At 61.6% G+C, this 70023-nt stretch overlaps 1 protein-coding gene and 1 pseudogene across 1 annotated transcript; one reads left to right on the top strand and one right to left on the bottom strand.

The window, feature by feature from the left end:
- Positions 1 to 21: 21 nt before the first annotated feature.
- Positions 22 to 139, bottom strand: LOC117654012 (annotated as a pseudogene).
- Positions 140 to 14719: 14580 nt separating this feature from the next.
- LOC117653719 (iroquois-class homeodomain protein IRX-2) lies at positions 14720 to 52090 on the top strand. The gene is made up of 6 exons (XM_034399571.1): positions 14720 to 15071; positions 16527 to 16776; positions 27009 to 27581; positions 32662 to 32768; positions 49465 to 49769; positions 50196 to 52090. Exons 2-6 carry the CDS (start codon positions 16738 to 16740, stop codon positions 51035 to 51037), a joined length of 1866 nt encoding a protein of 621 aa, XP_034255462.1. The 5' UTR covers positions 14720 to 15071; positions 16527 to 16737; the 3' UTR covers positions 51038 to 52090.
- The last annotated feature ends 17933 nt before the right edge of the window (positions 52091 to 70023 follow it).

Raw genomic sequence — 70023 nt, 5'->3', positions numbered from 1 at the left:
AAGAGGATGCCAACGGCATGCGGTGTTCCCAAGCGGTGTTCCCAAGCGGTCACCCATCCAAGTTCTGACCGCACCCAACGCTGCTTAACTTCGGTGTGCGGAAGGGAACCGGTGGACCCAGCGTGGTATGGTCGTTGACGAGAGTGGCCGCCGCGCGCGCCGCTCTAGAGTAGCGTGACGCGGCCCAGGTGACGTGCGTTGGGTTGCCTGCCTCACAGGCGGCGTCATCGAGGTCCCCGTCCCCGTCCATCACTCGCGAGGTGGGGAAGAGGGGGAGGCCCAGCTGTCTCATTCAGAAGTGGAGGAATGGGCTGGGCTCCGCGCCGCCACGCCGCGCCACGCGGCCGGTCGCCACTCTCCATGTCACTGCGCGGGTGACATCGGTCTCCCCAGGACCTCGTCCAGGACCTCGTCCAGGACCTCGTTCAGGACCTCGTCGCGCCTCTCCTCAGCTCGGCGTTCACGTGACCTCTGACCCTTACGTGGCGTCGCCGGCCCAAGTGTTATGTTGTGCAGTTGGAATGCCGGGGGAACGGCGGTTGGCCCGTCCACGGCGTCCCCCGCGCCGGCCGCGCGGCAGTGTCCGCGCCCCGCCACGCCCCGCCACGCCCCGGCCGGTACCTCCTGTTGCGACCGGAGCGGACCGGAGCGGACCGGAGATATCGGGAATGGCCATTACGCTATCTGGCGGATCGCGCGACAAGCAGCCTTCATTGTTGGCGATATCGTTGGCGCATTGTTGCGCGCCACGCCAGCGCCGCCAGCGCCAACAATGACAATTCTCAGCCCCCCCCCCTCGCTAATTCGGACTCTCCTTCTTTTTTCCGGAGGGCTCCGCTCCCCTCTCGGCGACCTGCGCGTGGCCGGGTCGGCCGGGTTGCGGCCCGAGGACGACGGACGACCCGGAGCGAGTGTCCACCACACCGGTCCCGACTGTCCCGTCCCGACCCGACGACTCCGGGTCGAGTCCGAGTCCTCCGGGGCGCCGTGCCGGAAATACTTTTTCAACGTGTCACGCACAAACACACCCTCACACACAAACACACACACACACACTCACACACTCTGAAACAAAAGGGAAGGAATAAACTAATAAGTCGAGCCGGAGAGATAGCGTCACGCGGGGCCAGCAAGCAAGCAAGCCGTCGCCCCGTCTCGCTCGCACTGACGGGCCGCTCGGCCGCTCCGTCGACGTGCGAGAGAGACAGCGCGACGAGGAGGGACAGCCCGCAGCGTGGCTTTCCCGAACGACCTCGGAGAGGACGGGGAATAATTTGACTCGGTGATGGACTCTGGAGCAGCGCGAACTGTCTCGCCGACACGATATATTCGCAGAGCGTCCGGAAAGTGCAGCCAACACCTTTGGCTTTTCTCGAAGTATGTCTTTTTGAAATGAGAGGAATCTATCTGTCGTTAGACAGACGGAAGGCCACCCCCGACCCGCACCGGGCGGACGGACGGACCGCCTCTGGGAGTGGCGCGGAGTGGCGGGAGCAGCGCCGCCTTGGGCCCAATAGGAGGGACTCTACAAGTAGGACTACAACTTGTAAGTAGAGTTATAAAGGAGGAAGGAAGAAGTTATGATGGAGCGACGCCCTGTTGCAAGAGATCAAAAACATTAACAAGAGCCATCAACTCCCGGAGTCAAGCCGGCCTGCTTCCGCGACGCACCTTCAACCCCCTTAACCCCTTCACTTATCTTTCTTCCCCCTTTCTCTTGTCGGCTTCTTCCGTCCGGGAGGGGAGGGGAGGGGGGGAGTCGCCGTGATTAAGAGGGAGAGTTTCCCGGCAGGGCGCGGCTTGGCGCGGCGTGGCCCCATTAGGGGGTGAGGGGCGCCTGTGCGCTGCTTTGCTCAAATCTCGGCTGCCGCCACGTCGTCGTTGTCGTTGGTGGCGGCCAGGTTGAAAGAAATGTCCCCACCTGTCCTTGCTCCCCGCCACCAGTGTGCCGCCACCACCATCATCGTGAAGCTTGATCACACGCGGCTCGCTCGACCACCACCGTTCGTCGCGCCGAGGCGATTCATTGGGTTACAGTACTCGCAGTGGAGGGGTCCGCCCCCGCCCCGCACTCCCCTCCGCGAAAGCGGGCAGAGCCAGCCTACCTCCTCGGCGTAATTTGGAGTTGTGAGCCTCGCCGGGGCCGTAGCGGCGTGGCGCCGTAGCCGGCCGCCGTATTACCATCGCAAGTAATTGATTTAATGGCGGCGGCGTACTCAGCAGCCCTCCAGCCCTCCGGCCTGCAACGCCAGCTTCCAGCGGGCGAGAAGAAAGGCGCGCCGCCGACGCGGGGATTCGAACCCGGGCCGCGCCGCCACGGCCGTCAACAGGTGAGGGATGTGACAGTACGTGACGCGCCGCGACCTGCCCCACCAGCAGACTAACTCCGCGAGTCGTTTTCGTCATTGTCTCTCTCGCACTCATAGACCTCTTTGCCGTTCCCACGGTCCCCCTCCCTGGACCGCCGTTGCCTAGCAACGCGAGCCAAACAAATCGCAGGTATGCTGCACACCGGACGGCGCGCGGCGGGTGGGTTTTTCGGCTATATTTCCTAAACCGTTCAAGATAGACGTGTACAGTAAGCGAGCCGATTGTAGATCTCTGCTTAAACTACAATCGGCTCGCTTACACTACCCATCTAGCTTTAACGGTTTACGAGATATGACCAAAAAACGCATCCGTCGTGCGTCGCCTAGCAGGCAGCATACCTGAGATTTGTTTGGCTCGCGTTGCTAGGCGACGGTGGTCCAGGGAGGGGGACCGTGGGAACGGCAAAGAGGTCTATGGGGCAGAGGGACGAAAACGCCTCTCGGCATCAGTCTGCTGAGGGGTGGAGGGAGCCGACCGAATCTGGAATCTCGTGACGGCGGCGATGAGCACGACGATGAAGGCATGGAGGCGGCGACGGCGGCGGCAGGGCGGACGCGCACCGGACCGAAAATATTGGGATTACTTTGCCGCCTGTCGGCAGTGCCATGGCAGTGCCTGCAGCAGGTGGATCGCTGCCCGGCGCCGTCCCATCATCGATCCTGGGGGGATTACCACCCGGAGCAGCTCCAGATCCCCTCGATGACGGAGAGGCGTCCCGACCTCTCTCGGGGGGCGAGAGGGACGGAGAGTGTTCGGAACGACCGCATCCCTCCACCGTTCGAGCAGCTTTGCGCGCTTTGCTCTCGGTGGCGGTAATAATAGGCCGACGGCAGCGCGCTGCCGCATTCAAGACATTCGAGATGACGCTGTCACAGTGTGTCGCCTCGCCTCGCCGCGTCGAATATTCATTGCGCGTGCGGCGGCTTGACCCGCAGCCCGCACAACCCGCACCGAGGTCGATCGTGCATCGGCCAATTCAATGAGGCCGACCCGAGGGGTCACCTTCAACCACCAATTTGCAGAGTCGCTGGCGCGGCAGGCGGGGCAGGCAGGGCTGCCATTTCCAAGTCAAAGCGGACGGCGGCCGGCAATACAGCACTCGGTGAAGCGAAGCCGGCCAAGCCGCCGGAGCGCGTCAAGCGTCACCACCCTGTGCGTCGTCTGCTGCGCGTCAGCTGTCTGTCTGCTGCGTGTCTGCTGTCTGCTACCGGTTGTCTCGGGCGCATCGACACCATCGACACGCGCTAACGCCGTGACGACGCCGCGATCCTGATGCGAAACACACGAGGGAGGAAAAGGGGTGGGAGTAGGAACAAGAGAGAGAGAGAGAGAGGAACAGAGAAGGGAGAGGGGCATGCGACACACCTTATGATGAAATTCGGAGTTAACAATATTGCGTCGGCCGGGGAGAGGGTGAGGGAGAGAGCAGCGTGCGAGAGAGAGAGAGAGAGAGAGAGAGAGAGAGAGAGAGAGAGAGAGAGAGAGAGAGAGAGAGAGAGAGAGAGAGAGGAGGTCGAGACGGCCAACTTTACACCAAGTTTGTGTTAAGTCCCCCCCACCCCCACCCTTCCCGTGTTGAGGGTCGGTGAGGGGTTGGAACAATACTCATCTTCCACATGCATAAACAGCCCAGGGGCCCAGGGGGAGGCGGCAGTGAGCCACAAATTGTGGCCAGCGTGAAATCAATATGCGAGGGAGGGCGGTGGCGGGGCGGTGCGGTGCGGCACGAGTGTAGGAGACACGAGCGTCCCAATTCCATCCAAATCCACACGGCCAGAGTATGAAACGCATCGGTGCAGAAGTAGCGGCCGCCGAGCCTGGGCTTGTTCGTGGACTCGTAGCGGGCCGCGCGGTGACTCCACGAGGTGAAATTACCAACCAGGTACACAGTGGCTTTGCCGGCGGAGAATAATTTTCCGAGCGCGACGCGCGTCGTCACCGCCGCATGTCACACAACAAGTGTCTCATGCAGGAGGAGCGCACGGACGGACGGGCATGGCGTAATCACTGCTGGAATCCTCTCGCCGCCATTTTGTGTGCACGGCGGGGCGCGCGGCAAGGCCCGGGCAGGGCAAGGCCCCTCCCTCTGCCAAGCACTGCCACACTGCCAAGCCCGCGTTCCACACCCTCGCCGACTCGCGGGCCTCGGCGTGCCCCACTATAACCGTAACGTGTGCGAACACAGCCGGCAAGCCGACGGCAAGCTCGCGCGGGCAAACCGCTCGCTTGCTCCGCCTGATGACTGAAGACACAGCTGCGTGTGAAACTCGCGGTTCGACGACGCGGCGCTCCGGAAGCCACGGAAAAGAAACCACTATTTTCGAAAACGCTTTTCCCGCTGTTCCTCGCCTGACAGACAGCGCAGCTTCGCGCAATAAGTGCTGGTGTGCGCGGCGCGTCGCGGCGCGGCGGGCTGTCTGCCGCGTGTTCCCTGGTTGTTTTTAGTGTTGTTGCTGCCGCTGCTGTTGTTGGCGCTGCTGCCCTGGGAATGGCGTTGAGAGCTCCACCGCCGCCCCTCTCACTATATCTAAGCGGATTTGCACATTTGCGCGTGTAGCGCGAGCTGGATGTTGGCTGCCGGCGCCTCCACCGGTTTCCACCCCCGGTTCCCTTTTTTGCCCAACCTGTGTGGTGGTGCGCGGAATGACGGTGTATTTGGGGCCTTTTCCTTCGCGGCTAGGCTGGCCAGCCTGGCCTGGAGTGGCCTGGCGCCGTCTGGCCCCGGCCGCGCGCGCCTGCGGACTGCGGGGTAGGCAACCCATTCGACGCCTCGACCGCCTGGCCGCCGCGGGGCCGAGTCTTTCCTTTCAGAGTGACTCCGAAGACAACAACAACAACAACAAAATACGAAACGGAGAGAACGCGACGGCCAGCACCCCGGCGCGGTGGCGTGGAGCTCGTCCCTTCTGCAAAGCGCTGCTGCCGCTGCTACGCGGGAACGAGAGCACGTGAGCAAATAACACGCGCCGCGCGCAAAACGCGCTCTTCGGAAAGGGCCGCCTTCACCGCGAGCATGCACCTAGCCCGGCAGCAGTGCACTCAGCAACGACCGTATTAAATGGAAAATTCATTGCGGAAGAGAGGGGCGAGGGGGGGGGGGGGCGGGGCGTCAGCTGCGTTTGTCAGCCGTGGGAGGGGAGGCAATATAAGGACCGGCGCGACAAGTGCAGCGGACGCCTCAACACTATCATCGCCGCGCTGGAATTATCACAACCCCCTCCCCTCCCCTCCCCCCCTCCCCCCTCCCTCCTGGCGTCCTTCGGCGGGCACGTCAGGGCCGAAGGCCCCGAAGGGCCCCGAAGGCAAGGCGAGTTTAATCTCGCCCATGTGTAGACTGTCAGAGATGCTGCAGCACCAGAAACGCAACGCGAGCGCGCTACACGTGGGAAACGGAATTTTTATTTTAGTATCAAACGAGAAATAATTTCGCAGTGTAATCGGCGCGCGCATTTATTCCGCGCGCTCGCTCGTGTGTGTGTGAGTGTATGCAGCATCCGAATAAGCAGCATCATGCGGGGGAATGGCTCACTCGAAACAGGGACAACGCGACCGAGTTTCATAAACACGGGGAGAAATTTATCGCGCCGCGGCAAAGTGGCGGTGTAGTCGCAGCCAACCGACGGCGGGGCGGGGTGCGGCGCGGCGGGGCCCCCATCCACAAAGGGGGCCTTGTCGAACACGCGGTTTGGACGCGGCTCGGAGGCCCTCAAAGGGATCATGCAGGACAAACTGAGCAAGGCGCGCCTCGCTCGGCCTGGCCGTGCCTGGCTATCGCCCTCGTTTGGCGGCACGGCGGCATACGGACCTACGGCGGACCCGTGCGGCCCGAGCCTCACAACGCCGTGGAGGATTGGGGCCTGCATCACGGCCTGCAGCGCAATCATCGGGGTGCTTTGATTTGCGCCGTACTGCATCACGGCGGCGGAACGGCAACGATCATCATTACAGTGGCGGTGCGCGCGTCCTGGAGGAGCAGAGGAAGACCATCACGGCGCGGACTAGGACGGCGGCAGGACTGATGCGCACCACGTCTATATGGAGACAAACACAACACACACACATACACACACTCGCACGCGCGCGACCGCGCGAATCATATCGGGGCGACGATGCCATAAATCGGCACCCATATTAACGTTGTGCTCGGCGGGGCGGTTGGCAGGACGGTCAGCGGGGCGGTTCGCTATCTGAAAGCCAAAGCCCAGGCCGAGCGGGGATGGCGGCCGGGCGGCCGGGCGGACATGGATGTAGACACGGCGTATAAACCTGGGCCGTGCCGGCCGGGCCGCCGATCGCACCGATGCATCCCGCCGACGGCCACGCCGCCGCCGCGCTGTGCTGGCTGTGCTGGCGGTGCTGCACGCGCGTCCTCCGAAAATAACAGCCCCGCGAGGCTGTTCATCATACGCCCCGCCGCCCCCGACGGCCTCCCCGCCCTCCTCGTCCTCGGTGCGATGTACGGACACCCGGCGGCGCGTTGCGGCGGCGGTTTGGACGAGCACCGCGCCGTGCAAAGTTACGGCGGCCGTGACCGCCAGCAGGACGGTGTCGTCGTCGCGCTGCCCAAGGCGTTCGCCAGCGTTGCCTACCCTGCGCGCCTGGCGGGTAGGCCGCCCAACGGGCAGCCCGCCAGGTATTTATAGGGCCGGGTTGATATGCAAGCGGGCGAGCAGGCGCCGGTGCGACGGCGGCGTGGCCGCCACATCAAGACCCTCCTCTCGACGGCCGCTTCATTGGCCCGGACGGCGGCCCGGACCCAGGCGCTGTTAAAGCGGCTTATAAAACTGAAATTCCTCCAAGGCCCATGGGCCATGGCCAGGTTGGCGCCGGCCGGGTGTGTTACGACGGCCACGTCTGAGGGTGTCCACGGCCCGTCCACGCCGAGTCCACGCCGCCGGGCCGCCACAGGCTGTCTCATTAGGGAAGGTCGCCTCGGTTCGGTGACAGTAAATGACGGTGGGTCTGCCGCCGCACCCGTCCACATCCTCACCCCACTGGGGCTCGGCCGGGACGCGGTCGGGAGGCGAGGGGAAGGGAAACATACCTAGGCCCTAGCTGTGTTTTTCGTTTTGTCGCATGGGTCCGAATACTATGGCAAGGGCAGGGATTTCCCCGTCGTTGTTTGATTCCCCTTCGGAAACACGTGGCCCGATTCGTGTCGGGCGCAAGGGCGCGGCGCGGCGGGGCGCGGGGCTGGGCTGGGTGAGGCGGGGCGTCCGAGGAGAACATCCATAAAGTTGATAACGAAGCGTGTTTCAATTTACGGACATGAAACTGCACGTCGCGGCGCCGTAAACAAAGTATGACATTAGTCCTGCGAGACGACGCGACGCCGCGCAGTCCACGCGGACAAATGCGGCCTTTTTCGCCATCATCTCGCCTTTTTTTACAATTTTTCTTATGCGGAGAATTTTTTACTTAAGTTTTGTGTTTTTAGGCTGGAGACCATACTTGTCGTGAATCACTAGCGGCGTTGAGTCAGGACGTCGCAGGATGCACTGAACACTCTTCCGCGGCCCTCGCCACGCCCCGCCCCGCCCCTCGCCACGCCCCGCCACGCCCCGCCCCGCCACGCCCCGCCCCGCCCCGCCCCGCCCCGCCACGTCGCGCCCCCGCAGGCGACACTTGTCCCGGGCCGAAGTGGCTCCCACGGTGCTGTGTTGCTCTGCAACCCGGGCTGGCTGCTGCACACTGATTCCGAGGAAGCGTTCTGTCTCTGTCGCACTCGCGGGGCGTTGCGCAGGGGTGCGATCGAGACAGAGCCGCGACACGGATGCTGGCTGCGCGCTGCTCTCCCTCTGCCCCCGCGGGGGTCCCAAACAGTCGCAAAAACGGGCACGGATCGCGCGGCGCCGCCAACCAGGAGGGCACCACGACCACGGCATGGCGGTACACTGCGTCCACAACAACGTGCTTCGGTGGGCTGCGGCGGGCCCGCCGGACCGCGGCACTTCTCAACGGACTCGACGTGCGGCCCGCCGTCATGAGGCTGTAAACGCAGCCACGATAAATTGCTGCGGGCTTCTTACACACACACACACACACACACACACACACACACACACACACACACACACACACACACACACACACACACACACACACACACACACACACACACACACACACACAGAGGGCCTGGTCCCCCCAGCTGCTTGAGAGGGAAGGCGGTTGCCAAGTCGAGTGCGATTGGCCGGCAAGGCATTCGGCCATCCGGGCCATTCGGCCCATTCGGCACGAAGAAGGCCCCGAACCGGACTTTGCGAGGCGCCGCCCGGAGGACCCGGAGGAGCTTGCCCGGAGCCACCGAAGCGCCACGGAGCCGCACCGCGGTGACGGCGAGGGGGAGGGACGGAGGCGACGCAGGGACGCCCAGGGACGACGCCAAGCCGGGACGGGTCTCATAAAACGTGGGGGATAATTAAAAGGACTTTGGAGGGTCCGATTGTTTCGACCGGGATGGCGGCGCCTTGCCTCGCCCGTCCTCCAGGATGTGTGAGGGGAGACGCCGGTTATAAACACTCGGCGTGTGTGTGTGTGTCTGTGTGCGTGTGTGTAGGCGCACGGACGCATGTCCAGATATTGAGAGTTGTCGGATCACGTCTTTGTGGCGTTCGCATTAGGCTTTGACGGCCCCCGATAAGAAGGCAGGAACGTGGTTGCCGGCTTGTCGTCGCCATCCCCGCCGTCTTCGCCAACTTGGCTCTGGATGTGCGCGGAGTCGACTTTATACTACCGTCGGCTGGCCGGGCCTCGTCCGCATCGCGCAGTTCGGGTTGTGTGCATGTGTGAGTGTGTGAGCGTGTGTGTGTGCTGGAGTCTGGAGTTTGAGAAATGACGCCACTCGAAAAGGAAAATTCCTTGACGGAGTAGAATAGAAGTGCCGTGATTTGAAACGACGTGTTTGGGGCCCGGGCCTTGTCCACACTGTGAGGGCTGTGGGGCTGAACGACCACCGGAAGTGGACAAGCGGCCCTACGCTGCTAAACGGCGTACTAATAGTGTCCCGGCGTTCTAATGAAGGTGTATGGGACGTCATTTGTCCGGTCGCTGCCATTCGCTTTACAACGCTCTTGGCTTGTTTTTTTGTTCTTTTTTTACGGCGCGAGAGGTAAGACAGGGTTGCGCACAGCGCAGCCATTACGGAGGGACGAAAGGGGAGAGAAGAGGGGCGGAAAAATAAAAAGGCCGTCAGTGGCGGCGGTGCAATTAGACGTGGCGTGTTTGACAGCGAAGTGGATTTGTACCGAGGTTCATCATTAATTTGTCGCGCCGAAATGAAATGCAGCCCGGCGCTGTTGATGGAGGCGGCGCGGCGCGACGTGCGGCCGTCGGGGCGCGTCGAGGCGGCAGCGCCGATCTGCAGCTCGCAGCGTCGCCGCAAAAATTGGCGGCGCTACACTGGCGCGTCGCCGCGCTGCGCCGCGGTTCAGGGCCTTGAAGGCCTCGAGGGCGTGCGTCGCGACGCGCCGCCGCCGTCACGCGACTGGCGTGGCGTGGCGTGGCCGCGCGGTGCCGTGCGTGTCGCCAGGTGAGGCCGCCGAGCCGGTTCCGCGCCGCGCCGCCAGGGAGCGCCACCTACCCGGCACCGCGCCCGCACCGTGGAGACATCTACTGGATTTTTCCCCATTTTAATTGTGGCGACCGCAGCTGCAGCGAGGGCACGGCGGGAGGGGTGGGCGGCGCGGAGGGGAGGGGGGCGGGAGGGGCGGCGCGGTGGTGGGGCGGCGCGGCTGGGTGGAGGGGGCGGTGAGGCGGCGAGGCGGAGGCGGCGAGGACGTGGCGCGAGGGGAGGGAGGCGGCGGCGGCGGCGGCCCGGCCCGGTGGGGGTCGCACAGTCGCACCACAAAGGCGCGGTGCGGCGCGAAGAGGAAGAGGAGGAACCGCGAGGACAGTCGCGGAGCGTCGTGAGGGTGGCGCGGTGTGCGATTGCGCGTCAGGGTAGTTAGCCCGGCCGGCCGCGGGGGCGCTGGCGTCGCGCCTACTGCCAGTGTCGGCGTCACACACACACACACACACGGACAAGGAGGGTGGCTGTCGGACGACCGGTGGTGCCCGCAGAGCAAAGTGGTGTGTGGCCTTAGTGTGTCCGTTGCGAGAAGGCCGGACAGTAGCCTTCGCAGCAGATTGTGCAAACCAGACTGACGTGTCGTGTGTTTCTTCCCGTTTTCTGTTTTATCGACCCTTTGTTTGTGTTGGGAATCTTTTCGGCCGCGTGAGTGGGTTCTGAAGCACGCTGCTAAGGGCCGGTGGGGGAGCAGAGGGATAGGGCGGCCAAGGGCGGCCGTATATCATCCCATTAGGAGGCCCTCTCCGAGGGGGAACTCCGGGCCGCCCCTTGCTTGCGTAGCGCCGCGTAGCGCCCGATAAGACGAATCAAAGTCACCTAATCGCCGTGTAAAAGGCGATTCAAACAGGGGTGGAGTCACTAGATTTATTTAGTCTGTTTGCTTTTGGTTTCTTTCAGTTGTAATTTCTATTCACTAAGATCGATTCCAACATTTTTATTATTTAAAAAAAAAACCGTTACGTTTATTTGAACATAGATTGTGTCACTTTTATTTCAATCATTTGTCACATTTAAAAGAATGAATAAAAAAAGGGAATTGATTACTAACGGACAAGGCCTCGATTCACATCCAAACGTACGCGATCAGCGTGCAATATCACCGCCAAGCAACTCTCAGACGCTGCTTAGAGGTTTCTTCAGGTTTATGACCGAGGAAAATTGGCTACAACCAAAAAAATACTTGACTAAAAATTTATTTTTTATGTCCGATTATGGGCTATGCCAAGTTATTTTTTTTCAGGTTTGATCATGGGCTATGCACATAAATGTAAGCTGCGCGTTCTCCATTCATTTTGACCACGGTTATCTGAAAAATACAGACAGCCTTAAATCAACTTGCAATTTACTTTTTCGCATTGCGATGGTTTTTATTCTAACAAAACGAGACTACCTCCGCCGACAGTAGAATGAGAACGGCAGCACAAAACGATCCGTAAAATATGAATAAAAGAAGTTGTTAATAGAAAGAAGACTGCATCGCGTGTAATCTTATCACAAAACCTGTTGAGAGAGCGGCTTTTATCCAGAAACATGTTTTTAATTCGAAGGTCATCCCCGTTACTTTGAAATGATCACAACAGTAGCGACCGGCAGTGCAAACCATTGGCCACGAGTTGGTAACACAGACGCGACATCGATGGGAAACAAACCAGAGAAAGCAACCACACTGCACCATCGACACCACGGCCGAATCACATCACTGCCGGCGTCGGTGTCTGGAGCACTCCCAGTGCAGAGCGCCGAGGGAAGCACCGGCGCCGCGACGACGTCTCGGCACCGCGACGCGCGATCAAATCAATCGGAGAGGCTGTCTGCCGCCGCCGCGTTACTACGCCCCCCTCCTGGCGCGCCGGGCCGCGCGCCCATTGGCCAGGCCGCGCCGGCGGCCCACCAGCGCGGGCGGGGCCGGGGCCGCGACCAATGGCAGTCGCGCCTCGCGCCGGCCCGGGCCTGCGCGCTGGAGGGGAAGCGGCGCGCCTGGCCGCGCGCGCGCTGGCGTGGTGGGGGGAGCGGGCGGCAGCGCGCGGCCGGGCGCCGACAGAGTGCGCTAGTTCCGCGCGGCGGCCGGCGTGCAAGCGGCCGGATGAGGCTGCCGTCCGGTGGTGGGGGCGAAGTGGGGGGGCTCAGCACCCGTACTGCCCCCTCCCGAACTCCCCGGCGGCGCGCGCGCTCTGCGCTGTGTGCTCTGGGCGGGGCACGCCTTACTTCCCCTACGGCCCCGCTCGCGCCCCGCTCGGCCCGCGCGGGGAGGGAGCGCGAAAGAGGGGCCCGCGGGAGGAAGCGAACGGTGCGGTTTGAGGACAGGAAGGAGGAGAAGAGGCAGCGAGAGAACAAGCAAGTAAGCGGTGAGCAGAATCGAGTGTGAAACGAACGAGTCACGGAAAGATACACGCCGGGGATCGCTGTGTTGCCGGTAGCTTGTCCTCCAGCCCCTTTCTCCAGGCCTTCTTTTACCCGCGTTCTTCCGCAGGCGCCGCGCCGAGTCGCAGAGAATGGCACAAAACAACACACAAAAACAGCGGCCTTTCTGGTAAGACTTGTGCAATATCGTGGCTTGACCCCGCTTCCCCTTCCCCTTCCCTTTACTGCCGCTACATTCTACGACACGCGAGCGTCGCGGGCGACACCAGGGACTTTTCTTTCCGCGAAATCTCGTCGAAAACCTTTCTCCACACATGGCTCCCGCGGGGTTCACGTCCAGATTTCACCGAACGCCTTTTTCGACTCGCAGAGAGCTCGCAGCGATGTCCGAGCTTTTTTCAATGCTGCTGTGTGACGTAGCAATAAAATTGTCAATTTACATGGACGGCACGAACTCCTACATTTGGATACAAACGCGGCGTGACCGATGGCAGGAATAAAGATCCACTGTGTTGGGCTCCGCGTGTTGTACGTGCCAAAACCGTCGCTGTTCGTCGTGACACGCACACACACACACGCACACACACTCGTGCACACGACTCGTTCCATTCACACATTCATTCATTGCCGGAGTGGGCGTGGAACGGCGTGGCGCAGCGTGGCGCCTGTGCTGTTGGGCCCCGTGTATCCTTCTGACCGTCTGTCTGCCTGCCTGTCTGTCCGTCTGTCGAGCCAGCCGGCTGGCTCGCAGCGAGAGGTGTTGAGTCTCCATTCAAGCTCTTCTTTATTTAAGGCCAATAAGGCCGGACAGGGCGGCGGGCCGAGAGAGCGCGCATCATCTTCTGTCTCCGTCGCTCTCATTAGTGGCCCAGTGGCGCGGCGGCGTCACGCGGAGAGGGAAACAACGGAAAGGAAGTAAAATAAGAAGTGATGACGGTGCGTGCGTGTGTGTGCGTGTTGGTGTGTGCGAGTGTTGATGATAAATAATGATAATGGTGCACCGGAGTGTGTTCAGAGTAACGAAATTAATTTATTCTTGCGCGGCCCGTCGGGTGATTTGTGTCTGGTGGCGTCTGCGTGGCCGAGTTTCGGCTCGTATTTCTTGGCCGAGCAGTCCCCGTAGCACTGTCTTCAAGTTACACGCTTCGTGAGAGCGGCCGGCCAAGCGGCCGTGCGGCAGTGCGCGCAAGTCGACGCGCGGAGACGCGGTTCTCAATCGATATCAAAACGCAACGCCGCGTCTTGTCCTGGACACTTGGAGCGGCATGGCCGAAGGAGGCAGGCAACCCGACACAGCCTGCGTGAGTGCCTGCACTGCCTGCTGGCAAGCCGAGAGCTGCACTACATCGCTGACTGACAAGTACGCGGGTCAGCCCAACCCGTGTTAAACTCAACAGTTTACAACTCTGGCACTGCGCTCCGCCACGCCGGCCCGACCGTGCTAGTGGACCTCAAGTACACAGCTGAGAGGAGCGTTTGGGCGGTCTGGACCAGCCGCCACGCCGCGCCACGCCACACGCCCCGGCCACCGCCCGGACCGACCGCAAAAGGCCATGGTCTCGCCCGCCTCGGAGTTAGCTCATGTTTCTGAAATTTGCGCTCACTCACACTCATGCATAACACAGCCAGCGCGGTGCTGCCCCTGGCAGGCTGCTGGCACACTGCTGGCAGTGTTTGTGCGGCCGGGCCGGACTGGCTGGACCTGGCCACCGTGTCTCAATCTCCCCGAAGCAAGCCCTTGGCTCTGGCAGCGACCGCGCTGCGCTCCCCCCTCTCTCTCCATCTCTCTCCCCTCTGTCTTGTCCCTGCTTATTATCTCTGTCCGCGTTTTCTTTTCCCCTTTTTTCCGGCCCGCGTGGTGGGGGTGCACGCCATTCCGTGCGTGCGTGCGCAGCGTGCGGCCTGCGCGGGCGTGCGCTGCCAGCGTGCTCTCGGCCGGCCGGCGCGGTTGCCGGCGCCTCACTCAGCAGCATGCGGTACCCCGTACTGCCAGCCAGTCCAGCCGGCACTTCCCTGGCGCCCCCCTCCCCCTCCCCTTCCGGGATTCCCGGTGCGGCGAGTAGGTACCCCCTGCGGTTAGTCCTAGCCTCCCCCTCCCCTCCCGCGGCCCTCCCGCGGCCGTCGCCCCACCACCATCCCCCTCCCTCCCCCGCGCCGGCGAGCCGGCTTCCCCCACCCGGCCGCCTTCCCCCACCACCGGCACTGCCTCCACCGCCACCGCCGCCTTCTTGGTTTAATCTACATCATTCACTATTCTTTTCCTCCTCCTCCTCCTCCTCTTTTTTCGTCGTCGGACGAATGAGTGTTGACTAGCGAGGGGGGGTCGGGGCCCGCGCTGCCCGTGCTGCCCCGCGCGACGCCGAGGCGAAGCAAGCGGAGGCGAGGCAGGCGAGGCTGGCGAGCAGTAGCAGTCAGGCATCGAGGCCGTCCCAGGCCCTCCCCGACCCGTCCGTGCGCGCCGAGCAGCGCGCATCAGCGCAGCAGCGCCGAGCCGGGCCGCGCCGCGTCTGACAACCTAACCTCAACGCGCGTTGCCGCGAGTGTGCGCGTGTGTGTGTATGTGTGTGGCCGCAGCAACAAGGACTACTTCTCGTGTGTGACAGTGTGCAGCAAGACGTGGTGACAGTGCGTGCGTGTGTTTGTGAAGTGCAGTTTAAGTGCATCAGCGAAAGGCCAGTGCAGTGGTTGTGATCTCTGTGGATACCCTCCGTGCTGGATGTACTCGATTCTGGATATTCTTCGGCCGCAGTGACCCGGCCTTACGCTTGAGGTGAGTCCATGGCGAATGTTTGGCCGAGGGCCGCGACGCTGCGACACGTGTACCGACGCCAGCAACGCCAGTGCGGCGTGTCAGGCGCTCCATTCGTCCCTTAATTGAACATACTGCCGGTCGGCGAATCCGAGCGACGCTACAGGATCGCGTGTTGTCCGGACACGCCACAGCGTCCGCCGTCCATGGCGATTGTGTCCATGGCACACATCTATGGACAATTTCAGTCACCGACTGGGAACAATATTACGTTACTAAATCGGGTGACAAAATTGGACCCAGCTGGTGTCAAATTTATTTCCGGCTGATTACAATTTTGTCAGCAGATTTGGTAATGCACAAAACTGTTTCCAGTTGGTAAGAAGAATTGTCTTCAGACTGTGAGCAGTCCGGATGAGGAGGCTTTTCAATTGGGACAGCGAATGGAGTGAAATAGACACGCTGGGTGACACTAGTTGTCCATGCGACTACAGGCGGCGGCAAAGCATTTCGGCGTCAAGGTGACATCGCGGTGTTGGGCCGCTAAACACACGGTCCCATGTCCCTTTCGAAACCGGACGCTGCCTTGAGGTGTGCTCAACAGCCCGGTGCCGGTTTTACCTGACAACCGTGTCACGTATATAAACATTGCTTCTAAAATTATTGATAAAATAAGAGGGCGGAATTTGTCAAATGGCCGAGGTGCCGGCGGGTGACAGCCGGGGTCGGCTAAGTTTATTCGTCCGTGCGCCGGGTCGGTCTCTTTTTCAAAATGTTGCGTCTAGTTTACCAATTCAGTGGGCAGTAAATAGACAACCCCCGGCTTTTCCTTGTCCCCATCCGTATTCGTGAAACGACAGCCCGCGCCTGCTCGTGGCGGCGCGGTGACAGACTCGGTGCTTCTTGCGGCCAACTTGTTGGTCCGGCCGGCCCCGCGACATGGCCCCGGGACATGGTGCCCGCGACATCGGCCTGCTGCACCACTCCGCCGAGGCCACGACCGTCCCGGCACCGTCCTCATCCCGGTCGATCAAGATGCCCGGCACTCGGCAGCGCCACGGCCCCGGCGACGGCCCCGGCCTCAACGATAATTATATTCCGTAGAAGAAAACGGACGATGACAGCGGCGGGACAAATCGAGGCGATGGTATCACGCGTCCGAAACAAGGTGTACCCGTCTATCGCCGGCCCCATCTCCGGTTTAAAGTTCAAACCGTGTCCTCCCCTCGTTTTGGCACGCCTCGTTTTATTTGATAAAACGGCCGCCCCTTTTCGGGCAATATTCCGGAATAGCGGCGCCGGTCGCTATCGGGTGCAAACACACCGGGTACTCGACGGGTTCTCCCTCTCTCTCTCCATTAGTCCTGTTTCGCGGCTGTGTTAAGGCGCCGCGCCGCGGGCTTATCGGCCGCCTTGTGTACACGACACAAAAATTTACTCCTCACTCCTGTGGGCCCCCCACCTTGTCTGTTCCAGATAGGTGCGATAGGAGCTTCGAGTGGACAAACATGACGCGCAGCAATTAACTAAGTGCTCGCCATGGGCAAGAGGGCCCGGTGGTGACCCCCCGGTGGTGACCCCCGGCCTGGCCGTCGCCGCCCTGGCCGCCGCCCCGGCCGCCGCCATGACCGTCCACGCCGAGCCGCGCTGAGAACAAGTCCAATCATATGTGGGCCGCCCCCACACCATGTCCCAGCTGGCCTTCCGAGGATCTCCACATAGCCAGGTGAGTGTCTGTGCGGCGCCCCGTTGTTCGCGACTCGCGGCGCGGTGTAGTTGGCGCGCCGTAAAACGCGCTCACACACACATGCACACATGCATGCAAACGCGGCTGGCGGCAGATGGGCCCCGTTTCGTTGGCGCGCTAATCTGGAAAGTTAAGCCCTGCGGCCCGCCGCTTTGCCAATTGTGTGGTGCCCGCACAATGTGCTCATCGCAGTGTGTGGGTGTGTGTGCGGCACGCGCTGTGTGTGAGAGTGCAGTGGGCCGGAAACCGACAAATAAGATTTGCGAAAAGCGCATCCTCGGTTGTTGTGAGGGTCCGCCCGGGCCGGGCCCGCGGGCCCGCCAGTGCCGCCCTCTGGCACACCTGACGGGCCCCGCGCGCGCTTAGCCTCGCCGAGCGCCGCCGTGCTCCGGGGCCGGCTGCTCGGGGCCTGGCGGGACCCCCCGCAAAGGACGCCACATCGTTCTCATGAATGTCGCACGGCCCGCGCACGGCCCGCCCGGGACACACACATACACACACACATACAAACAAAACACACACGGTCCGCTTATGAAAGTGGCCCGAAGCGACCGTCGGGGGGCTCTCTGCTCTCAGGTGGCGCAAAGCCGCCGTCTGTTTTCTTGTCGAATCACTTTGGTCCAAGACCGGCCCGAATTTAGACACTCGCAACTCAGCGGATCTTGATCTTCTCTCCTTGTTTCGGCTTATCTGAATTATTATTCCTCGGAACCGCGACCTAGAAGAAGCACGCCGCGCCGCTGCGCCGTCTCAGTGGAGTGAGCACACAGCTGCTTTGGGTCGCGGGGGGCCAGGCGGCCGGGCCAGGCTGCGCGCGGCCAGTTCGCGGCCGTAGGATGCGCTGCTCGAAGCATAATAAAAAGGTCGGCTCCCGCCGCGTCTAGCGCGCCGCGTCTAGCCCGCCGGCTTGCCTTCATTCTCACACACACGCACCCACAAACTGCCATTTTTTTCGCTCGCGATTTTGTAACTCACAATATTGCCGTTGGTCATGCACGCCCTCCCTGCTCGCTGCTGGCCGTGCTGGCCGCACCGGGCCGCCCTTCTCGCGCGGCCCGCCGGGAATCCAAACGGCCCGACACGAACGCCACCCGAAGGGGCCGAACGCCACCCGAAGGGGCCGACCGCCACCCGAAGGGGCCGAAGCCAGGCTCGAACGGCACGGCCGGCGCGGCCGGCACGCGCGCCAAGGTGAAAAAGAATTGCGCCGTTTCCGCAGGCCACACGCAAATTCGCGGATACGCACACACCCACAGCCACTTCGGACACGAACACACCCCGGCCTGTCGCGGCGGTACAAGCGCGGTCACTTTCCCGGCCTGGCCGCTACACTGCTACAGCGGCGGGGTCAGCCTAAACGACGAGAGCAATAAACGCCGCGGGAAATTCGGGCGTGATTTGTCGCGAGCAGACGACGACGCCGACAGCGCCGCCTATCGGGGGCGGATCTAACAAATAGTCGGGAGGGCCGCGGCGGCGGGGCGTGGCGGGGGCACACGTGTCGGCGTGATTATTTCGAGTCGAAAATATTCGAGCTGAAACGGTCCGATAAAGAGTTATTTACTACGCTGCGGTACGAAGTAAGCAGGTAGCTGGTAGCCTCGCGCCGGGGCCGCGCCGCCGCGCTCGTATTTTCCCGCAAGTTACGAGGTGCGCACAGCGCTGCGTTGGAACCATTCGCCGTCTCGCTCGCGCCCGCGACCCGACCCGACCCGACCCAACGACACGCCGCCGACCCGGCCCCGAATTTTGCATGCCACGCCATGTCCGCCGCGCCACGCTGACGGCAGGCCGTGTAGAGCCGTCCGCTCCCACCTCGGGGGCTGCGAGAGAAATTCCCTACTTTCAAATGTTTTTCAGCACGCGGCTGGCGGCTGGCTCCTACGAGGTTTTTTTTTGCGTTGGTGTGTGTGTGTGTGTGTGTGTTGTTTCTGGCTTGTGCGAGGAATCACAGAATTAGAATCAGCGGCGGCACATCGGCAGCAGCGGGGCTTTTGTTTGACGAAACCGGTTTTCCGCCGTATAGTAGTGTCGGTCGTGTCTCGTTCACTCGTCGCCCACTCCGCTGCGCTACACACACACACACACACACACACACACACACACACACACACACACACACACACACACGCACGCACGCGCCGTTGCTAAAGCCCGCGCCGTATTTGGCCCGCCTCGTAAAGGCAGCACGCCTTTTATCGCGTGAGAAAGGCCCAATAGCGCGGTGGCGTAATGAATCGTTTCATGTCTGCATTATGGCGAAAAAGTGAAGAAGTTGGGCGGAGAGGAGCCGCGCGATGAGGGGCTGCGCGGGGCGGGGCATGGCGGGCCCCAAATCTGGGCGCCGCCGCGCTCCTCCCAAACGGGCAGTAAAACTCGAGCAATTAGCAATGGCACACCGCCTCGGCCCGCCTCGGCCCGCCTGGCCCGCCGCGATTCCCAGACGAGAATCAAACTCCACTTCTTTACGACCCGTGCGTGCCCGCGTGCGTGCCCGCGTGCGCGGAGAAACGCGTTCATTATGGCCTCCCGATCGGCGACCGGCGAATTTCTCATACCGCGCCGCAAAGTGGCGGCGTGAATGGGGCCCGGCTACGGCCCGGCCACGGCCCGGCCGCGTGGGTGGATTAGCCTGTTCACCTAAAAGGGGAAAATACCCTTGTTATTAATTAGGAGCGCTGCAGCAGCGGCGGCAGCAGGGCAGGTGCCTCGAGCCAGGACCCTAATTACGTCGGGCTTACAAGACCCGGGTATATAATTTTAGGCCCAGGCGACGGTGGCACTCTCCGTGTGTGTGTGTGTGCGTGTGTTTGTCCACCAACAACAGGGATTAATCGGTTTGAAAATAACGCCAGAAAACAAGGTTTTAATGCGCATTGGCGGCGCGCGCGCGCCGTACATGTGTAGCCTGCCTTATTATGCAAAGACTAGTTTCACAACTTTTTCCGGATATGAGGGTGGCGGGGGGGCGCTCCCGTTTCCTGTTTCATGGCATTTTTCTGAACCCGCGACGCGGCGGCGGCGGCCGAGTAGCAAGGTAGCACGTGTGTGCGTGTGTGTGTGTGTGTGCGCGAGCGTGCGTGTGTGTGAGACTGTTGGCAGCGCTGTTCGCAGCCTTGTCGGGGAATAAAAAAGCACAGTAGTGCTATCAAGGCAAAACATTGGCGCGCGAGAGAGCTTGGGTGGTGGGGACCTTGGACCATCATCGTAACAGACACTAGCGCATTTTCGGCTGGTGTTCTTCCTCGTCTTTTTCTTAATCAAGTCATCACCCGAGGCTTTTTTTTTCGAAGAACGTCGTCCTCGTCGTCGCCTTGCCTAGCGCCATGCGATTAACCGCGATAGAACAGCGGTGCATACTAGTGAGTGAGTGGAGTGTGTCATGAACAAGCATTGTTCACCAGGCGTCACCATGCAAATTCGACGAGACTTTGTGTGTGTGTGTGTGTGTGTGTGTGTTGGTGTCATTTGTTTACGCTGCCTGCTCATCGGGTTAGGCCGCGCATTACATTATCGCGCTGTAGTCACCTTCACAGCTCAAAGCTCCAGGTGACGCGGTGCCGCTCCGATAAGGCCTTGCCGCGGCACGGCCGGACTAAGTGACGCGACGCGACGGCGGCCGCGTAGATTTAACAGCGTTTTACTTTTTGTGCGATATGGCGCGCGTACAAGGGCCGTGTGTGTGTGTGAGTGTTGGCCGCCACTCAGCCACCCTGGGCCTCTGACCGTTCCCATGCGGACGTAGTCCGACGTACACGGACAGCATACTACCACGTCCTAATGTTAGGTGCGGTGCAACACGCAATCCGAAAACCAACACAAACACTTTCAGGGTTGCTAGGCCACTCACACGTACACACACTGACATACACACACATGCGGACGGACGGGCTACACGGCCTGCCCCCCCGCGCTCGTTTGGTTACGGGCTGTGAGCATGTGAATGTGTGTGTGTGTATTCTAATGGGGTTTCCAGTTGCCACTTTTTGGCGTGAAATGGTGGCCTGCTGGCTCCCCCTCCACGCCGCGATGCAACCTCGCCTGGAGATGCTAAAGGTCAAGTAGCGCAGCCATCGAGGTTTCTGCAGCCGCCACCAGGGCGCGCAGTGGGGCCGTTGTGACGGAAGCAACACGTGTTGCCTGTTTGGTGTTTCTAACGGCTTGATCAGTCTTCACGCAAATGGAAAAAGGGAATGGGATAAAAAGCACTGCCGAGGCGAAATTCGATAATTAATCTGCCTTCCAGTTTAATCGTGTAATGGAGGTCGCTCCGGCCACTTCTCTGCGGCTTTTCGGTTGGTAGCCGCGGAGGCTGCAGGAGGCTGCCGGGGATGGAGCGAAGAGAGAGAGACAGAGAGGGAGGGAGGAAAAAATTGATGAGGGGAAAATGGAAATGAGGGCCTCGGCGTTATTGTCATTGGCTTTATTTCGCCTCATCCTCTTAGCCGTTTGATGAAAATGGCTGCAATGTACTGCATCGCCGCGTTTCGCTTATTGCGTTACGCGACCCTGGCTCTGTGTGTGAGAGAGTGCGTGAGTGTGTAAATGGGGGCAACGTGACAAGCTGCTATTCTCGCGACGGCTCCATGACTAAATTACACACTTTGGTCCCCGAAATTAACAACGCGCGCGAGTTGGGGGGCTCCGGGGCGGCACGGCAGGGCCTTGTTAGCAAACTACCGCCGCACATTCAAATTGAAACAAGTTATCAAAAAGCGGCTGTGTTTGCCGTGGCGGCGGCCATCGCTGCAGCGTCGCCGCGGCGGGTGAAGTGGGGAGGACTGCACTGGAGAAGCGCAGCTCTCGTCAAGCGGACAGGCGGGCAGCCCGACGGACCGGCAGACCGGCGGGGTGGTTCACCCTGATTCCTAAGTATTCGTTGGCCGGGGGATGAAATGATGAAATGGGCGCTTCATCGATTTCTTCTTTTCTTTTCTACCTCGGTGGCCGGCTGCGCCTTGCGCGGTGTCTCCTCCTCTCCTCCTCGCTTGACGTTTCCTGCTACCCGCGTGCGGGCCGCGCTATTGTTCCATCGCGCTACACACGACGTCATTTCCATACGTATGTATTCTAATTGCTCCTCCTTTTACGCGCGGTGGGACCTTACAGGCCCCGCTCGCTATGCGGCGCCGTGCAGGTGGTCTCCTTCCCTTCGCCAGGATTGCGGCAGTGCATCCGTTTCGGCCACCTCGCGCATCTGCAGGTGGCGGACGGTGCCCCGGTGTCTCGGTGCGCCAGGACTGCCAGACCTGTTCTACACGGCGCGACCATTTGCGCGGCGTTGGCATTCATCCATTCAAGCGCTTGCCGCGTTGAATAAATAAAACATCGATAGTGGCGACGAGGCTCGTCTGTGCGCGCGCGTGTGTGTGTGTGTGTGTGTGTGTGAGTGTGAACCGAAAATGTACAAGATGTAAAACACATCGGCTTTATTAGCGTAGGTGTTGACCGTGCTGACATGTTAGGACCCACCAATCATTTTAATTTACTATTTGTTGAAGTTTTTTCGTTTTTACTACTGCGCCTCTGGGCCACGCGCGCGTGCGCAGCTGAGGCCGTCCGGCCGGCCAGGTCGGTCGGTTTACGCTAAATGCCATTAAGGTTGGCGTGGCGTGGCGTGGCGGCGCGTAGCGCTGCGTCTGTTTTGGGGGAGTTGCCTCGGCGTCGTACACGAAAGATCGCTATCTCCTCGTCAGCCTTCCAGGCCCCTTCCAGGCCCCTTCCAGGCACCTTCCAGGCCCCTTCCAGGCACCTTCCAGGCCCCTTCCAGGCCCCTTCCAGGCCCCTTCCAGGCACCTTCCAGGCACCTTCCCGGCTTCCAGGTTTCGGTTGCTTCGAATTAAACGCTTCCTGGCCCTAGCCTCCTTCCCACAGTGAGTAGAAGAAAGGCCGCGAGGGAGGTACTGTATCGCGACACTGATTCTGTCACGCAGGCGGGCAGGCTTCCAAACTCTTCTCGTAGCACATTTCGCGCAGCTGACCCGCGGCTCCAGCTTTTTATAGGTTCCAATTCATCGTCAGGCTGCTTTGCGGTGCAAGGCATGCGAGTCACGGACTTCCGGAAGGCCGCAAGGCGGCCCGGCGCGGCGCGCGGGACGCATCGAAAAGTTAATCAGTTAATGATGTGTGCCGTGCGCTGCGGCGCACTGCCCTGCCGTGTGGCTCGCGATGTCGCTCCGCGTTTAGGCATTTAACGGTGACTGGCAGGCCGGTCACTTTATCGCTCTGTTCCCAAGCCATTAGAACACGGACCAGCGCCACCAATAATTACAGCTAATACTGTTCGAGGTGGTTCTGCCTTTGGTGGTAGTAATGGCCACTGTTGCATACTTGACTGCTGGAGGCCCTCCCCCTCTTCCGCGCGCAGGGAATGCGAATGCACCCTTTCCCTGCCGGCCCTGCCCCCAGACAATGTGACACCTTGTCGCCTTGATTACCGCCACGGAATACATTTGCGTCCTTTTCGTGTATTTCGGCATTCCACGGCCACGTTGCCCTTGAGGCCCTTGGGGGCCTTGGGGGCTCCCCGAAGGGCCCGTAGGGCGGGCGAGGGTCGGAGGGGGGTGCGCGGGGTCGTTGTAACCACGTGCAAACGTAGCTTATATGCAAATGGCGGCGGTGGCCCCCCGCGCGAGCGGTAAAAATGCCGTCACTTGGACATTCATTTGAAATGTAAGTTCCGCGCGTTGCCGCGCCGTGCACGCCAAGCGCCCCGCCATAGCCCCGCTACACTTTCGCCCAGCAAGGGCTTTGGCTGGCTGTTCGGGCTGGCGGCCGGCCGGCGCGCGAGATTTAAGAGTGTCCATGTCAGATTACAAGCCCGCCCGCCTCCCCTGTTGGTCCAAACAAGACGTGACGCCCTGAATGGCCGGCCGCGTTATAGAGACCTCAAATGAAGACGTATTATGTGGGCCGGGCCGCGAGCCCCGCCCGCGAGCCCCAGGCAAGCGGCGAAGCCCCCGACAGGGCCGGCAGGCGCACTGGGGCATTAATGTGGCTTATTGTGTCGCCTTATACAGGCAACGCGTTGAGTTTTAAGGCGCAGTCATCCCCTTTTTCCGTTCAGAGGGGATAATAGAAAGCCCCGTGCGTGCGTGCGTGTGTGTGTGTGTGTGTGTGTGTGTGCTCACGTCCGACGCCCCGCCAAGTAGTAGTCACCGTGTCTCCGAGCAGTCCAAGTATCTATCCATCTTGCTAGCACTTCGCTTGTCGCCCCACCGGCCAGTCAGTATGATTTATCACGGAATTATGTATGCCGAGCGGTGTGTTCGGTTCTGTGTGCGTGTAGCAACGGGAGCCTCCGCTAAGTTTCACCTCCTCCTTATCCCATTCTGATTGCTCCCCGTTGCGCCGTCGCGCGATGGTGGGACAGCGGGCCTGCGCTTGGGCCTGCGTGCGCAGAAAGCCCGAAGACTAGGCGGCAGACAGGTATGCACCATTCAGGTTCGGTTCCCCCGTGCACACACTGTGCACCAGCCTAGTTCCATACGATTATCTGAGCTGGATCATGCCGAGGTGAGTCAAAGCGAGCCTCTAATTAATTGAATTCAAGCAGCGGGCCGTGTTCGACTTTGCGGTGTAACGCCTGGTTATTATTAAATACAAATCTGCATGGATCCTCCCCTTTTTCCCGTGCGTTTGACACACGCAAACGCAAACACACACCCGCACACACACACACTGAATCAATTCCGTCCGAATGAGCGCGTCTTTTCAAAGCATCCACAAAGAGGAAAAGGGGGCGCCTAGAAGACAAATTGGCTCACGCACTCCGACACTCACACACACACACACACACACACACACACACACACACGTGCGCGTGTCGATGGGCGTGCATATAAATACCGGTCCCGCGCGACGCACACACGTTTAGGCCCTTCAGAGGGGAGATGAAGCGCGCGGTCGCCACTGTGTGAAATTCGGTCGGGCGGCCGCGACGCCGCGGACCGTCGCAGCCAGATATAAAAGACCTAAAGAGGTTATGATAGAGATATATTACCATAAGCGAGTGCATATGTCACATTGTGTGCGCTCGCGCCGAATCTGTGTTTGGAGGGGAGGCGGCTTGGCCCGGCGGCGGCCCTGCTCTGGATGGGACGGGTGTAAATAAAAGTCACTGAAGCAGCAGTAATGCCTCGCGCCACCCCGCCCCGCCCCGCCCCGCCCCGCCCCGCCCCGCGCACCCGCAGGCCGCGCCCTCCCCGCGGTGCGGTGCGGCGCGGTGTCGGCCTCGGTCGCGCCGAGCGGTGGCTCCAGAGCCAGGCATGGCGCCGGGCATGGCAGCGAGGGCCTAAGGCAGCGGCGCAGCGGCCATCTCGCCGCGAGCCGAGCCAATCGCGGCGCGCCAAGCCGGGCCAGCGCGCCGCGGCCGAGCCGAGCCGGGCACCGAGCGACGCCAATTATTCTGTCATGCGAGCTCACCTGCACACCAGAGCACCGGCGGAGGGGGTCGCCGCGCTCCGCCGCGCGGCCGCCAGATTTAGACGGACGGCACGACAAGTGTTCATACTCGCGCCAAAACTTTTCCCGCGCTATCACAAGGGGGCGGGGTGTAAGGCGACTTAACGACTTCTGGCAATAACAACCGTGGCGCGGCGTGGCGGGGCGGGGTGGCGGTGTTTGATGGCGCGGAGGGACGCCGAAATCGCTATTATCATTCACGTTGGTCACGGCCACTCGCCGCGCCCCGCCGCGCCGCTTTTTAGCGGTAATCGGCAACGCGGCGACGCGGCAGCGCGACCAACGAGTTCCATCCTATCCCGAGTCGCAGCTCGGCTGAGCTCGGCGACGGCCGCGATGATGCTGTGAGAAGCGCGGTGGAGCGTGCCCCGTGACTCCGCGTCCTCCCCTCCGGCCGGCTGCCGCCGCGGCCGCCGCTGCATGGTGATGCCCGGCCCGGTCAAGGCAATATTTATATCTGGTTTTGTTCCCGGCGGTGCCCGCGCAGTCACACAACGGCAAACACTATTATTTAGCGGGATGAGCTATGGACGACACGATTTTGCGGTCGTTTAAGTGGTGATCACACGACGCACACACGGGGCTGTTGTTTAGTTAATGGTGGTCGTGTGTGTGTGAGTGTGTGTGTGGAGGTACTGGAACGGTCTCTCCCTCGCAGATTACATTGTGCGACGCTCACTGTGTGACACTTCTCGCGCATAACCTGAACGCGCCAAGATTTATGCCAGAAAAGTTAGCAAACATTGAGTTTGTGTGGACGTTGCCGTTTTATGTCTCCTCTGTGTGTGTGTGTGTGTGTGTGTGTTTGCACGACTGTGTGTGCTTGTGTGTGTGACACTACCACAGCGCGGCCGCAACTCGCTTTCCTTCCTTCCTCTGCGCGCGGCGCGCTCCATGGGAAAACTATGATGTACGCGGGCTTCGCTAGCTTCGCCAGCCCAGTCCATTCCGCTTCTTTCCAGTGACTGGACGCGAGGGGACGCCACAATCAAAGTGCCATCCATCGCGGAGGCGGGGGTGCGACCGTGGTGCGACCGGGCCGCGAGGGCCGGGGGTGGATGGAGGAGTCAAGTAGTACGCTGGCGAGGCCCGCCCGCCAAAACCCACACGGTCGCAATCAAACCCCGATTCGTCTCGGCAGGGGGAGGGCCGCGCGTTGCGTCGCGTCGCGCTCGGCTCCCACACGAAAGCACGAAGGGCGGCGCGCCGCTGACCGGCCACTCTATAAATTGCCTACCCAACAAGGCGTAATAATTGGCACCGGGGCGGGACGCAGACGCGCGGGGGCACTGGGAATGGCGCCTCACGCCATGATGCATCCCTGCGCTTTAGGACGCCAAATTGAGCAGTGCACCGTCGCGGTGGCAGTGCCGGCAGTGCGAGCAGTGACCTCCTTGGCGACTAGCCGCGCAAGGAGCCCCGCCAACCCCTTGCTTTACGATGCTGATGACGGAGCGCGCCGCGCCATGCCGCGCCACGCCACCACCTCCACAATAATAATGATAATAATACCTCGGCGTACACGTGCAAGCGGGGCCGGGCCGGCCGGCCGACACGTTTTATAGCTCGGCGTTGTGTATTTAACCTGCAATGTTAGTAACGAGGTATAACAGAACACAGTCTTTTCATTAACAACACCCGAGCTGGCCGACGGCCGGCCGTGGCAGTGCTGCGGCGGACGCTGCCCCGGAAATGACGCGCACACCGTGTCGCCGCGTTGCGCTGACCAGTCTCTTTCTCTGTTGCAGCCTCCCGGACCAGTGACCCCGCCGCCCTCGAGTGTGCTGTCTGGCGCCCGCTCCCCCCTGCCGTCGCCGCCGACGCCCCAGGACCGCGCCGTCCAGCCGCCGCTGCACCCGCACGCCCAGCACCCCCTCCTCGGGCTGAGCGCGGGCCTCAGCATGGCCGTGACCACCATCACCGGGCCGCCGCCCGCGCGCTCCGCCGCCTCCCCGCCGGACTCGGCGCACTCGGCGCACTCCGCGTCGTCGCGGTGCTACGACTCGGGCGCCGCGAGTCCCCCCGAGTCCGCGGGTCGGACGGCGGAGGGGCTCGCCGGCCTGCCCGGCGCCCCGGGACTCAGGCCGCCCCCGGCCGGCGGGCCCGGCGGACGGTGCTGCGACACCGGCCGGCCCATCTTCACGGACCCCATCACCGGGCAGACCGTGTGCTCCTGCCAGTACGACCTCCTCAGCTACCAGAGGCTGGCCTCCGCGGGGGCCGGCCTGCCGCTGTCCATGTACTCGTCGCCCTACCCCGAGGGCATGGCGGCGTACTTCCCCGCGCTCGGCGCGGACCAACCACCCTTCTACTCGTCGCCGGTGAGTGCCGCCTACATCGCGCTGCTGCAGTGTAGTGGAACTAGCGCGGCCGCCCATTCGTCATGTGTTTGAACACTCAACAAGTTGCCGCCGGGCACCAGCGGGCCCCTCGTGCAGTGCAGCACCGTGCAGCACACACTACACGTACCGTTTGTCCCTCTAAGTCTGAGTAATGCCGCTTTTGAGCTGCTGCGTGCCCTCCTTCTCCTCCCCCGCGTTGGCCTTCCACAAAGGCGGGGCCCGGCCCACGCCCCGGCCGGCTCTCGCGAGAAACGGTATAATTCTGAGTTAGTGCGCTACTTCCATAATTAAATCTTAACTGTCATCACTGCGCGTGCACATGGCGCCAAATCTCCGGCGCCTGTCCCGCGGCCCCGCGCCGCGCCGCCCGGCCGCTTGTAGTTACGACGGGAGTTAAGCAGCTCGAGTTACGCCCCGCCTTGCCCGCCTGCCCCGTGGGCCACCGTGGGCCCGGCCGCCAAAGTGGGGAGGTGCAAGCACACTGCAAGCTGGTGGCCCCGGACCAGTCAATCGCCACACCTTGCTTCCTGAAAGTGAGAGCCACTCCTTTCCTTTCTCGCCCCCTCCTTTGTCCGGAGACGGAGAGTCCCGGGTGACACCGCCGAGGTGCCGTCTTCTACCTGGGCGTCGTTAGAGCGCCTCGTCGGCCGCGCTGTCACTCTGCGCCACTACTTATGTCACTCACACACACGCGGGCCGCGTTTTTTTGTTTTTGTTATTTCACCTTCTTTTTTCGTCCCGCTGCACCGCCGCCGCCGCCGTGCTGCTGTTGGTTTTATTTGGTGGCGCTGCGAGCCGTGCCGCCCTGGCTCCGTTTTCGCGGGGAACTCTAAACCAGGGGAAAGATGACGCAGCTGTCACGACGACCGTTTGACATTCCCCGTCCGTGTTTCCTTCCAATTGCTTTTATTCCGGCGGGATAAAAGGTCAGCCACTAATTGGGAGCGAGTCGGCGGCAAAAGGGTAGAAAAATCTCGAGACGACCCGCGAGGTGCCACGGTACCTCACGTATATGACTAGCCGCGTAACGGGGGCAGCCCGGCCGAGTTCATAAATAAGCCGGCTAAAGTGGCGAGGCGAGTGTTGATGTGTCGATGGATTTTTGCGTCCCGATTAGGCCAGCCGGGCGGCCGGTGCGCGCCTCCCGAGTCCAGGAAGGCAGCGCACCTGCTCCGAGCTGCTCCGGGGTGGAACAGGGAACGGGGGGCCTGGCCGTGGCCTGGCAGTGGCGTGGCGTGGCGGGGTACCGGACACACACGATGTTCCGACGTCGTTAATTCCACGTCCCAGTCGTCGCTGCCAGACACTTTATCGCGCGTTGTCTGTGTGCGGAGCTGAGTGTGTGTGTGTTGTGTGTTCTTCCCTCACACCGGACAATTTTTCGTCGACCGTGAAAGTGGTTTCCGTACAGTTTCCGCCCGTCCGCCGTGTGTTTGTCCGTTTGGTCCCGCGCGATCCGTCACGCGGTCCTCTTTCCCTCCTCGCCGGGCGTTTAGGTCCCTGGACGCTCACTCTGTGCGCGCGCTCCAGAGGGAAGGACATTACACGCCTTGAGACCTTGTCGTGTTTGTGTGTGTGGGTGTGAGTGCTGCCAGTTGTTAAGTCGCCCTCATTGTCTCGCAGCGTGTGATTATCGTAGGAAATTTCTGCCGCGTTTTGGTCCGCTCCTGTCCGTTCCTGGCCGCGCTCACGCCACGCCACGTCACCGTTCCCAAGTTTGAGCGGCCCGGCCGGCCAGTCGCGAGCTGTCAAACACGCCGGGGATATGAAAAATCGCGCGACGCCAGTGTGTTCGAGTTTGTCGCTCGCTGGCGACCTTTCCGTGCTGCTGCGCAAAAGTTGTTCCATTTTCGTCACGTTGTTGTTGTTTTTGTGTTTGTTTTTTTTTCGCTTTGTGGATGTGAGGCGGCCGCCATACTGCACGCCGACCAGCCCTTTGCGACCATGGCGGGGTGGGTGGGGTGGGGTGGGGCGGCCGCCGTCCCTTTAAGGCCCTCAGGGCCTCGGCTAGGCCCCTCGGCGAGGCGGGGCGGGGCGGGGCGGGGCGTACCGCGTCACGCGAATATTCCCTCCTTCACGGGCTGTCACGTCCCGGCCGCGTCATTACCGCTACAGCTGCTGGACTACAAAATTGTAGACTGTGTGATGATGCGCCGGTGTCCTGGATGGGAGATGCCTCCTCCTCCTCCTCCTTCTTCTTCCTTCTTCCTCTTCTTCCGCATCGCGTGAGTCTGTCTTTGTCTGTGTGTGTGGTTTGTGTTTAATTTGCTCGCCTCGGTAAATAAATAGAATCGCAATTAAAGCAGACGCGCAGGCGTACGACACATGCACGCATCCTTGTCCAGGCTCACGCGAGCGCCCGTTCTTTTCGTGTTCGCTTTTTTCTTTTTTTTTTCATATTTTCCGCCTCCCCCGTTTGCCTTCTGTATCTCCTATCAGCTGGGTGTCACCCTGTGATTATATTTATACAACACACACACACAGGCTCACAGACACACCGACGGCCCGGCCGGACGGCCGGAGTGACGGCCGGAGGGAAAAAGAAATATGCACGCAACGGGCTGTGCTGGCTGGGCCGGCCTGCAGACCGACTCCGAAGCGAGGCGCCGTTTGGTCGCTCTGTCTGCGTCGCACTCGCGGGGCGTCCCGCGGGGGTGCGAGAGAGACAGAGGGGCCCGCCGGCCTGCCACGTGAGGCGGACGTGTTTTCGACGGGAAGACGAGTCCGCGTGTCACACGACGACGGCGTGGCGGTGCCGGGCCGCGCCGGGCCGTGCGGGGCGGGCACATGACTCCTTGTGATACAAGCGGCCGATAGACGGGCAGACAGGCGGACGCGCCGCCCCCGCACGCCTTTCTCCCTTTCTTTTGCTTGGAGGAGATCGATCCCGCGGGGATGTCGGCGTGGCGGTGCGGGGGCGGCGGGGGCGGCGCGGTGGGGGCGGCAGACATGATGGTGTCGACAGGCGGAGAGGATTCTGAATAGAAATAAAGGGGTGGCGCGAGGCGCGAGGCACGGCGAGGCGCTACAGACAGTCTCCGTGTTCGGGGGACGCGTTCGGAACGCGTTCGGCTCATTTCCCGAAGGCGGGGTGGGGCGGGGCGAGGCGGGGTGGCAGTGACATCGCCGTTAGCGGAAGCGAACAAGCGGGCCGCGGCGTGGCAGGGCGTGGTGTGGAGCGAGGACCTGGCGGTGGCGTTCCAAACTCGAGAGACTCCAGAGTGCGGCGGTACGACCACCGCAGTACACAGCGAACGGCGAGACGGGGCTTGTGGGCTTAGCTTGATGGTCTACTCCGCACCGACTACAACTAGGGTCACTACTATCACCCCCACCCCCAGAGATGGCCGAAGCGCTTACACGACAGGGACATGTGTGGTTTGGTTTGGTTCGACACGGCTCGCGCCCCGCCCCGCCCCGCCCCGCCCCGCCGGACCCAAATTGAATCCGGAATTAAATCGCCCCTCGGCTTGCGCTGCAAATCAAATGATTTGGCCGATTGCTTCGTTCGGCGCCACTTTGAGTTTGCCTTACTTTGCATGCCGGTGGGGGCGGCGGGGGCCGAGGGGGGCGGCCGGGCGTGACGGGCCGCGATTAGAAGTTGGAGCGACATTACCTTTCACCCCTTGAGATGGTGGGGGCGGGGACAGCCTCTCCTTTCCACAGAACGACTAAGTGAGCCTTGTATTGCTCCCGGCAGCAAGCAGCAGCAAGCTGTAGAGCAGGCGTCGCCGGCGCCGCCCCACCCTTCCTGCCCCCCGCAGAGCCGGGCCGCCAGGGCTGCCCAGGGCCGCCCGGGGTCGTTGGAAGCAAAGCAAGCGGGCGGGCAAGGCCGGTAGTAGTAGTCGTGGTAGTTGTCGTAGCGGCCGAGCCTGCGCCGCCGGGCCGCCGGCAGGGCCTCCGGGACTACGGGGCTGCGACTTTCAGTAAGCCCCTGGCATAAGCCCCCAAGGCCCCGCCGCGCTGCCGCGCTGCCTCGAACGAGCAACATCCCCAAATAGTCTTGGCAACTCAAGACTTTCTGGCCGTGTTCGTACACGCCGGGCCGTGCCGTGGCCGTGAGGGATGGCGCGGCCGGCCCTTCCAAATGACTTTACACTGGAAAAGCGGGCCGCCGGGTCAAGTGCGCAAGTCGGACGAGTTTTTCATCTTTGACGGCGGCGGGGTCCTCCGGGCCTCGCGGGGGTGGTGGGATTCGGGGCAAGCCGACGGCAAGCCGAGCGGAACGTCAGATATATAGCCGGGGCAAGCGAGCTAACGGACGGGCACTACCAGGCTCCGGCCAGGCCTCGGACGGGGTCGCGGTAGTAGAGGCCCGCCGCCCCGAAATCCCGCGAGTGCTGGCCGGGCCTCCGCCAGGCCTCGGCCCCGGCCGGGACTAATGCTGGGCCCTTGTCCGACATCGATTTGGCCATTTCGGAGGCGAAGGCCCGGCGGCCCAGAGGCAAGTGGCTCAGCGGCCCAGACCGGCGACGTGTGCTACACTGCTACACGGCCCAGGCCGGCCGCTATGAGAAATCAATGCGGCCACTTTGGCCTTTGGCGGGGAGCTGCGCGCCGCGCTGCGCTGCGCCTGTCGGACCCCAACTCCCTGACTTCCCGTTTGCCAGCCCAGCAGTTCGTAGCGAGGGGGCGGCGGGCCGCAGTCGCCGGCAAAAATCGCAGAAACTGCGACCGAGTCGGAATATGATTGCCTCCGCGAATGGTCGGCCAGGAGTGGCGCTCTGTGTCGGGGCGGGGCGGGGCGGGGCGGGGCGGGCGGGGCGGGGCGGCCGCGAGGGCCTCCAGGGGGCCCGGCCCGCCCGGCCCGTCGTATCGCGGCGCACCATCGCCGTCCTTCCGTCTGCGGCGAGCCCTCCGACGAGCCCAGCCCTCCCTTCCGCCACCCCCTCCGTCACGCTCCGCCCGCCGTGTTTTATGCCAGAGATATTCCCCATAATTCTGCAGTTTGTGTGTTTTCGGGAGGACGACGGCGAGGTGGTGCCGCTACATTGTGTCTCCCCCCTCCCCACTCGGTTCGAATGTCAAGGTTCTAAACGAAAGCGTTTCTCTGTTCCAGGCCGGGCTCGACCTCAAGGACAACCTGCCGCCCGGCGCCGGGGCCTGGCCCTACCCCTCAGTGTACCACCCCTACGACGCCGCCTTCGCCGGCTACCCTTTCAATGGGTGAGTACGAGTGACGCCCGGGATTGTTTTAATGTCGGAAAGCTGTTACCGACACCCCGCGCGGTGCCGCGCCGCGCCCACCCCTACAAATCCATACACTAACTAATCCCCCGGGCCAGCCCTCCCTCCTCCCCTTTAATAGTTGTGTCAGCGTCGTTCTCGACTCATGCATATATTGAATACAGTAACGGAGAGGCCGTGGCGTACTTACCGCAGACTGATTCCGACATGCTGCCGTCCCTCTCGCACTCGCGGCTCGTCCCGCGGCCGTGCGAGAGAGAGCGACAGAGTGGCTCGCAAGCAGCGCGCAAGCAGCCCGCAGGGTGCCGGCTGATAAAAGGGACGAAAAGGGCATTAATAGCAGCCAGAGATGCGGGGGAGGATAATGCTGACGGCACGCCCCTGGGGGCACGGCGACGCACAGCGACGCGCCGCGACGCTAGCCGACGCTCGCCGACGACGCGGGGCGGGGTTGTCGAGGTGTTTGGGGGTCCCTCTGGGATTTTTCCTCCCGGGAAAGGCATACGCGGGGAGGAGGGCTCGTTTTTAGGGGAGGATGAGGCTGCCGGGAGAGCGAAGGTGTGATGATTTGACATAAAGTCTACAGGGAGATATCTCATCTAATAGCCGAGCGCGGCGCGTACGTGTGTGTGTGCGTGTGTGAGCGCACACCGACGCGGGGGAGGGGTCTCACTAAGTAAGAGCGAGACAGGCTTCGGGGAAGTCCCCGCAGAGGACTAAGTGCATTCCGGCCGGCACCGCCTGTTACGCGGTGTGCGGCTACGCGGCCACTCCGTCAATCTCAGTGACAATTAAAACAACGAGCGTTGCGTGTTTTGTTGTTGTTGTTGGGGAAGGCGCAGCGCGCTGCCAATTTCCTTTGTTGTTGTTTTGCCGCGCGCGCTCCTCTGGCGCCGCCACGCGGTGATGCGAGTGAGTGGGTGAGTGTGAGTGTGCCCGTGTATTTACATGTGTCCCGGGTGGGGCTCCTGTTATCGCGCGTATCGCGTTCAGGGGCTGCAGGGCCCCAGCCAGCGCAGCCCGCGCAGCCAGCCCCCGTCAATTTGTCCAAGTCGCGCTGGGGGCGGCGCGGGGCGGCGCGGGGCCGCGGGGCGCAGGGGGTGGGAAAGAGATGGATGAACGCGGCGCGGCAACGGATTGGCTCAAATTAAAACAAGGGAGGTGTTGAAAGATTATCCACACCGCCCTGGGCCTGCTCGTGCCTCTCATCCGCGACGCGACGCCCCTCGCGGCGATAACGGGAGGTTCAATCCCATTCTATTCCGGGCGACATACGCGCCGCGGGCGCTCGCTCTGTCTCTCTCTCGCTCGCGGGAGTGCCGCGTGAGTGGGGAGAGAGAGAGAGAGAGAGAGAGAGAGAGAGAGAGAGAGAGAGAGAGGGAGGCGCGGTTCGAAAGCGCGGCCCGCGCCTCAAGTTTCGCGCCGCCCCGCTTACCCCTTCCCGGCTCGGCCCCGGCCGTCGTCGCGCCGACACCATTTTTCTCCAGATGGCGCCACACGTCGCCGTGCGTGCGGCGGTGTGCGTCCGGAGCGCGGCCCGGTCGTCGCCTAGCCTCGCGCGGGGCAGCCCTGGCCTGGCCCTGCCTTGGCCTAGGCCGGCCGCGCGGTGTCGCGGTGTAGAAATACGCACCGCGAAGACAACATATATTTAAGCTGCGAGCGCTTTTCATCAAATGCAAACACGGCTGAGTCTCATTAAATTAAAGCGCACCTCCGTCTCTCTCTCTCTCTCTCTCTCTCTCTCTCTCTCTCTCTCTCTCTCTCTCTCTCTCTCTCTCTCTCTCTCTCTCTCCCTCTCGTAGACCAGCAGCGCACACCGGGCGTCTCTCTCCTTTCTTGATTCCGGTCGCTCTCACTCACACACACACACACTCACACACATGTACCGGTGCGGAACCCGCGTGCCGACTAGCGGACTGGAGATGCATAATTATGTAAAAGTGTATACGCGCGTGGATACGATACCTCTCACACACACACAGACACACACACACGCGCGCGCGGAGCAGTGCAACTGCCCTTGTCCAAATCAGCGGTTAATATTTATAGTGCGACGCTGTCCCCCTCGCCTCCTTCCTTGTTCCACGTTTTGGGGAGAAAAATGAGAGCGGTTCGATGTGGCGGCCGATAGGGGGGCTGGTGCGTCGTGCACGTCGCGCACGTCGTGTACGAGGGGAGCGGCATTTGTTTTTGGCGGTTCAACGTGTTGACACCGCAGGGCACCGCAGGGTATCCATCCGCCCCGCGTCGCAGCGCCGCCGCGTCGCCAGCCTAGGAAGGCCCCTACATCCGCTATAAAGGCTCGCTGCTACCCTCGCACAAATAACCAAGCAAAAAGATGGAGGAAATTGATAGAAGGTAGTGGTTTGAGGGGCGCATCAAAATGTGCAGGTTTCGGTTACTCATCACTTGACTCATCACTCATCATTTGACGCTTTCACGGTGCAGGCCCGGCCCGGCCCGGCGCGGGGCTCGGCATTCGTCTTGCTGATGAACGCGGGGCGTTGACGGCCACCTCAATCTCGCGCCGCGCATCTCATTGGCACCTTCGCGCCGACGGTTGCAGCGAACATTTTCATACTCCGGGCCTCGAGTCGACGGGGTCCTCTCCTCTCGCCGTGATGGATCGCCGCCCGCCCGCGTGGCGCACGGCGTGGCCCACGGGGCCTCCACCGGTAGCACACGCGGCTAATTTCGGTTGTCTCGTGGAATTCTCCCGGAATGGGAACTTTTTTCGGCCTTTTTTTTCGGGGTCCGTTTTTTAAAAGGACTCTGCTCGGCAGCGTGTGGCGCACGGCGTCGGTCGGCCCCGCCGCGCGGCGCAGCGCTTGTTCCGAAGAAAACACGATGTGTGATGAACGCGCCGGTGTAAAATCCTAATGACCAGGCGTCATCTGTCACCGGGCCAGCCGGGCCGGGCCAGCCAGCCCGCGCACCGTGCCGTACTTTCCCCCCTTTTTTTGCCCGCCCCTCGGCGGCGAGGCGCGCGGCGCCCCCAGGGACTCGCACGTCGCCGTCGTCGAGGGGCCAGGACACTGCCAGGACACCGCCAGGACACCGCCAGGACGACGAGGAGGAAGGGCGAGTCTTGGGGGACGAGCCAAGTGATGCTCATTCTCCGTACGGTCGTGTGTGTGTGTGCGTGTGTGTGTGTGAGTGAGTGTGGAGGTGAGGAGGCCCTGCACTGCCACGCCCAGGTCGATGAGTCGTCGGCACGTCGACCGATTCCGTCAGTTGTAAATGCAGCAATGTTGCAGTGGCGGCGCTGGCGGCTCGGTGCGGGGGGTCGTACCTCGGCGTCGTACCTCCGCGTCGTACCGTCGCACCGGGATCCCAGCACGCGGCACTGTTGCTGCTTGTAAGACCTGGAAAGGCAAATGCGAAACGAGTTGCTGATAACGCTGAGCTAACGGCCTCGGCGGTAAAAATGGCAGTCCAGGGTCTCGCGGTGCTGCCGAGGGTCAGGACGCCCCGGCAGTCAGACATGCATTTGGCATTTGGCGCGCAAGACGCGGAGCGACTCGCCTTGAGAGCGGCGCGACGAGCGCGCCTTTTGGTTTTGCTTTTATTTTTCTTGTTTCCCTGTCATTTTACGGCCGATCGGCGCCGTAATCGCTCTGTTTCCTTTTACCGCCGGCCGGACACGCTGCGGCGCTGCGCCGCGCGGCACTCTGGCTTTCGAGACGGACACATAGTTGCGCAAGATGGCCGCGCTCTGTCGCTCCGCCGCGGGCCGCCGCGCGAGAGCGAGAGAGACGGAGCCACTGGCGCCACGTCGCGCGTTGCGCCACCGCTCGTCATAAACCGTGTCCTCTGCCTCCACCTCGCGCGGGCGGCCGACCGTCCCGTGCGTTTATCGCGAATTTCTTGCTGGTTCTGTTTTTTTTTGTTTTACGGGGATCATCATGGCGGTGCAGGCAGTGTGCAGGCAGTGCACTAGGGCCCCACTAAAAGAGCGCGCTATTGCCGTTGGAGTAGCCATGCTGGCCATTGACAGGCCATTGCAAGCGACACGCGCGCATCCGTGCAGCGGACAGACAGACAGACAGACAGACAGACAGACAGGACCCGCGCATGGGTGAAGCGGCCAGCATGTAAGACCCTCGCCTCGCGCCCGAAGGCGGTCCATGGCGGCTCCGACTTGCTTAAAAGCTAATGTAGATTTTACAGCTGGCTCGCGTTTTACAGTCAACCGTCTTAAAATTGTTGCTCACTTTCCTTGACCTCCGCCTCCCTGACAGGCCGCTTCACCGCTTCGCCGCTTCACCACTTCACCGCTTCACTCACTTCCCCGGACCCGCTTTAAATTGGGTCGCCCATTCATTCGGCCTGCCGGGCCGTGGCCGGGCCCGCCACCTGGCCGCGGTGATGAACAGGTTTTGGCGAAGACACCGTCAAAAACAAAGTCCAGCCCGTTTTTTACCTGTTTTCGGAATTCAGTTGATTTCCTCGCGTTTATGCAGTCCTGAAGTCTCCCACGTAAACATCGTGTATGTATAAAGATCGTAAAAAGTGTAACTACGGCGCGGTCGCCCGGCTTGACGGCGACTCGAGGCTTGTCCCGATGGCTATCTGGGCCGCTTATTCGCAGTCAGAGGGCTGGCGCGCGGCGTACGCTTATTCGCAGTCAGGAGAACGCTTATTCGCAGTCAGAGGGCTGGGGCGACACACGCTTGTTCACAGTCAGGAGACCGCTTATTCGCAGTGAGAGAGCTGGCGCGGCACACTCTTATTCGCAGTCGGGAGAACGCTTATTCGCAGTCAGAGAGCTAGCGCTGCGCACGCTTATTCGCAGCGGGGAGACCGCTTATTCGCAGGGCATACTGCCCCCCGTTTTGCCCGTGATTAGCGCGGCGAGGTGTCGGCCCGACGGCCTGGAGGAGTCGCAGCCCGGCCGGGCCTTGATTAACTGATCTGGAGAAGGAACGGCCACAATGCGGAAAGATTGGCATCAAAACGGGTTGCCGCACGCGGCCCGCGCGGCCGGCACGGCCAGCGCCGTGTACGTATGTATGTTTGTATGCATACACTTACACACGTATATACAACACACGCTTTTTAACAAGATTCTCGTTCGCACACCACACCGCGCGTCGGGCGCTGGCTGGCCCACACAGACACACTCACACACACGGGAGGCAGTTTGCAAGCTCGTACGCATGGCTAATAATGTGGAATAGTTTTGCGGTGCCGCGGTGCCGCCTCCACGTCGTCGGCGTCCTGGCCGTCGTGGTCGTCATGGTGGTGGTGGTGGGTGCTCCGGACCTTTGAGCCTTTTGTGTGTGACGTGTTGACGCCGCGGTGACACGCCATGTGCGTCCCCGACAGTTTCATCAACTGTCATACTGTCAGTGTGTTGCGTGAGCGTGTGTGTGTGTGTGTGGTTTTTGTTTCCAGTCCGACCGTGTTATTTCGCTGCACTGTTGTTGTCCGGCGTACACATCTATCGATGCATGGCTCTGGCCTGTCTGGTCTGATTCCGAACTGTGATTCGTCGCTCCGTCTCCCTCGCACACTCCAGCCCGGGGACGCCCCGCGAGTGCGAGAGAGACGGAGGCGCGCACCGCTCGGAGGCAGCCCGCCGGCTATGGCCTTTTGTTGGGGAATTAATGACGTAGCGGGACACATCGACTGGCCGATTCAGTTTTACACACTCTGTCGCCCCCCGCCCGGCCCGCCAGGCTAGCCAGGCCCGCCCCTGCGCTTGCTGCTCGCTTGATCCGGCAGGAAGGGCCATATCGCTGTGTGTGTGTGTGTGTGTGTGTGTGCTGAGTGTGTGTGCTTCCGCACCCCGCCCTGCCTGCGGCGAGCCAGGAGGGCTCCACGAGGTATCGAAAAGAAATCAATGTACTTTTGGCAGGGGAGCTTGGAGAGGTGCGCGCGGCCCAGCCCGCGTTGTGTGTGTGTGCGTGTGTGGCGAGGGTTATTCTGACCCAAGGGTGGACGGCGACGGCAGCAGCGCGGCCCCACCTCCATAATAAAACGACAATAGAAAAGTCACTGAATGGAGCTTACGCTGGGATCACAGCGGCCGGGAGCCCAAGGCCCCGATCGAGCAGGGAGTGGACACACACACACACAGGCAGGCCAGGGCCACATGCGTAAACATATGAGGACAGACACTCTTCGGCAGCTGAGTCCTCCTGGATAACAGCCGGACGGTCGCAGCCGGACTGCGACGCGCCAACGGCGACCGAGGTGGCCGCCGCGACGCCGCGACGCCACGCCGCCGCCAAACGGCTCGGCTGGACACGCTTCGCGATGGAATCGTAATTAAGGGCACCGCTGCTCGGCCTGCTCGCATGCCAACGAGCGGCGCGGGGCCCGGCGACGCGACGCGACACGACGCGGCTCGCCGCGACGCCCGATTCGACGCGCAACGCTCTACTCCCTCCGCGGAAGGGGTGAGAGAGAGCCGCGCGCCGCCGCACAAAGCATCCAGTCCAAAGTCGAAATTGAATGGGGCGCGTTTTTTAAAAAGGGCGAAACGAGAAAAGGGCGCGTCGCGTCGTCGCGGATGGCGGGGCATGACGAAGTGTGAGTCGCGGTGTCGCCGCGCGGACAGAGACGCCGCTTTTAAAGCGTAATTATAAAGCCATACATCACGTTCGAAGGAGCGTGACAACGGTGACAACGCTTCAGCTGGCGACTGGTCTGGTCCGGTCCGGGCCGGTTCGGTTCGGCCGCCTCCGCGGTCGTGTACCGCTGTACCCGTGTACCCACACCGTCGTCCCTGTCGTGTGGCGGAAACTCAGATAGCAGCTCCGAATAGTACACACAATGTAATGCGGGCCCCAGGTTTATGGCGAAAGGGAGAAACGCTCGCAGTTAAAAGCGCTTTGCTTTCTTTGTGTCAGCTCCAATGTAACACTTGCTCGCCTTTTCTATCTGCCGGTGTGATCACTATAAACGGCGCGACACACACACTCACACTGACCTTCGCAACAGCAATAGTTGGCCATTAGCCTTTATCACGGCGTACAAGTGGAAACCAGTCAAAAGACATTCGGCGAAAACGAGACTATTGATTCTCCCCTTCTCCTTGATTACCCCATCTCGCTGCCCTCGCGATGCGTGCGATAGCGGTGCGATAGCGATGCGACCGTGTAACCCCAGCGAGTCTGATTGATTCCGCCGCCCTCTGCTGACCCTTGCCCCAGCCCTCTGCCTTCTTCGAGTGGAGTGCCACGTCCGCCGGGATGGTCCGCACTCTCTCGCACCCTGACGGGCCGCGCCGCGAGAGCGAGAGCGCGCGCTCCAGGGGGTGAGTCCGCGTCACCTTCCTTGGCGACACATGCAGTCGATGGCGCGCCTCGCGTGGGGGGCTGTCTGCCAGGGAGGGCCGTCGGGCTGCCAGCCCGGCTGCCAGCCTCGAGGTACATGTATGCATTCGGAAGGGGAGATAACACATTGTCAGCCAATCGCAGTGCGGCCAGATACCGTGACGCACGCGCTGCTTGTCAATCTCCCCCCTCCCGTCCCCACCCCCGCGCGCGGCGCTGTCTGTCGGCGATCGTCGTGTGTTTTAATCAATTTTCTGAGCGGCACCGCCATGGAAGGCAAAAGGCCGCTGCTGGAAACACATTTCATCAGAATGACCATATACAGTACGCCTCTGGTTTACGGCCTATAAACCGGAGCGCTTATTTCCAGTCTAATTGGGATCAGCGCACTGGCCAAGACCGACTTCAATACGCCAGACGCTTGCTTCCGCCCTTCTTTTCAAATTCGGGGCCGAGTTCTTTTTTTATTATCTCTTCCGTTTCAATTTCGTTTCGACGTGCTCAACCCTTCCTTCCCTGTCACCGCGATGTATGGCAGCAATAGGACGCACTCGCGCCGCCGCCCCGCCCCGCTCCTTGGCGACGACAATCTTATCAAAAACATCTCTAAAATAAATGTCCGTGAAATCGGCGCGCCAGCCTGCGCGACTTTACAATTGCAGTCATACTGCATTCGCCACTTGGTCGCTGCAGCTCCCCTAGGCCGAGCTGCATCTGGTGCGCTGCGTTGTCGCATCAACCCCTTCGCCCACCTCTCTGCAGCCAGTGGACTGCCAGTCTGCAGCCAGTCTGAAGCCAGTCTGCAGCCAGTCTGAAGCCAGTCGCCTGCCAGTCTGCAGCGAGCGAGTCACCAGCCAGTTTGCAGCCAGTCTGCAGCCACTTAGCCCGGGCTGCACAATGGATGAGCCCCGCACCTTTTTTACGGCGCATGCAAAATTGATGGTGACGGAACAACGCGCCCGGCGTAGCGGCCCGGCGGCGCGGCCCAGCTTGGCCCAGCCCGTGCAGTGCCTGCTGCAGGTGCCACTGCCGCCGGTTTGACACGGAAAGTCACTGCTGTACCAAACTTTGGCGCAGGCGGGCGAGAGGGCCGGAAAAAAAACAGCCGAAAACGTGTCACAGACTCACACATACACACACACACAGAGAGGCCGCGTGTTTCGAATCGTGTTATTTCGGATGCAATGTTAATGTGCTTCCTGTCAGTGCACTTTGCGGTGGTCTGAGTGCGCCAAAGTTTTTACCGTTGTTTGTTTGAGTTTTTTTTTCGTTTTGATCCTGTTTTTCTCTTCGCGGCCTCCAACCAGCACCACCCCCTGCAATGGCCGTTCGCTTTTTGGTCCCGTCACGCGCTCACAGCACACTGTGCGGCCTGGCCACCTGGCTCGGTGATCAGCTTAGTGGTGTCGAGTGCCCTCGCGGCTGTTGGTAGGCCGTCCGTGCTTTCGAGAGCCGCCGCCTTTCTGCGTAGTGCTTTTGGGCGGCCTGCGTGGCGTCGCCGGGCGTCGCCATGGCCACCGCGCCCGCCGCGCTACAGGTGGCGCGGTTTGCGGCCGCCATTGTAAATAAAGATTTATGTAAAGCGTCCTTTGCGCCACATTCCCACGTACAACAATAACAATGACAATCAATGCCGGCAATGCCGCGATTGGAACAATCCCACGCGGCCGCCTTTTGTTTCCGAGGTGATTATTTTGCGCCACCGCCACCGTATTTATTACTTTATTCTGTAAACACCGCCGCCGGGCCGCCTGCCTGCCTCCTGCGGCCTGGAGACACCTGGAGAGCGGCGAGGCTGGCGCGGCCGGCGCGGCGAGGCAACAGGAGCAAGAGAGACTGCGCCGTACTTGTAGTCTCGTTTTCAATGGACTGGCGCCGCAGCCGCGTCTCGTCTCCAGCTCTCTTCTTTTTCTCCTGTCTCTTTCCCTTTTCTCTGGCCGACTCTCTCTCTCTCTCTCTCTCTCTCTCTCTCTCTCTCTCTCTCTCTCTCTCTCTCTCTCTCTCTCTCTCGCTTCTCATTGGCCGGCGCCGCGGCAGTGGCTGCCTGGACACGGTCGCCCCGCCCAGCGGGCACAACGGCGGCACGGCAGTGCCGAGGCAGCGCGGCGTCGGAATTGGCACTCGAGGATAGCGATGGGGCATGGCGGCCCGGCGGCCCGGCGGTGTGGTGGCGAGAGTTCGGCGGTGTGCGCAGCGCGCTTGGCCGCGCTTTCACTGGCTGTACTAGTGGCACTGCTCCGCACTGCTCGGACCACTCCACTGCGATGACACGCCGGCCGGCGATGGTGGCGCTGGAATGCCGCCATCGGGCAACACTGGAAGCCCCGCGCCACGCCGCGCCACGCCGCGCCACGCTCCGCCACGCAGATAAGGTTGCAGTGGACGCCCCGGCCCTCGTCCCGGCCCGGCATCCCGGTCGTCGTCCGAGCATCACACGCCGGCTTTCGAGCGGCACGGCGGCAGCCGAGCCAAGTCGTCCGCGCCTTGCAAGGTTGGGGCCTCCTTGTTGTGCCGTGTCCTTGTCTATCGGCAAAAGAACAAACTAAACTAAACTTTGGCTTGTTTGCCGCCCTCGCTGCGCGCCCGCTTTTCGCCTCGTCTTCCTCCTCCTCCTCCTCGTCGTCGTCGAGTTGGAGAGCCTTGTGCGGGGAGGGGAGACGGAGCGGCCAGCAAGTAGTAAAGGCGTCATATTTGAATTCCGTCGCAAAGAAAGTTATAACGCGCTGCAGCGCTGCAGCGACGCTTCAAAGGCCGGTCGCCCCGCCTCGCCCCGCTTCATATTGGATTCCGGGCAAGGGGCCCGGCCGCCGGAAGCAGCCACCCTGCTCCCCCCGCGGCAGTGTCGTGGCGGCCGAGGCGCAGTGCTGCACTGCTACAGGGTGGTGAGCGCCGCGGCGCTATGCAGGCCCGGCGGACACGCCTGCGTCCGGTCGCCTCGGAGGCCTACCCGCCGGGCGCCGAGCAGGACGGCTGGTGCAATGCAAGACGATCGCAGCACTCGAGCAGGCTGTGGTTGCTCGCCCACGGCGCAGCAGGCGGCGCAGCGATTCGCAGCGAGCTGACAGTGCTGCATGCTTGTCCCGACAGTTCCGACAGTGGTCTGGCTCCGTCTCGCTCGCACCCCTCCGCCGCGGCCCGCGAGTGTGAGGGAGACAGAGCATGCGCAGTGCGCGGTAAACAGCCCATTACAGTCCGGGGGCGCGCGCTCAGACCGCCACCCCCTCTCCCTCCCTCCGCGTCGTGCCGTCGAGGACTTTATTAGTTTGTCGACGATTATTCGGGCGAGCGAGTGCGTGGCGTGGCGGGGCGTCAAGTCGTGGCGCACAGATGGCGCTTTCAGCGACACATAATAAACTCATTAAATGTTAACCTACGCGTCAAGCCGCGCTGCGAGCGAGCGCTGCAAAGGCACTCTGAAAGAGCACGTCCCCGTCGGTGCTCGTCGTCGTCGGGGAGGTCACAGACCGTCACAGACACAGCAGCACTGCTCTCTTTGCGGCTTATCGGCCACGAACCCTCTCTCTTTTTTTGTGCACCCGTTTTGTCCGCTGCGATTTGCGTCACTGCCGCCAAGGGCGAGCACGTCGCCGACGTCGCACCGTCCTCGTTCGCCTCGCCTGCACCGCGGGCCGCGACTTGGCGTTGCGAGAGGCGGCCCGTCACGGCGCGCGTTGTGTGCGGAGCGTGGCGGAGCGTTGCAGAGGAGAGGAGGGTCTGGCTGATGTCGCCCCCTTACTTTACAAACTAATTATTCTCTCCGCTAAGCAGCAGAATCGTCATCTCCCGTCACCCCCCTTCCCTCTTACTGCGTGCTCGCTCCGCTGGAAGCGCCGCGCGCCGCCGCGCCTCCAGCCCGTGATGAGTGAGTGCGGGATGGCGCTGGTGGGCGGGGCCGGCCGGGGGGCCGTGGCTGCTGCCGTGGCGGCTGCCCTGCCGTGGCGGCGACACCGTCGGCGTGCGTTTACTTACGCCACAGCGAGCACTGGCCTCGGCACTGGCCGCCCGGACGGCGCGCCGACGACGCCATGTTGGTCGGAGAGAGAAGCAGAGCAGGCGGAGTTGATCAGAGCCGTGTTCCAAAGTAATGGCAGAGTCGACAAAGCGAGGGCCGGGGGTGGGGCGGTATCGCTTGGCTGGGGCGAGGCCGATTGCGGCCGGGGGGATGGAAAATAGATGTTAATGCGGACTTAAAGGAATCGGGCAAATTAATTGAAACAAACTTGTAGACACAGCGGCGGCCGAGGCGGCTGGCTGGAGGCACGGCCGAAATAGCGCTCCGGAAGTGGGGCGACGATGCGCGGGGAATCTTTGCGCGCTTGCACGCCGCGGCGGCGTCGCGGCGGTGTCGCCATGGTGACGGATGAGCAGGGTCTTCTTTCCGCGTGTTGTAATACGCCGAGGCCTTCTTGAGGTGTCAATGAGAGGACTCTCCATCCATCATGGTGGCGGCGGCCGACGAGGACGGCCACCTCCAGCGCCTCCAGCGAGCGCGGCGGCCGGGCAGGCATGCCGGCGGCCCGGTACCCTCACAAATAGGCGATGACCGATGCTCCAGAAAATTCGAGATGTCCGTCTCGGGTTTCAACGGGCCGACGAGATCACGCCTCATTACGCCCTGGCCGGTGTGCCGGGCTGGCGGGGCTGGCAGGGCTGGCGACCGGCCGGGTGGGCCACCACACCCTCGGCCGGGCCCTCGGCCTGGCGGCAAGGGCTGTTACGGCTCAGGTAGACCCCTCGCCTTCAGCATCTCTTCGTGTGACGTGTGACACGCCGCCACCGCGAGCGCGCAGCCCGGCGCAACGTATACATTGTCGTATGGAAATGATTGGCGCACCGCCGCGACGTGTACCCTACATGCGACTTAACACCACGCCCCGTGTCACGCGTGCACCACGTGACGTGACACCGCCGTGACACGCCACGCCGGCCAGGTCACTACTCCGGACAACCACCTCGTCGGCCTGACCGGCCTGACCTGGCGCCGTCGGTACGACAGGCCGCAAAGTGCTGTGCGCGGCTCGCTTTGCTCGACACGGCTCGGCACGCCGATCACGAAAAGGACCGTGATGGCGGCGCGGCGGATCGCCACACATCGCGGCAGATGTCGCTATCCAGGGGTATCGCCGCACCTGCACCGTCCCACCCTACGCCCCGGCAGCGCAACTAGCGCCACAGCGCCGTTAATACCCTGGTCATCATCCCTGCTATCAGCAGCCCTTGCGATAAAGCCTCTGGTAGTAGGGCGTAAGTGACTTTTAAACCGGCTACACACACACACTCGCACACACACTGCGACGTCCGTTCGGCGTGTCGCCGATCCCCAGCTTCATTGTCTGCTGGTTTATGGCAGCGAATCCTGTCTGGCTTGCGGAGGCCTGGCCGTGCTGCACCGGAGTTTGAACGGGCATAACAGTCATGCCGCCCCTGGCCCTGCCTGGCGCTGCCCGGTACTCTCGGACGGCATCAAGCGACAAGCCCCCAGCATTTAGCCTCACCGCGCAGAGCGTCGCAGAGCGTCGCAGATCCGAGCGCCGCCTGCCATTCCGAGCGGCGTGTCGGCAGTCTCGCTCGCACCGCTACGGGACGCCCCATGAGTGCGAGAGAGACGGAGAGAGCGCCGCGCGGAATGAGCCTGGCTGCGGCCGCTGCACGTTTTTTCTCCCCCTCAGCCCTTCCTGCCTGAGTTGATTACGGCCCCCACCCCGGCAGTGCTCCGGCAGTGCTCCTGCACACACAAGCGCCAGGTGGAAGAGATCTCAACTCCCCTCTCCTTCCCCCTCCCCTCCGTTCCAGCGCGCAGGCCGCGCACCGCAACTTAAACAACAACTTTTTGCTCTCTTTTCGCTCTGCGAGCGGAGCCAATCTCGGGCGTTATATTGTCACACTTTGCGTTTGATGATGGAGGGCCCCCCTCGCGTCGCGTCGCCGCCAGGCTACGCCAGATGAAGAGGCTGTCGCGCAACTTGAGATGATTTGGCGGGCTTTATCACCTTCCTGGAACACGCCGGCCGGGCCTGGAACCGAGGCTGAAACCAAGGCTGGAACTGGGGCCGTGGCTGGGGCGGCACAAACTAATAAAGCGAAATCCACAAATCCGCTGGAATCTATCAGGGCGGCGTGAGGGCACGCCCGGGCACGCCCCGGCACGCCACCGCCCGGGAAATTTGAATAAGCCATCCCGAGGACACCAGATAGCGGGCCGGGCCGCCACCCCTCGCCCTTTAAATATATATTTTTTGGCGACTTGCCGCCCGACCGCGTCCCAGCAGCCCGTCCCAGCCCCCAACCCCCGGGCCTTGTTTTTAAGTCGCTAGCGTCGCCCGCACCCTCTTCTTCCGCGTGTGATCGACAAGTGCGCCCCTCTGTGTGAGTGTGTCTTCATTGGAACGTGTGTGTGTGTGTGAGCCACTTGGGATTCCGCGGTTGCGCCCCGGAGCCTCGCCTCCGCCTCGCCTCCCTTATCACTCGGGGCACATGGTCTTCCGCTGATTTTTTAATCCCCCGCACGGTTGACTTGCTACCCATCCCCCTCCCTCCTCCTCGAGCGCGTCCTTTATTCAGGACCCTCATCAGATCGCAGCGCGCGCGGCTCACAGCGCGCGGCAGAGCGCGGAGCGGAGCGAGAAGCTCCGGCCAATCATAGGCGAGCACGAGGGAGGCAACGGTCGCGGGCAAAAAGGGACAGCCAACAGTGCCCAGCAATTTTTCATACGGCATGCCCTGTTCCTTGTAAGTGCCGGCCTGACGGACAGCTTGCCGTTTTGTTCCACCGCTGCAAAGTGTGTGTGTGTGAGCGCGTGTGTGTGTGTGTGTGTGTACGTGCACGAGAGAGCGAGAGAGAGAGCTTCATCCGGCGCTCTAATGAAAGCCAGTGTAAACACGCGAGGCGGGGGCGCCAATATACTGTCAAGAGGTGCGGTAACGGAACCCTTAGGCCGACATTTGTTTTTCAAATCAGCCCGGCCCGACGGGGCCCGACGGGGCCCGGCTCGGCCCAGCACGCGCGAGGGCTGGGTGCTCTCGGCGACGACGCGTGGCTTTCAAATGAGGATCCGGAAGTCGGGCGGGGCGGGGCGGGCTTCGCAATCACACACGCCGCCTGTTTACCCCCGTTCCGAAGATAAACGGCCATCATGGCGGCGTCGGCACGGCGATGGCGGTCACACCCCCACCTCGGTGAAAATGTTGCACCTAAGACCTAATCGGCCGCCAGACACCTGTTCGCCGTTAACCAGAACCGCCGTGCCCGCTGAATGAGACGCCTATTCCCCACCCGGCCCGGCACAGCCAATCTCCCGGATATTGTTTTTAACGCCGCCCTCCCTGAATCCGCAACACGCGGCCGCGCCCCGCAGCCTCGCAGTGCCGCAGCAGCCGAAGCAGAAGTTATAGCATAATTCCGGCCTCCTTATCTCTCCAGTTCATTTCCCTCTTTTGCTTTTTTCCCCGTCCAATCGTTTCGAGACGATTCATCCCCCTTTTTTTATTTTTCCTCTTCGTCTTCTTCTTCTCCTTCTTGGCCGTGTTTGCTTTGCCGTGCCGCTTCCTAACAAGTAGCAGGGCAGCCCCACCCCAGCGGCGAGCCTCTTCTCTGTCTCTCTCTCTCTCTCTCTCTCTCTCTCTCTCTCTCTCTCTCTCTCTCTCTCTCTCTCTCTCTCTCTCTCTCTCGCACCGCTCAAAAAGCGAGCTCTTTTTTCTTTCCCGGTTCTTCCAGATTTCCCTCCTCCTCCTCCTCCTCCTGGCAGGGCGTGTAATTCGGAGGCTGGCGAATAGAAGTAGTCCCGCTAGGTGGCGCTGCGAGCGGCGCGCTCTGATTGGCTGCCGTCACGGCCCTCCACTGTGTGTGTGTGGCTCATGTGTGACATTGCTGTGCAACCCGTTATCTCGACACAAGTACCGACGGCGAATCTCTTACTGGCTGCTCCCTCCTCTCCCGCGAGAGAGCTTTCCTCTGTGTGCGTGTGTGTGTGACTGGGACTTGCGCAGCAAGCACACCGTGAAGCGACCCTCGACTCGTCCCTGTGACGGCGCGCACACACACAGTCACACAAAACGCCTAGCTGTCGCTTCGTCTCCGCCACGCAAAGGCGGCCGGAGAGAAGCTCCCGTTAAAATGGGCGTTTACACCTGACTGCTACCGCTGCCACGGACACACGAACAGGGATGTCGCTTTGCCTTGCCACCCCTCGAACCTCGCTGCTTCGCTGTCAGCGGGGCTGTCCTGTCCTGCCGGGCCGCCGATACGCTATCTGCTGACCTGCCGACACAAAGACGGCGCAAGGGGCGTGCATGTCCGTGGAGTGCGTGGCCGCCAGAGTTCTGCATTGGGCGGGCGGCCTCTACCCGTTGGCTCAGGCACCACTCCTGGTCCGGCGCCCGACCCTACCCAGCGCCTGGCCACGGGTAGGGTGGCCGCCCGACCAGACTACTGAGCGGGTAGACCGGGTACCCACCAAATCTGCCTACGAGCGCTCGCCTGGCCACGCCACGCCTGCTCCCGCCGGCTACGCCACGCACACGGCACGCTACCGGGCGCTCGGGTGGCAGGTCGGGCCGAGTGGAGCGAGCAGAGCCGAGCCGTGGGTAGAGGCCTACCCGCCAAATCGGAAGAGTTCGGCAGTTGCAGTTGTAGCGTCGGCCACGCCACTACCGCCTCGTCTCCCTCGCTCGTTGTCTGTCTCTCTCGCACGTCTGAGGCGGCGGGTAGAGACCGCCCGCCCATTGCAGAACTCTGGTGGCCGCCCCGGCCGGTGTGACAGCGTCACTTGTTCGACGAATGAATAAAAGCCAAACGTTTCGTTTTTCCCCCCGTGGCGTGGCGCGGCGCGGCGGGCGGGGGGCCTCCCGCGCTACCCAACCCTCGCGACGGCTCCTGATGCATAATTAATTTTTCGAGCAAAGTTGAATGCAAAGCAAAGCCTTTTCCGCTGTGGCTTTGCTTTAGTAATTAAAATGTAGAATCGACACCGCGCAGTGCGCAGAGCTGTCCTGCGGTACAATGGGGCCGTTTCCACCCCGTCCACCTCCTCGGTGGCCTCCGCGGTGGCCTCCGCGGTGGCCTCGCCGCTGCGCTGACCCTGCCTGCCCGGCCCTGGGGTGCCCCTGGGGTGCCTCGGACCAGTTCGAGTACAAAGTACCGGCTGCTTTTGTTTCAAGCAGCTCGCCTTTGTTTCTGCCATTCATAGAGAACCTCATCGAGACGGGTCTGGGCGCGGCGGGGCAGGCCGAGGCACGCATTGCTCCTGTGGGAGCGGCCGCCGCCTGCGCCTCCCGCAACGTTTTGTCCCCCCCCCCCCCCCCCCGGCAGGCTCCCACCGTCTGATTGCAGCTGGAAACAGGAACCAGAAACGTCCCGATACGCCTGTGCTCATGTCCCGGTTTGTTTGTTGCAGGTACGGCATGGACCTCAACGGCGCGCGGCGGAAGAACGCGACCCGGGAGACGACGTCCACCCTCAAGGCGTGGCTCAGCGAGCACAAGAAGAACCCGTACCCGACCAAGGGCGAGAAGATCATGCTGGCCATCATCACCAAGATGACGCTGACGCAGGTGTCGACGTGGTTCGCCAACGCGCGGCGGCGCCTCAAGAAGGAGAACAAGATGACGTGGGAGCCGCGGAACCGGGTGGAGGACGACGACGACAACAACAACGACGACGACGACGACCGGGACGAGAAGGCCAACAAGGATAACCTAGGTAAGCACTGTCAGAGGTCACTCACAGTTCAGATTTCCTATTTATTTTGCTTGAGACAAGTCGTGAAGTGCCCTCCCAAAGTGGCCGTCATTTGCGGACGGCCCCCGCCGAGGCCCCAGGCGGCACCGCGGCGTGGCGTTGCGCTGCGGAACAAGCCGCGGATCTTTCCGCTGCGTGTCTCCTTATTGACTGGCCGGGCGGGGCGGCGCGGCGGCGCGGCGATATTGGACGTGGCAGCCAATAACGACGTCACGACGCCGTGCCGCGCCTCGGCGTCCAGGGGGAGCGAGGCGGGCGACGCGGGCCGTGACATCCGCCGTCATATTCGCCGTCATGTCCCGGGCCATTCATAACGCCCCTCTCGGCCTTTCGGCCTCTCGGCCGCCCCTTTCGGGACCTCTCCTAATCCGGCACTCTCTCTTGCAGATTCCAAAGACTCGGGCACGGCCAGCAGCGAGGACGGCGACCGGCCCACCAACACGCGGCCGGCCGGCGACACGGGCTCGGAGTGGTCCGAGTCGCGGGCGGACTCGGGGCCGGACTCGCCCGAGCTGGTGGTGGAGCGCGACAGGCCGCCCTTCCCGCACCCGCTGCACCCGGCGTACCACGGGCTGCCCTTCCCGCCGGGCCGCCTGCCGCCGCCCACCACCCCGCCGACCAGCACCACCACGCCGGGCGCCTCCACGCCCGGCAAGCCGCGGATCTGGTCGCTGGCGGACATGGCCTCCAAGGACACCGACGCGCACCACGCGCTGCCCCACGGGCCGCCGCCCGGACACCCACCCGGCTTCTACCCGAGCCCGGGGAAGCTCATCTCCCCGCTGGCGTCCAGGGGGGTGGGCCCCGTCGGCCTGCCCCACCCGCACCTCCACCCCGCCGCGGCGGCCATGCACGCCAACAGCTTCGCGGCGCGGGCGGCGCAGCAGGAGTTCTACCGGTCCTTCTACGGCTCGGCGGCGGGGCACCCTAGCAGCGCGGCGCTGCTTGAGTCGTACTCGCGGACGTTCGGCGCGGCGGGAGTGCCCGCCAACGGCGCGCCGCCGCCACCAGGCATCAACATGAACCCGGCGCTGTCCTCCGTGCTGTCCAAAGCCGGCATGGCCGCAGTGGCTGCCGCCGTCTCGGGCGCCGACGGACACCCTCTCAACGGCATGGCCTCCTCGGTCAACCCCGGGGCGTCGTCGTCGTCCTCGGCGTCGTCGGGGTCGTCGGACACGATGCACGCCAAGCTGGCGGCGTCGTCGCCAGTGCCGCTGAGTAAGGCCTGACCCAGGGCCTCGCAAGGCTTGGCCCTGCCCATCCACCCGGTGGCTCTGTCCGCCAGGCGCCTGTCGCAACAGGCAAACGTGCTGTGAAAACTGTATGCTCTTTCCCCGAGCGGGGGCGAAGGGCGAAACCATCTAGTTACCGATTATAAAAGCGCGCGCCGCGCGTTAGAGTATTTATTATGTGAGTTGGGTGGCGGGAGGACTCTTGGACAGGAACAGAGCGGGGACCTCTGTGTTGCCAGCAGGCGGACACTTCGTGTGAGAGCCCACGTGAGATGAAGAGAGACTCTTTCAACTGGTTTTTGCACACTGGAAGGGGGGGGGATAAGGGGATAAATTATGTTAAATAATTTGTGTTTCGCAATTAAGTCATGATTACGAAAACCTATGTTCTGGAAAAGTATTGCAATGTGAGCCGCCGCACTGCACGTCAGAATGGCGTGGTGGCGGTCTAGGGACTAATTCAAAAGCGAACGCCAAAGCATTTCTAGGATACGTGGAGGACAATAATTGTTTTGTAAACGAAATTTAATCTTTTTACAGAATGTAAGCATTTCGGATCGGTCAGAAATTATCAATTTATGCAAATTTCCAAAGGTTCACTGATTAAATTATTATGTTCCAAGTTTATCTATGAAAATGAACTGTACATTACATGTAGACGTGCAAATAAGCAAAACTGTTTTGTAAGTATCATTGTAATCTATACAATTATGAATGCCTCTCTGCTCTCATTTGTATATCTTTGTTGCTTAAATATATTTATTTGTGGTTGTTGAGAGTACAACATTTATATATAAATTATGTTTTGTATTTCACATATTTGAATGTACGTGTTGTATATCTCGAACACACTTTGTTGTGATTAGTCTTTTGTTTCACACGAATGATCTGCCTTGTTTGAACGGGTGACACGTTGTTTCCCTCTTTGTTGGTCTGTTTTTATTATTCTTCGGTACACCCGATCACCTTTATGTAAGTATATGTACTTATGTGTCAAAGATGAACGTACATAGAATAAACGCATTATGAGTGATGAGATATATCTATAAACGGCGCCGTTCGTCATTTGACCTTTGATTCCCCCCAAATAATAGTCCGTCATTGATTCGGGCCCACTTTGCATTTCAATCCCGCCTCAAGGGCGGCCCGGGTGGCCCGGTCGCCTGTCAACGAGCATGAATTCAGCCATATCTTATCACTTCTTCGCTGAAAAAAAGAACAAACAGAAAGAGAGACAGGAGCGAAAGGCAATAAGACAAAGAGAACTTCCTGGCCATGTCCCACGGCGTGGTAAACAGAATATTGAATTCGATTTGACTCTCATTTTCAATCGGCGCATGATAAGCAGGCCGGGTCGTCTCGAGGGCAGAAGTGGGGAGGCAGCAAAGTGTGTGAGCTGGCCCATGGCGAGTGCGGTTCTCTCACGAGGACATTTTTATTAAGGCTGCGCATGAGGGCATAGGCCACCGCCATGGGCCACCGTCACTAGAAAGTGATGGCAGCTGGTCATGGCCGCGTGGACTTCGCCCGTTTCATGGCCCCTTTGGGGGATAAGGGAAACGCTTTCGTGGCGGTCAGACAAATGTAGTCACCACTTCCTGAATAGCGCAGCGCGTCGAACCCGGCAGGCCTGGCATGGCCAGCACACAACAAGCAAGTCCGCGGCCAGGTCCAACGGCCGGCCCACTGCAGCGGCAGGGCCGGCCCCAGGTTTTAGGTGGGGCCGCCGTGGGGCCAACACGGGGCAGGCCCTGGGCCGGGCTGGCCAAGCGCGGAGCTGCTCAGGGCATTTGTTGACACGAGCAGGCCGAATGACGAGACCACAGCCCTTGAGGGGCTTCTCGGCGCAGCGCTGCGCAGCCCACCCCGCCCGGCCGCCATGCCTCGGCCCCGCCAGCGCCGCTGCACAGCGCTGCACAGCACGGCCCAGCCCGCAGCATTGTCCTCGACAACGCTACGACTCTGCGAACGAGTCTTGGCCGCGGACCGGCACGGACCGGCCGGGTCGCATGAGATATTACAAGCTGAATTGGTTTCTAATGACAATCGTTTAGTTTTAGTGGGGAGGCGGGGCCTGGCCTGTTGTTGGGGGGACAGCTGTGGTTGCCATCGGAGCGCCATCGACGCAGAGATTCGGGCCGGACTCTGCCAAGCAAACCAAGTCACCGAATCGGGCGTCCCCGTCGCCGTGGCCCTGGCGGTGCATGAGTACGTGAATGGGTTAGTTTGACGGAATCGTGATTTCCCATGTCGTAAAGAGTAGCAGGGAGAACCAAAAGGTACCCCTGCAGAGCGGTTCCTCCGTCTCTCTCGCTACGACAGGCCCCCACAAGTGAGAGAGAGAGCGCGCTAAGACGTCTGGAATGAGCGTGCGAGGGCGCCACGCCGTAACGTGTCACAGGGCGAAGGCGGCGCCTCGAATCCGAATGAGGCCGTGATTCCTCGAAAAAGCGTGACACCGGCAGCCACATAATTGCCCGTAACTCCTACGCGCGTGTGTCGGGCAGCCCAGGGCAGCCGGAGGCAGGTAACGGGCCGTCCGAAAGCGCTGCCAGGCAGGCAGGCAGCCAGCCAGGCAGCACCACGGCGACAGGAAGTCCCCGGTATGGCATGCTGGGCCGAGCACCGCGCCAGCCAATCCGCCGGGAACAAATCAATGCTTGTGTATAAAATAATAACAAATATACGGACAGAACAAGCATGACTCATGCTCCGAGCACCCACCACCCCACCAGGGCCGCCAGCCCCCTCCCAGAGACACAGCGGCCGCCCCCGCCCGGACCAGCGCGGCGCCAGAGTGGACAGTCCCCCGCCCCCTCGACAAGAACGACATGCACGAGTGTATGAGTAGTACTCAGCCGTGTACGAATTGGTACGAGTCTCTACCTGGAAGTACGGCCCGACCCGCAGTCCCCATTCAGCATACGGCCATTCGCAGAAACATTGTTTGCGACGCCAAATATTTTTCCGCGGCAATAGTGCAGGTCTGCGAGGGACTTGAGCACACACACGGAGGGGCGCATGATGAGAATGCGGACAGTAGAGGAAGAGGAGATAAGGAAAGAAGAGAGAGGGAGAGAGAGGGCCTCATCACACAACGACCGCTCCAGCCGACATCATCGTGACATTCAAGAGCGCTGTTTGGCCCGATGTCTTCGATGTCTGCGCCCGTAACCTGCGGCACGTATCTTACACACACAGAGCCACACGGCTACGCGCACGCACACACACACACGCCGCCACACTTTAATTCACTTTCCGTGTTCCCGAAATTTTATGGTCCAAGAAATAAATATGTATCTGAGTTTTCGGCGGCCCCGGGTGGGACAGGCCGGGCCGGCGGCGCGGCGCGGGGCGAGGGGGGCGGGTTACGACGTGAGGACGTCAGTGCCGGCGAACCGGGCGGAGGGGGAGGTCCAGCGAGACATTTGCACCTGGCGCTAATTGGGAGAGCGATCAGTGTCTCATTACCCGCCGGATGCTGATAAGCGCACAGGGTCAGCCAGGCTGCAGCCCAACCCGCTTTGACCGCCGCGGCGCGCGGAGTCCGCCTCAACAAGACCCGTGGCTTGGCGGCGTGGCGCGCCGTACATTAGTGATTCCCCGGTGGTCCGGAGACCCGACTTTTCTGCTCCGGCTATAGCTGTCCGGATCGGCTTAGCTCGGCACGGGCTCCGGCTTGGCCGGCCCGTCGCAGCGCGCCGTAGCCCTTCGGCCGGAAGGCGGCACGGCGTCGTGGTCGTCGAGTGCCTGAGCGTGCCGAGTGAGAGGCCCCGTGACGCGCGGCCACGCACTGCTCGTCAGACCCGTCCGTCTCTCTGTCTCACGAATCCTTCCCAACTCGTCGCAGCCATCTGTCCGCGCGGAGCGCCGAGCCGCCAGCCCGGACGACAACGCGGGATGACCAGGTCGATCTTCTTGACCTCCTCCCCGCCGCCGCCCCCTCCAGTGACTCCAGCCGCCTCTTCCGCAGGACGTCCGCTGGGTCGTGTGCAGCCTGGGCCGGCCGGACCCGCCGCCGGCAAAGGAAAAAGGAAACCGTATCGAAAATGCATTCAATTATGGTAATGCCCGATGGCAAAAAGGAAGGCGAAATTTCTCGTATCTGCAAGATGGCTAATCTGATTTTACTTTACAATCCGGACAAATTATGCCGTCCCCATGTCCCCATTGTGCGATGACAGGGCCACAGTGCTGAGGGCGCTGTGCAAGCGCTGCGGTTCGGCCGTGTCCAGCCGGCCGCATGGTACGGCCATGGCCATGTCGCAGTTTTGATTTAGGAGATCCGGCTCCACACCGGATGGATCAATCCAGACCTGGACAACGGTCTCGAGAATACCTGCGCCTCGGCAACTTGCCTGGGCATCTCCGTGGAAATGTCGTGTCACCTGGAGGAGTCCTGGGGGAACGTCTGGGAAAACAGCCCCCTCCCCCTCTCCTGGAAAATTCTGTGGCGCCCTCATCAATCCGATGGACAGTGTAGTCCCCCTAGTCGTCGTAATAATAAAAGCTTGTGTGGTGTTAACATGGATCGGGGCATCTTGTACCTGCCGCACAGGCCGGCTGGAGTCTGGCTGGAGCCGCCCTGGCGAGACAGTGGGGTCACGCTCAAGTCCGTCTGGAAGCTGCTCGCCTGTGTACCACATTTTGATGCTGTGAAACGAAGCCTGGAAGAGGCTGGCAGTCAGTAAGTTGGTCGGTGCAGTTCGTTACGCAAAACCCCTGCAAACGCCGAGCCGATCCATATAGCTGAGTCGATTATGTCCCCGACAGCCATCGTCCCCGAGGACTCCAAGGACACCGTCTACCCCGTCCGCCCCGTCTGCCTGCAGGCGCCGAGCCGGCGGGGTCGGCCGTGTCCTTTATTCGTTTACCCCTAATCATCGCTTGTACATCAGCTATCGCTTTACAGAGGTGTTTTGTCCTCGACGGGGGTCTTGGCCCGGCTAGCTGACGAGGTCCTGGGGTCCGCCCCCACCTGCAGGGACGTCGCCGCCAAGGCTTATCGAGAGGAGCAAGGGGCCCCGCCGCGCTCAGACTCTAGAACGGTTTTGGCGCCCAGAAAGTGCGTGCCCACCGGGACGCGGTACGCTTCGTCGAGCTATCTCTCTCGCACCGCCACGAGACGCCTCGAGAAACAGAGACAGGGTGACGAAGCGACGCTCCGAAATCAACCTACCGGCCCCAAGAAAGCATCGCCACTTTATTTTGGTGCGGTTCGAGCGGCTCTGCAGCGCGGCTGGTCGTTGGGCCGAACTGGTTCGACAGGCGTGCGCGCTACGACCCGCCACTCCACGCCACCGGGCACCACCGGGCACACGGGGCAGGTGGTCTTCCGAGAAACGGCCACCGAATTCACTGAAGCCCTTCCGCGGCCTCGCCACCGTCGGCCCTGCCTGTCCGGACCCCGGGGCCCAGGAATCTTGTCGTTGACACTTTTTTCGCTATTAAAACATTCCGGCACCTCCACGCCGACATGGCCTGAGAGGCATGCTCTTGGGCAGTGGAAATACTCTCGGACTGTCGAAAAGCTCTTGGGCTGTCACACTGATCTAGAGCTGTCGGAATGCTTTTGGTCTGCAGAAATACTCTTGGGCTGTTGAAATGATATTGAGCAGTTGTTGTCGACATCCACCGCTAGTCTCGTCCTCGGAGGTGCTCTTCTAGTGGTGCTGGACCGGAGAAGCGCGGCAAGCAGCGGGCCGAACCGCTAATCCACGGCGGCCACGGCGGCCCTTCCTCCATATTTAATTGTGGCGCGGCTCGTCAGAGCACGGTGCCACGGCGACGTCGTCACTTGGCGGAGGGGATTATCGGGTGTCAATCAAAATTTACTTTGGCGAGGGAATATTTTAAAAGCAGGCACTTTTTCGCGCCGCCCCGAAAGTTTGAGCGGCGAGCGAGAGGGCGGCGGCAGCGGGGCGCGTCTTGCGCGGACGGTTTTTGATGCCTTCATGTTTTAATCCGGGGCGGTGACAATTTGTCCGGGCTCCTCGCTGGCTTCGCTGCTTGGCTGGCAGTGGCGGCTGTAAGTGTGATATCGTGTCAAAGCACAGTCTCTTTTTTTAATTAGGGCCTCTCTCGCACACCAGCCTGCGCGCCGTCGGGTCCCCCTCCCCTTTTCGGCTGCTCTCTTGTTCTCGTCTACAAGGGTGTTCAGCGAGAGATTAATTATTTCCATATCGACGAGTCCCGCCAAGAGCGCCATATCCGCCACCTCCCGCGCGGCGGTACGGCCGCCAAGTTGCGTGGGTGTTGCCGGCCGGGCGCAGATGCGACGCGACTCGACGGTACGGCCCGACCCTGTTTTGCATCAATCTTCCCTCCGTCGATACACCGCCCTGTTTTTGGAAGGCCGGCGCTACTGTGTCTATCAATATCTTATGCGCGTTTGTCATTTTCCCAGCCGCCCGAGAATAGCATCTGCTGTTAGCACTTCCGGCAGAGGGCGCCGAACGCGTGGCGTCGCTTCGCGGAGTTTCCGCGAGGACGAAAACAACACGCCTGAAGAAGACTGCTACCTGTTTCATGTTTCAAGAGGAGTAAACGCCCCGGGAGTGCTACTGGTTTTAATCCCGAAGTGTGAGACGAGGTGCTATGCTCTAGCTGTGCGTATACGACTGCTCGAAATTGCCTTACCTGGACGCACTGGCCGCGAAGCCGCGAAGCCCCGCGGAGCGAAAGACTCGACAATTACTCTATTGTTTTATCGCCTCACCTTATCACCGTCTCGCCTTGGCCTGGCCGCCTGCCGGCCCCTCACAATTTGATCATGAGAAATTGCGCGCGCCGCCTTTCCAATGCGCAGCGAACGCAGCAAGCGAGGCAGTGGAAAACAGGACGCCTTTATTTCCCAACTACTTTGCATCCGATTAACGGAATCAAGGATAAAACGGGCGAGTAAAATGCGTCACGCCGTTGCGACACCGCACGTGCGCCCCGCCAGCCCCGGTGGACACGTGTTCGAAGCCGGGCCGAATTTTCAGGGAGAATTGGCATTTTATATGCGGGGGCCGGGCGGCCGGGCGGTTTGAGGTCAGCCGCTTGCGCCGCTCGGGCCGCTTGCGACACACTCTACAGGAGGGCAGGATCAGGGACAAAACGAGGAGTGCATTCATACCGGAAACGCGGCCACCGGTTCGTGCGATGCAGTCTCTCTCACACACGCCATTTGAGATGCGCCGATAAGGCTGAGCTTTTCGCGGTGATTGAATCTGCTCGGCCACACCGGTGTAAAATTCATCAGGATTTCAATCAGGAAATTTCTGATTGGTCAATCAGGATATTTTCTGATTGAAAAATCCTGATGTTTTTTCGCGCACCCCTGATTGATGATTTCTGATTGGTACCAGTTCTGATTGACTATTTCTGATTGTGTTTTTTTCTGAGTGGACAGTTCTGATTGGTAAGACAACTTCAAACATCGGTAATATGACCATGCCGGGGCACATTCAAAATTGATGATAACTTCTCTGGGGGGTCAAAACTGAGTCCGATCCAAATCTGAAGTCCGATTTTCGATAGCTCGTGATCAGGCCTCGATATGCTACTGAAGATGATCCGATGTGTTTGAAATTAAAATGGCCCTAGTCAAATCGGCTGAACATGTCACATACCAAATTTGAAACCGATATCGCAAATACTTTCCATTTTATAGGCATCTGTACTTTGACACCATCAAAATTTCCTGATGTTCTTTTCTGATTTCTGAGCGGCAATCAGCAATCAGAAAAGCAGTCAGAAATTTTCTGATTGCCAATCAGAAATCAAATATCAGGAAATTTCTGATTGGCACTCAGACATCAGAAATCAGGAATTTTCTGATGTCGGTACTCATTCAGGATTTTTTCTGATTGACAATCAGAAATCAGAAAGAATTCCTGATTGACAATCAGAAATCAGAGAGAATTCCTGATTGACAATCAGAAATCAGAAAATCAATCAGGAAAATCCTGATTTCTGATTGGAAATCAGACATTCAATCAGAAAATCCTGATGGAATTTACACCGGTGCACACGCGGGCGAATCACGTGTTTCGTTTGATTCATTTTTCTTTTTGGCGCGAAAATAATGGGTGATTGAGGCCCGCGAGCCGATTGGCTGGGGGCCCGCACGGCGATACGCCTGCAGTGCGCCGTGTTTTCCCCGCTCGGTGTCCTAGCGCGCTAGCGCCACCACGCAGCGTGACGCCGGGGGCGTGAGGGGGAGGGGAGCAGGGATTAGTTTCAGTTATGTAAAGGCTCTACTTACCTGCCCTGCTTTGCTCCGACCCCCAGCCGGGAGTACCATAGCTTCCGTTCTGTGGCGGCTGCAGTTTGTATCCCCCACCCGAAAAAAAGGGGTCCGTGAGGGGGATTCGAACACAAGCCCCGTCAAGTCACTCCCTCGTCCCTGTGAGACAGTCGGGACGCAGCCCTACGACTCGATATGTCGCAGACGCCAAATTGAAGCGCCGAGCACGGCGCGCGCTGCGATGCGGACACCGCGCTGTCCGGCCCAAGCCGGCCCAGCCCAGGCAGCCCCCTGGAATGTTATTTATTGTGTATTGGTTTTCCGTGGACGGAAGTAAATCGGTCCGTGGCGGTCCGGGACGCATCGCGACATACCACGTCATGCCGCCAAGGGGCGCCAATAGGACGACACAGTGTAAGGTTTTTAGACAGGTTAGGTTAGTTCAGCTTTTTACAATAGGTGTCCGGATTCCGTGAACGGGGAATCGCACGAGTTCGCAGGATAACAATTGAAAAATCACGCAGCGTAAAACTGCCGTAAAATTCTTTTATACTTTTTCGGAAGGGAGAATATAAAATAAACGTGTTGTCCAGAGGGAAAAGAAGGGATGGGTCGCTCTGTGTGCGATTAGAAAAATCATGACGGAAGCCCAGGCAGGCAGGACGGCCGGCCGGGGACGCCGGGACATCTAAGCCGGTGGATTCAATGACGTCTGTCATCCAGCAGAGTTATGTCTTCATCGTGTCCGGCCGTGCTCCGCCGTGTTACGCGCAGGCTGGCGCGGGCTGGCGCAGGCCCGGGCTGGGTGGGCTTAGGAGAGGGCCTCCTCGGAGCGCTTCGGTGAGCAGCGCGACGACGCTGTCCCGACCGCATCCACCGGTACAAGGTACTTCCGCGCCGAATAACAAACCTTGCGGGCTGCTACCGAACAGAGCCTCGTCGAGCGGTCTCTCTCGGACCCCACCGGCACGCCCCGTGAGTGCGAGAGAGCGGGCTGGCGTCGTCGCCGATTGACCGGTCAAGGCCCTGCGTCCTGCGTCGCGTATTTCAAGTACAATAAGGGGTCCGTGTTTTTCCTGGGCTGTCATAATGGCTTGTACTCCGCGGGGCTGCCGGCCCGGCCTGCTGAATTATACATCCCGATGCGTTTTTCTGCCCTTTGTTCGCCCAATTGATTTGTGATCATGTGACACACGCTGACAAGGGGGTAGGTACTCGGAGGTACGCGGCCCACGTCGGGAAGCACAGGACACCGAGGTCGGATGAGTATTTACCAATGCATATGACCGCCCCCTGCTCACGCACACTGACGCGCGAGCGCGTAGAGCACACACACGCTGGCACCGAAGCAACGTGTTCCTCATTTCACGTTTCCACCGACGGCGTATTTTCGCGTGGCGTCGCGGTGTGGCGTGGCACGCCGTCCCCCGGGGCGTAGGCAACACAGCGCCGCGTAGCGCCACGCGGCAAGCTCCTACATGTGTGATGCCTGTTCTCCCAGCGGCGTGTGAGTACACTGCCAAGGTAGACGCCGCGGCCGCGGTTTCAAATACAACCATTTGTTCTTTTTTCGGCGGTCGACGACGCAGTGCTTGACGCTTGCACGTGGCGGCAGCCCACCCGGCAGTGCCTCTGCGTCTCCCTCGCACTCGTGGGGCGTTCGGCAGGGGTGAGGGAGACAGACCGCCGACGGCGTCGCTGCGTTTTTCCTCCGAATTTCTCTCCCTTTTTGTGTGGCGTGTCGGTAGCACTGTACTGCAGTGTAGTTGTTGGTTCACTCCCCGCGTCATTAGGGGCGCTGCTCGCACGTGTTGGAGATGGAGCAGCGAGCTGTCTCCCTCGCACTCGTGGGGTGATTCGCGTAGGAGCGAGAGAGACAGAGCGACGACACGAAGAGCCGGGGGCGCTTCGCCGCGCGGCCAAAGGGTTCAAGTCGGTGTCCAACTCAACTTGTCCACCGGCGCCTTGCGGTCGCGGGGGGCGCCGACGGCGTCGTGCAACGTCGTGTCGTTGGCGGCGACCTCTCTTCTTTGAGGCGCGAAAGCACGCCGACGGCGACATGCGTAGCCGTGATCACTTTCTCGACGCCTCCTCCCTGCGCAGCGTGTCTCCGTTTTGAACTCGCTTCTCACCCTGGCGGCCGGCCGGCAGTGTTGACGCCGAGCAGGGCAGAGCCCCAGAGCAGCCCACAGCCCCTGCGGCGAGTCGAGACCGCGACACTAGAATGGATTAAAAGTCTTTACTCACTTCGCAGGCGGACTGCGCGAATTCCGCGCGCGGTCTGCGGTTGCACCGCCCGTGTCTCTCCGTACGTCCCTCCGCAGGGGTGCGAGAGAGACAGCGAGGGCGGCGCCGCAGCCGCAGGAATGTGTGGTCCGCGTCATACCCCGGCCGCTGTGCCCGCTCTGCCCGCTCCCCACATTGTCTTTATGGAAGCACTTGGAGTCGGCCCGTCCATTGTCTCCCCATATATCTATTAAACACCTCACCGTTCGGCGCCGCGTCCACGGCGTCCACGGCGTCCGCAGCCACGCGCGAGGGGCCGCCGCGGCCGACCCGCCCACAACGCCATCCGAACATAACTGACTGAGAACGATACCCAAATTACCGGCCGGGCCCCCTGGCCGGGCCGTTTTCACACGTCATAACCCCGTCCGGGGCCTGCAGCAGCCCGACTCCGAACGGCGCCCTCTGTCTCTCTCGCACCGGGCCGGGCCGCCCCACGAGTGCGAGGGAGACGGAGAGACAGAGCGACGCCGCGGTGCCGCGACGCGGTGGACAGCCTCACTCACACGTGTGCTACAACGCGGGGCTCTGTTGGCCGGCCGATCGTAAAGTCTTGGCTTTATCGCATCGCAGCGCGGCGCGGCGCATCGCGGCCGCTTTTAAAACGGCGCGCCAACGCGCCGGCCAAGATGGCGAGGCGGGACACGCCGCGTCGCCGAGTGAAGCGGAGCGGGCATTGTCACGCCGAACCGCCGAGAGTGCCACTTTTTGGCCAACGGGGTCAAATTTTGGCAAGCTCGACCGACTTGGAGTGTGTTCCCCGTGCGAAAACCGCAAGACCAACCTCGACACGTGACTGGCGCACACACCTGGTACCGCTTCGCCTGCTTCACATGACGAACACAGCGCGCGGCACAGCCCGCGTCTCTTCATTACGCTGACTCAGAGGGCGGGGCCGCGGTGCCGAATGGGGCCCCCGAGTCTCTCGCACTCGCGGGGCGTGCCGAAGGGGTGCGAGAGGGACAGAGCCACGCCGCAAGACTCGGAGCGCCGCAAACCGCCACAATTCAGACCGGATGACAAATTCCTGGGTCGTCGAACGTCCCTTTGAAGTCTCGCTCCGACGTGGCGGGGTGGGGCGGGGCGTCGTGTCGCAGCCCCTTGCCAAACAACACAGCGCCGGCCCGCTCTGAGCGTCGCTCTGCGTCCGCCGTGCCCGATTCTCCGTGATTACGACCCGTTTTCAAAATATAACCTGTTATTATTAATGAAGGGAGGCGGCGAAGGGCGACGCTGACGGACATTACAAAGGACATCCTGTCGCGGTGGCGGCGCGTCGCGGCCCAGCTCGTGCCGAGTCGTGCCGAGGTGGAAAGCCGCGCACAGCACAGCGCGGCACAGCGCCCCTGCCGGCGGTGGCGCGAAGCGCGAAGCAGCGCGAACTAGGAGGCGAATAGCCAAACAGCCCCGCAGCGCCGGCAGCGGAACCGCGCAGGGCCGCCGGCTGTCGCAACAAACGCGGCATCAGTCATAATCCGCGGTGCAGCGGTGGCAATGGGACAGGAAAAGCGGCCTCTTGGCACGGCCCCTGACGAGACCGACGCGGGGCCGCGGCCGCCTTGGATCTCCGATCCGCGTTCTTCGCGTTGCGGTTTCGCAAAAGCAGACGAGCGGCAGCAAGCCTCCCTTTGATTCGACGGGAAACACACTTCTTTAAGCGCTCTATTTGTGTCACGGTGATGAGTTTATGGTGTCCGTTACGGCGGCAAGGGCCCGGCTCTGCCCCGCCGAGCGCGCTTCGGGGAGTTTCGGGCCGCTTCGGGGGGCGTTTATGATTTGTCCCGCGAGCCCGGGGCGTGTTTTACCGCCCGAGACAATGTAGTGTGTCTTCCTCTGCACCCGCTGGCTATATTTCGGGCCGTATACTGTACGCGCGCCGCGCCACCTCCTTCCAGACACACAAATACCGCCGAAAAAAGGGGGCAGAGACAAGGAAGTATTATAGGGGGAAGCAAAAAGTCGGTACCCAAGGAAACGCGTCGCGACACACAATCGTACAAAGTGACACGCGGTGATTTTTCACCGTGTGTGAGTGTGTGTGTCGCCTGGGCGGCAACCAACTAGCCGTGAAGGCGGGCGCAAATCTGTCATCGGGTCATAAGGGAGGGGGCGGGGAAGGGGGCTCACAGGGGACCGATACAACGCGTGCCGCGGCTGCCGCGGCGGAAGAGCGGTGCTAACCAAAATACCAGTGCGAGGGCGGCAACAGTCCTCGTCTTTGTCGCACACACTGAAAAGCAGATGCTGAGGGGAAACGCGCCGCTTCGGAGCGCGAGCAGGCCGTGTGCCGTCCGCAGGAAAAATCGAATGTCGGTGAGGACTTCCACTTGGAACTCGATGCGCCCCACACACTCGCCACCAAATCCTGGGCGGCACTGAACACTCGGCGACTGGCGTGCGTTTCGTGGCGAGTAGTTGCTGCTGCACTGCGAGCGACAGAAGTGACAGCGCCACGAGGGGCCCACTGCGGAGCGCACGGACTGCACGGAGAGCACGGAGCGCGGACAGGCCAACCTCTGGATTTACACGCGCCTGGCAGCCCTTCGGCAGCCCTTCGGCCGCGCCGCTCAGACGGCCATGAGAAATAGGAGGTGTGCAATCGAAGTGCGGAATCGGCGCCGTGACCGAGTGACACGTTTCGAGACAAGGGGTGGCCGTCGTCCTTAATTGGAGATGGGACACGGAGATGTCCACGCGCCCGGGGCGGCCCGGGGCCTTGGCGCCAGGGCGCGCCAGGGTGAGGGCCTTCGGGGCCGGCCCGGCATCTCAGCGCCACTCCATCGCAACGCCAGCGACGCCGTCCACACGTCCACGTCGTTGATCGACCGCCTCTGCCACGACCCTGGCCGTCGACGCGGCGCCCCGCGGCCAACACGGTGGCGTTAGCATAAGAATGCATAAGCTCGCCTCCACCGCGCTCGCTTATTTTCCAATCAGCGACATGCGTGCCGGGCCGTCATCGCGGGCCTCGGGGAGGGCGAGAGCTTGGCGAGAGCACCGCGACGACGACGACACGGGTCCAGCCTCGCCCGGCAGCCCATTCACGATGCGCTGCTCCCGATAAACCCGGGGCTAATGAATTTATCGGACCACTTGAAAGGTCAGCGAGCAGACGACACTGTAAGACATGCGCGCAAATCACGCACACACACACACACGCATGTGGGGCCCCTCGGGGGGTCGGCGTGGTTATTCAGCGCGCCGTCACAATATTGCGGCTGCCGAGCAGGCTGCATGCCCCGCACCGCGTCTGGAAAACAAAAAAGAATCAGCGCGCGCGTTCAGTGGCCGTTAAGTCATGAACACTACGAACGGATGGCGCGCGGGCTGCGCAGGGCCGTAACGGATTGTAGATGCCAATCTGGGCGTAATTAGAACAAGCTCGTTACGGCTCGCGTTTTGTCAGAGTCGGGTACCACTCAGCGTTACTGTCGAATTTCATGTGGGCGCGTCAAGAGAAGGAATAAAAAACGGACTTCACCGACGAAAACGCAAAATAATAAAAAAGGGAATCATTTTGAGGCCGGAGAGAATTGCCGCAAAGAGATTTCGTTTCAAAGTGGCTGAATATAGTTTTATCGTGTGCTTTACCGCCCTATATGCAATCCAGGAAGCCGGGCACTAAAACTGGAGATAAGATAATCCCGGGAGCAATGCGAGTTCATAAGCGGGCGGGTCGCTGACTTTTCAGTCGTAATGTTCTGTAATAATTGGAGCCCTTGGGTACAGGTGTAGCGAGTCCCCGGCCGCCGCACCGCCGCCTTTTACTGCCCAAGTAGTTCGGCCTCCTCGATAGCCTAATGCACCCGGAGCAGCGTGGTGTGGGCTTGACGGAGTGGCTGCGGCAGGCCAAGCAGGCCTCCGCGGCGGACTGCACCGCCGCCCAACGTCGTCCTGGCGCCACCGCGCCCCCAGTTCCGGCCGGAGGTCCTGCAGGTCCTGGAGGCCCCTTTTACAGAGCTGTCCGGGGACTGCCCCGGCCCGCTTCTTGGTGGCCCAAATGCGGTGGTGTCATTGTGTCCGCGGCCATCGGTCTGTGTCTCTGTGCCTCCCGGCCGGACCCTCTGCCTGCCTGGCCGCCTGGCTGCCTGGCCGAGGTGTGGGCAGTGTTTGTCTCCCATCAGCGAGGGAGTGTCAGCCCGGAGGGAAGGGGCAGGCCAGGCAGGCCAGCAGCAGGGCAGGTTAGGCCTCTTTTTATTGCTGCCAGGCTTTTAGCAAGCATTGACTTTGCATGGCGGATGCTGGCGGGGAGCGGCGGCTCGCACCAGCTCCATCACCGTCCCTAAGGCACGCCCGAAAAGGATGCCCGCCAAAAGCATGCTCAAAAAGGATTCCCGCCAAAAGGACGCTCGAAAAGAAAGCTCAAAAAGAATGTCCGCCGAAAGGATGCTCGTAAAGGATGTCTGCAAAGAGCTACCCAGAAGGGATTCACGCCAAAAGCAGCCCGAAAAGGGTTCCCGAAAAGGGGGCTGCCCAAGGATGCGCAAAATGCCTGCCCCACCAGGCTGCGCCCGAGAAGGCACCACTGCCCAGGTGGCGAGCCCAGGACACGCCGAGATGACCGCACACCGCGGCGACGCCGATCGACACGTCGACAAGGCACCTCGTCGAACAGTGCGATTATTCGGCGGGCTTCCGGTGGAGTGGCAGCAGCGAGTCGCAGGCTTCTAATTAGCGCGGTGTAGCGACACATCCGCCTCATCAGCCTTTGGTGAACATTCAAATGAGCCCCTCCGCCACGCCCCGCCGAGTGGTCAAGGCGAAGGTGACATCGTCTCAGACAGTCTCGGACACGGCTCGGCCAACAATGTCGCTCGGGAGCGTGCCCTGGCAGTGCCCCGGCCGTGCCCCGGCGGTCATCGGCGTCCTCCCACGTCGCCGCGTCAGCCTATTATCGGCCACACCGGCGGCAGTGCCGAGCGGCAAGGCTTAGTCCAAAGACTCGATACGTCGCTCTGTCTCTCTCACACCCACGGGATGTCCCGTAGGCGCGCAAGAGAGACAGAGGACCTAAGTGCCTTTATAGCCCGTCCGGTATGACACCCGCCCACGCCACGGAGCGGCGCCATCCGTCACTCGGTCGCTCTGATTGGAAAACACAGCGATTGCCGTGCTGCCGTATACAGCTATATGCGGCTAGTGTGGCCGTGTGATGGAGCGGTGCGGAATCTGGACAACGGGGCACGGGATGGAAACAAACAGCAAAATGGAGAGCGGAGAGCGACCTTTTTCATCCAGCAGTGTTCGATATAAAAACAAGACACGTTTGCCATTCAGCGCTGTGAACTGCATCATAACATGGTGACGTGTGTGCGTGCGCGAGTCTGTGTGCGATTGTGTGATTGTGAGTGGGGCCCAAAGCCACACAGTTAGTTGTGTGTGGGGGGAGGTGGGGGCGTTTTTGCCCCCCGTGCTCGCCGGCCATGTCACCCAGTGCCCCGTGCTGCTCGCCCGCGCTGCTCCCCAGCCCCTTGTTCCACACAAAAGCGCCAACACTAAAACATGAAAATCCGTGTATCTGTGCCGCTCTGCCTCGCTCTGCTGTGGCGGCAGGCAAAAACACACACCGTCGGATTCACTGGGCTAGATGAGGGCCTCAATGGGACTCGCCGGGCCCGAGGGGCATGTTCCGCCACGAGCACTGCCAGCTAGTTCGCTCCGGATACGGCCAAAAACAGCGGGAACAAGTCATGGGATTCGAACCCGGGTCATCCCGAGGGAAGGGTGCCGATTGGTGTCGAGCGCGGCGAACGCGGCCAGCCCGGGCACAGCTTGCACCACCTGGCGGACTTTGTTTGCCTCCACCACGCGCACGCGCCGCGAACGCGAGGGGCATATTTCACACCTGCGGCGTGCGCCCGGCGCGCAGGGAAAACACAAAAGATGGGCCTTTTCAAAATTCAACGCACTCGGCGCCTTTCGATCATCCTCACGCCTCGCGCCGCCCCTTGGCCGCCCCGCCGCCACCCGAGGGACGTTCGACCGCCGCGTCTCTCTCACGCCGCCCCGCAGGATGCGCCGAGTGCGAGGGAGACCGCCCGACGAAACCACAGTTCGGAACCAGCCCGGGCCAGCCCACTGCCCCTCGCGCACGCGCGCGATTTCGACAGAATTTCAAAACGCTGAAAACAATGCCCCCGCCGGCGGGCGCGGCGGCACGGCATGGCCTGCGCACGACCACGACGACGGCGCGGCGGCGGCGCGGCCGGAGCCTCGCGACACGCGCAGACAGCGCTGACGCATGGCCGTCCTGTACAGTGTACACACACTGTGTCGACTGTGTCACAGATACCGACATCAGAATGGCCGTGCCGCGCCAAAACCGCCACGCTGTGCTTCGCCTGGTGCTTCGCCTGGTGCTTCGCTAGCAGGCAGCGTCCAAACAGGAAGTGCCGCCCTATCACGCCGCGCCGCCTCCCCCGCGCCCCGCGCGCCTGCTGAATGGCCACTCCGTGTCACTCCGTGTCCATCCCGCTCGGCCGTGCCGCGTGGACAGTGTCGCCAATGAGCCGCAAGTGTCAAGCAGGCATCCTCACTCAAAAATCCCCCGCGGCCAAGTGGTCTGCGAAGAGTTGCTGTACTCACACCAGCGTGACACCGGGCTGTGAGCTTCATAAAGGACGGCGTGGCCAGGTCGCAGGAAAAGGGGGTGGGGTCATGACGCGCGCGGTCGCCTTCTCGCGGGTCAACGCGGTGCCCTGGGTGTCCGGTGCGGTGCCTCGCGGCATGCAGCTAATTATCAGTGCACACGGCGAGGAGGCCAAGGGTACCCCAATTAGCTAATTAGCAATTCGTGGCGCACCTACACTACAAGTCAACACGCCGCCGGCCGACGACAAGGATGCGCCGCCGCCAGGTCGCCGCCGCGGCGGACGCGTTCTAAAGGCGCAAAACGGAATCGGAAATCTGGCAGTGCTTCTTTCTGCTGGTTGCCGGTGACGTGTGAGTGCGTGACTGGAGTTGTGTGTGCATGCGCACATGCACACGCGGACATGTGTATGCATGATTAGCGAAGAGTGTCGGGTCGCGAGAGGAATCGCAAAGACTCGGCGCAGCTGCAGACCTGGACACCTGTCTCTACTGAAGCACGAATCGACAAACACCAACGCCGCGACAAGCAGGCCCAAGCAGCCGTCCCGGGCTGAATTTTTCATGCGGCCGCCGAAATGACACCCGCGAAGGGTGCTCGCTGCCGCCCCACCCACGCCGTCGAGTCCCCCGCGCCCCGCCCCGCCGGGGCCCGCATCAGAACACACCCTGTTCGTGTTCATTAAGGCTTCGGTCGCCTCGCGACATAACCTTGCGCATGCTGCGCTGCCAACCTGCACGCCGCAATGTCTCGCGTGTCGCAGGGCTGCCAACACCATCAGCCGGCCGCCTCCGAGACGGCTGCGCGACGCGGCCGCCAAATCGCTCGGCCGCCGCTCGCGCCAGACGGTCCGGGAACAGCGCGGACGCAGCCTCCTTGGGCGTGGCGCGCGAGGTTCATTAGCATCGAGGTGTTTCTCCTCCATCAAGAGCAGACGACGACGCGCTGCATGCGGGGCACGGAGAACTGCGGCGACATCGACGCGTGGCCCGACGTCGCCGTTCTGGGCCCGACTTTTTACAAACTCGGCTCCGTTCTTTCGTGGCGGGCTTGGAACGCGCGCGGCCCGCGGTGGCGGCGCGGTGGCCTCGGTGGCTCCGATATAATGGATGACGGCGCCGCTATCCGCCGCCATCGAGGAGGACCTCGCCGAGGCCCTCGCCGCGGTGGGCCGGACAAGCGGGCCGACACGTCGACTCCTGAATGAGCCCGCAGCACGCCGCGGCCGGCTCCTACAAATTCAGGAAGAACAAAGTAGTTTTCCCGGCGACTTTCCCTGATTGGTGCCGGCGACGCCGGCGACACAGATTTATTCCGGACAAGCCCCACAAGCCTCGAACAACGCGCGGCGAGGCGCGGGCCGCGGCGAGGGTACCGTTCCACCCCGACTCGGGAAAAGGTTAATGGCGACCTGCAAATGCATGCCGCCGTAGGGAGGCACGGCGACGCAGGCAGCGCGGACCAGCGCGACGCCCCGCCGGACAAGCAGAACTAGTGGCATGAATGATTGTTTGGCGCAGTGTTGCCTGGGACTGCCTCGCCCGGCCTCGCCAGACAGGGCCTCTGCAGGCTCATTCCGCGCAGTCTCGCCTGTCCCTCTCGCACCCGGACCAGGCCTCCCGAGTGCGAGGGAGAGTGCCGGAGCAGCAGCAGAAACGGAAAGCGGGCGGGCACGGAGTGAGAGAGACGACGAGCCCTGTTCGGAATCAGCCCGCCGGCCGGGCCTCTTCGACACCAGTCCCGGTGACCGTGTGCCGTGTCCGCCGGCCGGCCGGACTCGGGGGCCGCGGGGAGGGCCACCTCCACTCCGGCAGGTAGCCGACATCACACGACATCTCAGCATCACCATCTGCATCCGGTGAGGACCGGACCGGC

Source organism: Thrips palmi, unplaced genomic scaffold (assembly GCF_012932325.1).
Source record: "Thrips palmi isolate BJ-2018 unplaced genomic scaffold, TpBJ-2018v1 HiC_scaffold_8, whole genome shotgun sequence".
NCBI lineage: Eukaryota > Metazoa > Arthropoda > Insecta > Thysanoptera > Thripidae > Thrips > Thrips palmi.
This window is presented reverse-complemented; position numbering and strand designations above follow the sequence as displayed.

Excerpts from the sequence above, each read along its gene's own strand:
- LOC117653719 (XM_034399571.1), top strand. The coding sequence starts at position 16,738 with ATGTCCCAGCTGGCCTTCCGAGGATCTCCACATAGCCAG. Across the intron at positions 32,769-49,464 it reads GCCGGCTACCCTTTCAATGG|GTACGGCATGGACCTCAACG; the intron begins GTGAGTACGAGT and ends TGTTTGTTGCAG. Across the intron at positions 49,770-50,195 it reads GGCCAACAAGGATAACCTAG|ATTCCAAAGACTCGGGCACG; the intron begins GTAAGCACTGTC and ends TCTCTCTTGCAG.